Source organism: Lontra canadensis, unplaced genomic scaffold (assembly GCF_010015895.1).
Source record: "Lontra canadensis isolate GAN:19392208 unplaced genomic scaffold, GSC_riverotter_1.0 scaffold66, whole genome shotgun sequence".
In the NCBI taxonomy this organism is placed as follows: Eukaryota; Metazoa; Chordata; class Mammalia; order Carnivora; family Mustelidae; genus Lontra; species Lontra canadensis.
Window position 1 is genome coordinate 4,797,225 of NW_022631060.1, and position 64,755 is coordinate 4,861,979.

Here is a 64,755-nt window from a genome sequence, read left to right on the forward strand (position 1 = left end):
TAGCCCTGGCCACGAAAGAAGGGAACCACACATTTAGCTCAGAGCTCTGGAGACCACCACGAAAGGGGTCCTGGAGCATCAAGAAGTAGGGGACCCTGCAAGAGGAGAGCAATCCGAAGGAGGGAGCAGTTTGGGGCAGGCTCGTGCCCAAGGGCACTCCTGCTGGGACAGCGTGAGGGGGCCTGGGCCGTGGCCCCAAGGTGACAAGAAGGCACAGGAAACCTTTGTGGCTGTGTGGGTTGTTTGGGCTGTAACTGGGACAAGGAGACACTGGGGCCGGGAAGCCGAAGGTTGTGCAAATGGAGAGAGGCAAGTACAAGCTACCCCATGTGACCAGAGTCTGCACGGTGGTTACCAGGGAACGTGTGCAGGAGATGCCGATACCACCAAAGGAAGCCTCACGATGATCTGTGCGAAGATCTCTTCAAGATCCTGCTTTCCATTCTTCTGGGTGTTACACCCAGAAGTGGAATGGTATCGAAGGATTTTAAGCGGGAGAAGCGAGATCACATTTTGTCTTCTAGGAGACGCAGTCTGGCTGCCGTATAGACAGTTTGGAGAGGGGAGAGGTTAAAAGGAGAGATCTGCTAGGAAGCCGGTGCTGTCCAGTGGGTACGGGGGAGAGAGATATTGAAGTTAGAGCTGACAGGACGGAGTGAGGGAGAGGGTAGGGTTGCCCACGATCCCCGGGCTCCTGGCTTGTATGGTGAGGTCAGCTGGGGGAACGCAGAAGTCATAGGGAGCACAGGAAGAGGAGAGCTCGTGGATGATCTGAGTTTGAGAGGACTTCTGATTCAAAGGGTAGTCTTAGATTCTGGTTCAGAGCTCGGGAAGAAGGTATGGGATGGAGATCAAGCCTGGCCATGAATGAACAAGAAGGCAGCCCAGAGAGCCTGTCCTCATCTGGCGAGAGCCAGCAGGCTGGAAAGAGGGCCCCGGATTGAACCTGGGTGCCCTGAAATTTTAGGGGAAGTCAAGATAGAGGGCCCAGCAGTGCCATGGCACTGAAAGGGGTGAAAGGGGTGTTCTCAGCCAGGCAGAGTGTGGTGGAGACCGGAGCCTGTCACTTGGGTCATCATGGGGTTGCTGGTTGCTTCTGCCGGAGAAGGGAACGGGGCGGCGATGACACTCACAGTAAGTGGGACAGAAGCAGAGAGCCACCGAACATTCTTTCAAACAGCTTAGCCCTAAAAGGAATAATGGTAGTAGTTAAAAACAGACGCTGGTCGACTTTTTGGTGGTTGTTTTTACCATAATGAACAGAAGACTGTTCGGGACTGAGCAAGGTCCGAGAGATGAGAACTGAATCAAAAGACAAAGTGGGAAATTGGTCTTGAAAGGAGAGGACTGCTCTCCTGGGGGCCAGGGGTAGAAGCGGGGGTTGGGGAGGCTGTAGGGAGAATTTGAAGCTTTCAAGAACTTAATCTGTTTTAAGGACTAGGAGGCAAGGACAAGTGTAACAAGGTGGGAGGGATGCTAGTTTGTGGCACCTGCCACAAGCTGCACATTCGTCTCTGGGCCTCCTTGAGCCTCTCCTTGGGCCGAGGGGGAGAATTCCCAGGAACCTAGATCTCTGACTAGCTCCCCGGGAGGCTCCGGGTGCCTAGTGCTGTAGAGCACACAGGGCTGGGCCAGGGGGGAGGAGCTGGCTTGCAGGGGAAAAGGGCTGGACCTTGTGGGGTTGGGGTCTCCAGGCAGAGTGAGGCTCTCAGCAGCCCCACCCCAGGACCAGCGGCTTTCCTCCTGGGACAGGAAGGGCTGGGGCTCCCTGGAGGCCTCCTTTGCAAGCAGCCCTACCTTGGAGGAGCAGCTGGGACTGCACGGAAAAAACCCCATGTGAAGGCCAAGCAGTGATCACGGGGCTACTGGGGGCCAGGCTGGCGATCTCCCGTACAAGGGGACAAGCCTGGTGACACAGCCCAAAGAAGGGTTGGCTTCCTGCACCTCCCACCTTCGCCTCTGCCTCCATAAAACAACAGTCTCAAATAGGCAGAAACTTTTTAATCAGGGTTTTTTTTTTTTTTTTATTCAAACAACAACAGCAACACAGTTTTTCCCTACACCCCACAGTCTTAATTTCTCAGGGACAGAGACAATTTGCCATGATGACATCAACTCCACACCACCTGGTGACTCCTTACTCTGCAGGACTAAGACACTTCCCAGCAGCTCTGCCCCACCAGCCAGGGAGGACAAGAATTCTTTAGCTGTCCAGCTCAGGGGCATCTGGGCTGCCCTGGCAGTGGGGCTTGCTTGGGGCAGGGAGGTCTGGCAAATCACAAAGTGTTGAACAAGTAGCCCAGGGCTCCCAGGCCCTGCAAGGGCTTTTGTTAGCACCCTCCAAGTGTGGCCCGGAGTCTCAGGTCCCCTAACCAAGCATGAGTGCATCCTCCCCGATATTCTCCCCACCAGCCCTGACACGCTCCTCTCAGCCTCTACTGCCATGACCCTGGAAATGTCAAAACATGCACCAGCGAGCCGTAACTGCAAAGCTAGCAGGTCTAGCACAAGGGGGAGGAACATACAACCCTGTTTTCCCCTCTAAGGGGGAGGAGCCTCTGTGCACTTTGTTTTGTAATAGGTGTGTGTGACAAGTGGGGCACCTCCCGCCACCACCCCTTTCCTGGCCCTGCGCAGGTGTCTGGTCCAGAGGCCTGGGCCTCAGTTTCCGGGATCTGACGGCCACACTGGGAAATGCACCCTCTTTACCCCAAGCAGCCTGTGCTCCTCCCGCCTGGCATTTAACCGAACATGTCAGCAGCAGGGCAGAGCGATTAAACACAGCATCTCTGAGCAAATACTTCTGGTCTGAGACCCAACCAAGGTTTCCCCACCTCCTTCAAAATGTAAAATTCTACAGCGTCCAGTGTCTTCTTCTCACAGGTTAAACTCTTCCCAACCCATGAATTCTCTCCTGGACCATCTACAGAATCTGAGAGCCTCTTTACATAGATGGGCTTGTGGCTGGGAACCAGGCCACCGGGCCTCTGGGCTGGCGCAGAGCAGCTGCGTTTCCCAACCACAGCCCTGGTCCCCGCTCACCTGCAGTCCCGGCCCTTTCCCCTCCTCCGGCTGAGCCAGCAGCTCCTACTCCCTAGTGTGCGGCCCAGCTGTAAAACGGCAAGACTCCACTGGGAGGCAGGGGGAGGCTGCGGGGGGTTCAGACCAGACACAGGACAGCAGAGCGTGGCCAGGCCCAGCAAGCCCCATTTCCTGAGATGGCTGTTGTCACCGCCCCAGCCCCCTGAGGAACACAGGCCTCGCATAGTAGCCGCTTATGTACATGGAACAAGGCCAGAGGAGGGGACCCCAAGTGTCTTCTCCACAGGGAGGAGCTATGTACAGGGGTGGGGAGAGGATGGCCAGGGACTCCCGACATCTCATTCAACCAGGAGATCAAACTGCTCAGCAGCTTCAAACTCCGCGTTCATGGCCGCGGCCCATTCATCCAGCTCCGATTTCTAGGTGGAGAGAAAAAGGGGCAGGTGAGGAGGATGGGGGAAGGGGGGGTGCTGGCCAGAGCACACGTACCCAGACCCTGCAGGCACTGAGCCCCAGGCTGGCCCAAGTCCTGGTGGCCTCCGGGCACATCTGGGGCAACAGTGGGGGAAAGCCCTGGCCCTCACTCACCAGGACCTCGGGCACCTTTCTCTTCTTGCGTTTCTCCTTCACGGCCGGCGGCGAGATTCCGGGCAGAGTCGTATCTGGGGCCCAGGGCTTCACAGGGACCCTGGGGGCTTCGGTTAACTTGGAACACACCACAGGCGAGACCTGGGCCAGGTCTTCTGACCCCAACAGCCCCTCGAAACCAAAGCAAGACCGGCGGCCCGGGGTGGAGGTAGAGGTGGAGCCGAAGGTCTCCAGGCGGCTGTAGGATCGCCTGACCTTCTTAGACATTTCCAAGTCTCTGGCATCCAGCTCTCCTTCCCTGGAGCTGGACTCAGCGTTCAGGGGGCAGAGCACTGGGGTGGTGGTGGGCGTGGCAGGAATTCCACATGCCTTGAAGTGGTCCTCCTTTGCAGGCTCCTTGCTGGGAGGGTTGTTTTCCTTCTCCAAGAAAAAAGCAATCTGCACCGGGCCAGAAGAGAGAACACCTCCTTGTTAGTTAGCTGTAATACTTACTTCCAGAAAGGTCTGAGGAGATTCAGGGTGAAAAAACTCATAGGACATTTTCAAAAGGAAAACACAAGACAAGTCAGGCACCAAGTCGGACCTTGAGACAGATTTGGGGACGGGAAGAAAAGAAGAATCTGTCCTCACTTCTGAGTCCACTTTGGTAATGCAAGACTTCTCACCACCAGATGTTACCAGCTCTGCCTCCCAACAAAAACCGACCAGAATCTAGTCACCCCTACTGACCAAAGCCCCCATCACGTCATCTAGACCAGTTCGACAAGCTCCTGACGCCTCTGCCTGCTTCCACCTGGACCCTCTGGTCCATGTGTCACACAGCTAGCAATGGTTTTCCTAATACATCCATCTGGTCAACGAGTACCTCCCGGTCACCCGCCCAGTTCCGAGTACTTTCTCGGCACTGGGAGAATGGTCAGGAATAAAACAGAGAAAGCCATGTCTCCATGGAGCTTCCACTCTGGCGGGGGCAAAACGGGTAATGAACAGGTAAAAGTCATGCAGCACATTAGAAGTGTTAAGTGCTTTGGAAAAAAAACAGAACAGGATAGCACCAGGGGTGAACTGGGATTTTAAGTAGGTCAAGGTCAACGTAGGCCCCACTGGGGAGCTGTGTGAGCTAGAACTTCAGGGAGGTGAGGGAGTGAGTCACATGGAGGCCAAGTGTTGTAGACAGAGGGAACAGAGGTGCCAAAGTCCTGAGGTACAGGTGCACAGGGAAAGGTAAAGGAACAAGGCCAGGGTGGCTGAGAGAGAGAAGTGAGGAGAGGAACTGAAGATGGGGTTCGAGAGGTGATGGGGGTCACTAGAGGGCTGTCTGTAGGACGTTGGAAGGGGAGGGCCATGGAAACCCTTGCTCTGAGACCCAGGGAGCTACGGCAAGGTTACGAACGGGAAAAAGCCCAATCTCATATGCTTATTAATCTCATAAGGGTGCCTGGGGGGGCTCAGTCGTTAAGCGTCTGCCTTTGGCTCAGGTCATGATTCCAGGGTCCTGGGATCGAGCCCTGCCTCGGGCCGGAAGCCTGCTTCTCCTTCTTCTGCTCTCCCTGCTTGTGTTCCCTCTCTTACTGTGTTTCCCTCAGTCAAATCAGTAAATAGAATCTTAAACAAAAAAAACAAACAAATAAAAAAGAGGTTCAAGTGTTTGCTCCTTAAAATTCCACTCTTGGCTCAAATACTGCTTCCTCAGAGAAGCCGTTTCTTACCACAGAATAGGGAGCAGCCCTGCTACCCTGCTCTTTACTCCTGGCCCAACAACCTCTCTTATACACCGGTCACCTATCACCCCAACGAGAACACGAACTTCCTGGGAGCAGGGGTCTTCATCTGTCCGTTGGACCCGGCCTCCGGCCAGCACCTTCCGCAGAGCCCTGCGTGGAACAGGTGTTCGATACATTAATGGACCCCAAACGCAGCACTGAGCTTTCTGGCAGCCAAGACACAGTAGGAAACAGGATAAATGCAGTCACTCTTGGGGTCTAACAGAAGGAATAGCATTGATTATTGAGAGAGACTCTTCCTAGCTACAAGCACAGGCAATTGGAGTCTTAGTAACGAGTCTGAGTAAAAGGGATGCTGCCCAAAATGGGGGTTAGCCCTGATGACTCCTTCCTCATCCCCGACAGTAAGCGCTTGCACAAGTTCTTGTTGCTTCTCTTGCTCCATCTCATCAATCTATCGTTCGACCCACAAGAACGAGTGATTACAAGGGAGGCACAAGTCGCTGCCCGCGGGACAACACGCAGACATTCAGATGTGGAGAAGGCCTAAGGAGAACTACATGGAGAAATAGGACACAAGTGGTGTGTGTGACGGGGCACAAGTGGAAAGGGAAGCCTTCTGGAAGGTGTCCTTTCAGCGCAGTACTGTGTGATGGGAAGGTCATGTGATGAGAGGAGGGACAGAGCACCACTCTGCCCTCACCTTACTTCAGGCCTCCGCCATCTCGCTGCAGGATTCTTGGCAAGCCTTCCTACCTGGTCTTGCGGTCCCTGGCAGGCTATTTCCACCTCAGTCTCCACCCAGACCCCAGAGAGATTTTTTTCCCGAAACACTCAAGCATACCTTAGTGACTACCTGGCCCCAGGGCTAGCTGGTCTGGGTTAGGTGCCTTCATAGCATCTAGTACTTTTCTTACTGCAGTCCTCGGCATGCGGCTGTTATCACTTGTTCACCTTCCCCCCCATCCCTAAAAGGTAGCTAGCATTTCTCACTTACATTTTCAGGCACACGTTTTCTATTCACGAAACATCCTTAATTACTTCTGCTAAAACAGTAAAAATGCTGTACACGTATCTTACAACAACCTGTTCTCACAAATTGAGGAGACGGGACTAGAGAGAAGTCAGCTCTCATAGGAAAACAGTGGGGGAACATCAGGACATCGAGACCTAAATGTATGAAATCCGCAAGGAAGTGAGCAAGACTGGCAATGCATGTGAGTCTCTAGAGGCAAACTGTTTCAAAATACAGATGCTTCCCGACCCTTAAGTGACGGTTTCACTTAAGAAGTTTTTCAGTGTTACGGGCGCCTGGGTGGCTCAGTGGGTTAATCCTCTGCCTTCAGCTCAGGTCATGATCCCAGGGTCCTGGGATCGAGCCCCGCATCGGGCTCTCTGCTCAGCGGGAAGCCTGCTTCCTCCTCTCTCTCTCTCTGCCTGCCTACTTGTGATCTCTCTGTCAAATAAATAAATAAAATCTTAAAAAAAAAAAAAAAAAGAAGTTTTTCAGTGTTAGAGTGGAGCAAAACTGATAGGCATTCACTAGAAATCATACTTCGAATTTTGATCTTTTCCCAGGCTGGTGATACGTGGTAAGATCCTCTCTTGTGATGCTGGCAATGGCAGGAAGCTGTGGCTCCCGGTCAGCCATGCTATCACGTGGGTAAACAACTGATAAATTTATACCCATTCCATTGCTCGCTTTCAGTACAGTATTCAAGAAAATAAAAGATATTTAGCTCTTCATTATGAACGGGCTTTGTATTAGATAACTTGCCCATCTGCACTCGAACGTTGGTGTTCTGAACACATTAAAGGCATGCTAAGCCAAATTAAGATGTTTGATAGATTTGGCGTATTAAAGGGATTTTTGTTTTGTAATAGTTTCAACTTATGATAGGTTTACCAGGATGTAACTTCAGTCCTAACTGGAGAAAGAGCTTTTTTTTTTTTTTTTTTTTTAATGTTATGTTAGTCACCATCATTAGTTTCCGATGTTGTGTTCCATGATTTACTGTTTGCGTCTGACACCCAGCGCTCCATGCCACAGGTGCCCTCCTTAATACCCATCACCGGGCTAACCCATCCCCTCACCCCCTTCCCCTCAGTTTGTTTCTCGGAGTCCATAGTCTCTCATGGATGATCTCCCCCTCTGAACCCCTCTCTTCATTTCCCCTTCCTTCTCCTAGTGTCGTCTGTGCTATTTCTTATGTCCCATAAATGAGTGAAACCATATGATAATTGACTTTCTCTGCTTGACTTATTTCATTCAGCATAATCTCTGGAGGAAGATCTGTACCTCAAAACTGCTCCCTAGGCAGATGTGAGCAGCCAGTATGTCCTGCCCCATCTCTAGGGTGCCCTGGATTCCATTCCACTAAGCAGATAAAAATGAACTCACCCTTGGGCTCCTTCGAGGTGTGTGGACAGGCGGCACCTGTGGAGAAAATAATAACTGATAACATAGCCAACCCCAATTTTGGCTCTCAACCCACAACCCTTCTCTTAGTCCTCACCTCTACAGAATGCGCTACGATCTTCTTTAAAACGATGGGCTTTCTGACTGGAGCCGCATGGGGTGCCTAGAAAAGAGGAGTGAGTATGAGTTCCACATCAGCCCAGCGGCCTCCGGGGCAGAAACGAGGAAGCAGGGGCTCACCTTGGGCCAGATTTCAGGGAGGGTGCTCTGGAGATCAGGGCCTGATTTCCGCTGGGACCTCCGCAGAGACTGAGTAGGAGATGGGGCCCCCGGCCCTGGGAAGGGAAAAAAAGTTAGGAGGTAGGGGAAGACTCTAGGCCTCAGAGTCTGGAGAACAGGATCAGGAGTGAGCGAGAGAAGGTTCCCAAACAAGCTGCTTCCCGGGGAGTGAGCCTCCTAGAGCGGTGGGGGGAGGGACTCCTCGTGGGACTCCTTCCCTCAAACGGCTCGGCCCCACGCTCCCGCGCGCCTTCCGCTCACCGGAGCGCTGGGCGGCTCCTCCGGACCGCGTTCGCCTCTCGGACATGTTAGCCTTGGTCTCAACCCTCGCCGCCGTCTCCGCCGCCGGGGCTCGCGCCAACCCGGAGGGTCGACGGAGACCTAAACGTTCGAATTACCCGCCCTGCCTGGAGGAAGCGGAAGTGACGTAAGGCGGGCGGGCCGCTGTATTCCTCTCACCGCTCCTCGGGCTTCACGTCTAGCGTCAGCAGGGGCGGGGCCAGCGACACGCTGGCGTCATCAGCGCGCGCCGCACCCGGAAGAGACGTGGCAGCGGAGGGATAATCGGAGCGGCCCGAGGTAGAGCGCGCGGAGCGGGAGGTCGGCTGGGCGCGGTGTCTCTCCTTCCGCGCCTCGGGCCAGCGCTCGCGCCCGTCGGCACCGGTGCGGCGGTCAATCGGTAAACACGGGGCGGGGGCGGGGTGGGGGGGGGAGAAACCTGTGTTGAAGGTGGGGGCGGAGCTTGGAGGGGGTGGGGCTCAGGCGGAGCCCCTGGGGGCGGGGCTGGTGGTATCTGAGGCTCGCCGGTGGAGGGACCTGGCCGGGGGCGGGAGCCAGGAGGAATGAGGAGGGGGTCACCGCAGGCGGGATTCGTTCGGGGGGCGTGGCCCGGAATGTAGAGGGGCAGTAGGCAGGAACTGGGGGTTGGGGCGATTATGAGAGATGTTTAGGGGAGTTAAGAGTGGAAACGATCTGGGCTTGTGAGTTCGTCGTGGCGGACATCGGAACCTGGCTCTTTGTCAACTCAGACCCCTTCCTCAGGGTCGAATATGGGACTTTGCAAGTGCCCCAAGAGGAAGGTGACCAATCTGTTTTGCTTCGAACACCGGGTCAACGTCTGCGAGCACTGCCTGGTAGCCAATCACGCCAAGGTGGGGCCTTCAGGGGAGGGGCTGAGCAGGGCAGTGGGTGGGCAGGCAGGATTGGTTTCCTCCAACTCCGTGAAGGGCTAGGGGTTGGCATGAAGCTCCAGGAGGGCAGGAACTTGGTATCTTTTGTGCTCGGCTCTATCTCCAGCCCTTAAGACAGACTCTGGCACAGTGTGTGCTCAATAAATGTTTACTGATGGAACAAACGAAAGAATGATTCTCCTCTGTGATGAGAGAGACAAGCAGCTGGGCCTTGAGGAGATGGGCCCCCGTTGTGACCTCTCTCTCCCACTCCAGTGCATCGTCCAGTCCTATCTGCAGTGGCTCCAAGATAGTGACTACAATCCGAATTGCCGTCTGTGCAACATACCCCTCGCCAACCGGGAGACGACCCGCCTTGTCTGTTATGGTGAGGCCTGCCCAGCTTGGTGACCAGTTTCTGGGTCTTCTCTAAGCAGCAGGGCCATGAGATCTTCCCAGGCTTGGGAGGCTGGAGCCCCAAATTCTAGTCCTATGTTATTTACCTGCTGTGTGAGCTCATGCAAGTCATTTTCCCTTTATAGGCCTCTGTGTTTTTCCCTAAAAATTAAAGCTCTTAATTTATTTCTTTCCCATTTTGAGGGTTGAGTGAGAGCCAGTCCAACTTGTGGGTATCATTTTGGCTGTAAGCAGTAGCTGGCTGGACCAGCAGGGAGCTGAAGGCAGGAGGCTTTTGGACATTTGGGATCTGCTGTTCATTCCAATTAAACAGGAAGGGAGTTTCTCACAGTACATTCAGCCAAAAGAAGTTGGCACTCACATGTTCCATGACCTTGACCTGACGCTGGTGTAAGAAGCTTAACTCCACTTTTTGAAGGAGCTAGTGCAAAAGAGTTCCATGTGTGTGTTTCTCAGTGTGATGAGTGTGTGGGCATATGCACATGAATTTAATGTGTTATGACTTTACGTGTGGTAGTGTCTTCGTACCTGCAGGTGAATGAATGGGGAAATGCATGTGCACGTATGAACACAAGTGTGTTGGGAGGTTGCAGGAGAGTGTGTGGGTGACAGTGCTTGAGTTTTCAGCAAACGTGAATGTATAGGCGTGTACGTGTGGGAATCAGTGTGTCCCCAAGTATAGATGCAGGGGATGGTACTTGTGTTTGATTGTAGGTGTACAAGCATGTGTGTGTATGTGCTCGTGAGCATACGTGTACCTCTGTGTGTCTAGGAACTTTTTCTGAAACTGTTCTTGATTAGCTGTTAGCCCAAGGAGCTTGTGATGAATGTGTGTTCAGAGAGGACTCACTTTAAGGGTCGCTGACGTCTTCTTCACACCTTAGTGGGCTTTTCCCTTCTATTGCGCTGGGGATCTTGCTAGCATCTTGTTGACTGGGTCAAGTAATGGTGGCCAAGAAGGCCACATGCTTAGGGAACACTGTTGAAATGGACCTGAGCGAGGACAGGAAGGAGAAGGCTGTGGGCTTATGTGCGTGGGTGTGCATACGTCCGTGTAGCAGGCTAGGGGCTGTTGCTGGGCTAGATGTCCTAAGTGTCTTCTTCCTCATGCCTCTCTTCTCCTGTTTCATGGGCCCTAAGACCTCTTCCACTGGGCCTGCCTCAATGAACGTGCTGCCCAGCTACCCCGAAACACAGCGCCTGCTGGCTACCAGTGTCCCACCTGCAATGGCCCCATCTTCCCCTCAAGCAACCTGGCTGGCCCTGTGGCTTCCGCACTGAGAGAGAAGCTGGCCACGGTCAACTGGGCCCGGGCAGGACTGGGCCTTCCTCTGGTGAGAACCTGTCTGTCTGTCTGTCTGACTGAGCATCTGCCCTAGGTCCCACCTGGGACAGATGGGTGGGTAGGGACAGCCCCGGGCCGGCTGGTGACACAGGTTCCTTCCTGCAGATCGATGAGGTGGTGAGCCCGGAACCCGAGCCCCTCAACACCTCTGACTTCTCTGACTGGTCTAGCTTTAATGGTAAGTGGCGGTCTGCACTGCCTTTGGAAGCCCTTGCCCCCCTGCTCTGCTGACCGCTCCCTTCTTGCCACAGCCAATGGTACTGCTGAACAGGAGGAGATAATCAGCGCTTCCGCTGCCCCATCGTTCTACAGCCAAGTCCCCCGGCCCCCCGCTTCCCCGAGCCGGCCCGAGCAGCACACAGTGATTCACATGGGCAATCCTGAGCCCTTGACTCACGGTGAGCCAGAGAATTGTATGGTCTAGGGGAGAATAGAAAGGGAATGGGCCACCCTGGGGGGGCCCCCCTCCTCTCTCTGACAAAGGCATGACCTCTCCACAATTCTGAGATGCTCTGTTGGGCTGAGAGGGCAAGGAATTCCTGCCCTCCCCACTCCCCACCCTGCTGCGGGCCAATTTCACTGAGCCTGTGGATACCGGTGGCTCTGCCCCTGCAGCCTCAGCCCCGAGGAAGGTGTATGATACACGGGATGATGACCGTTCACCAGGCCTCCATGGGGATTGTGATGACGACAAGTACCGTCGCCGGCCTGCTCTGGGCTGGCTGGCCCAGCTGCTCAGGTAGGCAGGGTCAGGTGGGCCCGGCTGCCAGAAAGGGGGAGGAGAGGAAGTGAGAGTTAGAGGCCCCAGGCATGATTGTTGATAGATAAGATGGGCTTCCATCTTATTGGGTAGATGGGTAACCACAGTACCTGGTGTTGGGCTGCTCAGGCCCCTGCTCAGCTCTGGGAGTCTTGAGTCTAGTCCACCGTAGGGCTCTTTCCTCGCCTGCTAGGTATCTGAGGCTTGAGGTTGGGCTCTTTGAGGCCCCTTCCTGCTCTGACAGCCCCTGAGCCTAGCGACTCTGATGTGCCTGACACGTTCTGGTTTGCAGAATGGTGGTTGCTTCCGCCGGTTGGAGCTGCACCATCTGCTGCGTAACAAGCAGGCATGGGGATAAGCTTGCACACTGGAAGCAGAAAGGCTTGGGGACAGTGGCACCAGGGCCAGAAGGCAGGCATCATGTCTGGGGTTCCTCTCCGGGCCGAGGGGCCCCTGACCTGACTTCCCCCTCGTCCCCCCCCAGGAGCCGGGCTGGGTCTCGTAAGCGGCCGCTGACCCTGCTGCAGCGGGCAGGGCTGCTGCTGCTCCTGGGGCTGCTGGGCTTTCTGGCCCTCCTCGCGCTCATGTCTCGCCTGGGCCGAGCCGCAGCTGACAGCGATCCCAACCTGGACCCCCTCATGAACCCTCACATCCGTGTGGGTCCCTCCTGAGCCCTCGCTGGGAGCCGGGCCAGCCTAGGACCTGGGGGCCTGAGGTAGGGCGGTCTAGGGACTTTCCTTCTGCTCCTCTTCTTCAAGCCTGAGACACTAAGATCCCAGGCCCAGTCCAGTCCAGTCCACGAGAGTGGCTGCTGGCTGGGCCTGGGGCCCTTGCAGGGCAAACGTTTGTCTTGACCTGCTTACCCTCAGTCTCCAGCCCCCCACCCTCCCCACAAAGGAGATGACAGGTGGAAATAAATGACAGACTTTATTAAAACACCGAAGCCGCCTTTTCCTTCCCCTTTCTCAGGCCAGTCCTCAGGCCTCAGTGGTTCTCCTGCCGGTACTGGATGGCCAGAAACTCAAGGGACAGGCGGTTGAAGAACATGACTCCGTTTAGGACTGGGCAGACGAGAGAGCCCCTATCAGCATTCCCTGCCCGCTCTCTGCCATGTCTGGGGATCCAGAGCTCCCCCTTCCCCTTCAGCACGACCCCCTCCCCCACTCACTCAGGATGGTCAGGGCAAAGCACCGAAGAAACTTGTCATCTGTCATCTCAGCGTAGAGTGATCCCATGGCGGCCCAGCAGATGCTGATCACCTGGGAGAACTGTAGGCCCCGTCCAGTGGGAGAGTGGCCCCTGAGACAACAGCGGGGCTTCCATCAGCCCCTGGGCCTCCCCCGACCAGCCCTTGAGCCCTGGCCCCAGGCTACCATCAGGACCACCGTGTATTGAAAGCTCATGCGGTCGTAGCGGTGGGTGACGTAGAAGTTGTGCACATCGCTGGCAAGGACTCCGAGGTGTATAAAGAAGATCATCAGGGCAGCGGCGGTGAGCACCATGCCTTGTGGGAAGAAGAGCACAGCTAGCCGGTCCACCCACCGCATCGTGGCGGCCGCATAGACGCGAGACCGACAGCGGAACCTGAGCAAGCCGGCCCCGTTCGGGAGCAGCAGCTAACCCTTCCGGGTCCCGAGTGCGTGGTCTGGAATTGTGGTGGGATGCTAGAACCACGAGGACATAGGGGGACAAGATTCTAGAATACAGGCTGATTCCAGTCAGTATGGGAGTGGTTCACAGGTGGCTGGGGGAGCTCTGGGTTATGGAAGGTCAGACAGAGGGCTGACGGTACAGACCAGCAGGAGTGTTGAGGAAGGAACGGCGTCCCTCACCATCCTGCCTGCGTGCATGCTTCATGTGCTCGTGCCCATCTGCTCACCGAGCCCCTCGATGGTTCCGCACAGGGGGCACTGTGGGCACATGTCTACAGAGGCAGGGCTCAGAATGTGGGAGGGCATGTCCTAGGTCCGTGGCAAGTCTAGACTAGGCCCTGGTTGTGTAGCTGGAGGGCACCCCCAGGTGAGGGGAGGCATGGGCTGAATGGCTCCAAGTTTTTGCACCATTCCCGAATGGGGAAGAACTAGGCGAAGGCAAGAGACAAGAGCTTGCCTGCAGCTGTCCTGGGGCCTTCGCCAATTCCCTCTCTTGGCATGGCCCAGAGAGCACCTGGCTTTTCCATCCTCCCTCAAAGGTCCGAGGACCTGATGCCAACCAGCTTAACCGTCTGCCACCTTCCGGCACTCAGCACTTTCACAGCCATCAGCCCCGTCCTTTCCAAGAGTCCCAGGTGAGGCTGGTGGCATAAATCCTATTTTGCACCCAAATCCGAGGTACAGAGAGGGAGTGTCAGCCCGGGCGCTCCTGGCCGATGAGTGAGGGACTCACTGTGGACTGAAATGAAGGTCCAGTTCTACCCGAGGCTGTGACTGACTGGGTAGGGACCCTTCCAAGCAACAAGAAAACATTTCCTCCATACATGGAAGAGAGGAAAACTCTAGAACTCACAAGTATCATCCAGAAAAATGGGCAGAAATGGTGTGGAGGGACATGAAACTCCCAGGGACTAGAGTAGAAGAAGGGTACTTGAATTTTGCCCCACCCCCGGCCTCCTTCTTCTCTGCCAGCCACAGAAGTTAGGTTCACAGTCAAGACCCAAAATGCCCTGCCATTTCCTTGCTTGCTTCCCAGTGTCATTAATCACCACAGTCCCTCAGACCCCACATTCTGACATAGGGGTGACTCACCCAATCCTCAGCCGTTGGCCCACTGTTGAAATCACTGCACCTCTAGTCTCATGTGACTACAAATAAACTTTCATATGTTAGGGCTTCTGGCTTAACGCCATTTAAAAGTTTAAGTAGCGTATGACTATGTTACTGTAAAAGACTTGGGTAACACACAAGCATACAGAGGAAAAGGCAATGACCTCCCTCCCACCACTCCTACCTACCTAACAGAGGTAATCCCCTCAACAGTTTGGTGAGTGGGCATCTCTTGGGTCCCTTTTTTTTTTTTTTAAAGAATTTATTTGACAGAGACCACGAGATAGGGACACAAGCAGGGGAATGGAAGAGGGAGAACTAGGCTTCCTGCTGAGCAGGGAGCCTGATGTGGGGCTTGATCCCAGGACCCCTGGATCATGACCTGAGTCAAAGGCAGACACTTAACCAACTGAGCCACCCAGCTGCCCCTCAAGTTATTTTTTCTACCAGTTATAAATGTTTTGTATTTCTCCTGGACAATACCTACTTGTAATATCAGCATCTGAACATGTAATGGTAAATAGCAACATCAAATGTTCGTTCCTATGAGTAACTAAACAAGGCCCTAGGAATGGCACCAGCTAGACATGCTATACTTTTGGGTCTTATTTATTTGACAGATCACAAGTAGGCAGAGAGGCAGGCAGAGAGAGGGGGAAGCAGGCTCCCCGCTGAGCAGAGATCCTGGGGCTTGATCCCAGGACCCTGAGATCATGACCTGAGCCTAAGGCAGAGGCTTAACCCACTGAGCCACCCAGGTGCCCTCTGACACTTTTTTTTTTTTAAGATTTTATCTATTTATTTGACAGAGATTACAAGTAGGCAGAGAGGCAGGCAGAGAGAGAGGAGGAAGCAGGCTCCCTGCTGAGCAGAGAGCCCAACGTGGGGCTCGATCTTAGGATCGTGAGATCACGACCCGAGCCGAGGGCAGAGGCTTTAACCCACTGAGCCACCCAGGCGCCCCTGACACCATATTTTTTAAAACAGCCTCTGAAAAAAACAAAACAAAAACAAAAACAAAAAAAAAAAAACAGCCTCTGAACATCCTTTGGAACATAAATGGAACATTTCTGAACACAGATTGCAGGGGTCAGCAAACTTTTTCTGTAACGGACCGGATAGTAAATCATTTAGGTTTTGGCTCCCATAGGTTGGTTGGTCTCTCTCTTTTCTAAGATTTTACTTATTTATTTTACAGAGACACAGCTTGAGAGGGAACACAAGCAGGGGAAGTGGGAGAGGGAGAAGCAGGCTTCCCGCTGAGCATGGAGCCTGATGAGGGGCTCCATCCCAGGACCCTGACCTTCAACCTAACAACTGAGCTACCCAGGAGCCCCCATAAAGTCTCTCTCACAACTACTCAACACCTCTTTTGTAATGCAAAACCAGGCATAGAAAATATGTAAACAAGGGGGCCTGACTGTTCAAATAAAATTATAGACACTGCCATAATTCATATACTTTCACATGATTTTCATATTTTATGAGAATTGTCTTAAACTGAGATAGACATATTACATTATTTTCAAGTGTACAATGTAATAATTTGATATTTGTATGTATTTTAAAAGGATCACAAGTCTAGTTAACATCTGTCACCCTACAAGTTACAATTGTTTTTCTCCTGATGAGAACTTTAAAGATCTACTCTGATTATATGAATGTTACAAATTTTTCACCTCATGAAATGTCATTTATATATTTTTTAACCATTAAAAACAAACAAAAAAAGCAACACACCAGTCCTAGCTCACAGGCCAAATGAAAACAGGTGGTGGGATGTGTTTGGCCTGCGGGACCCCTGCCAAAGAATGATTAAAAAAGGTGGTTGGTTACCATTCCATCACCCCGCCACCCCACCCCAGTCCCCGCCCCCGCCCCCGCCGCCAGCCAATCACAAGCAATGTTTCAAGGACCACCTCGATAAAGTCGTTTTCTCTATTAAAACTCATGCTTTCTCAATCTGAACTTCATTCCTGTCCGACTGAGCGCTGCATCTTGGTGAACACCTGCATTTTGACGAAATTGGATGCCTGAAAGTGACCCTCAACATCTCCATCAGCCCCTCACTCAGTATGGCCCACCAGTCCCTGACATCTGAAGAATTGGGCTTCTAAGCACGTATGTTGCGCTTGGGGACTTCAGGAAAAAAAAAAAAAAAAAAAAGAGAAAAGAAGGAGAAGAAGAAGCAGCAGCATTAGCAGCTAGAGGCAACGCACGCCCTGTACCGGCATCTAACCCTCTCGGCCTTCGCGCAGACTCCTGTGAAGTCGCGCCCCCCACCCCGGATTAGGAATGGGGGAAACTGAGCCGCCCCCCAGGTAACGAGCCAATGCCAGGATGTCAGGCACACGCTCTCTGGCTCCACGGTCGGCGCTGCGTCCGCGGCATCCAGGGACGTATTCCGGGGGCCTCTGCGTGCCGGGCTGCGGGACTGGGAGCCACGACTCGCTTTCCTTCTGGGAGGGAAGCACCCCACAAGTTCCAGTCAATCCTTCCGCTGGAGAGGCTGGGGGGAACCTGGGGCTCTCCTGGAACCTCTTCGCTCGCGGAGGAAAGGGACGGGGGAACGCTAGTCTCGAACACCCAGGGTTGCAGGGGGACGTTTCAGCTGAAGGACTGCCTCGTTGCAACAAGAACTTTATGGCTCCCGGAAGTGCTTCCTCCCGGTCCTTTTCCCAGCCTCTCGCCGGTGGGCTGCAGTTGGAGCGATGGCGGCGGCAGCCGCTGGGCCCGGCACGGGGTGTGGACCTGGGGACTCTCCGGAGGGGCCCGAGGCAGAGGCCCAGGAGCGTCGGCGGAAGGCGCACGGGATGCTGAAGCTTTACTACGGCCTCTCGGAGGGGGAGACGGCGGGGCGCCCCCCAGGGTCGGACCCCCTGGACCCGACGGATCTCAACGGGGCGCACTTCGACCCGGAAGTGTACCTGGACAAGGTGTGTGTTTGTGTGTTGGGGGAACCAAACCCCTGATACATTGCACCCCCAGGTCACGACTTCGACTTCGTTGCGGGGGTGAGGGACGCAGGGGCTCCTAAAAACAAGACGACCCTCGGGGAGGAAGCGGGGGCAGAGCTGGAGTGTAAGGGAGGCATGGGCCGACTAGCGCTGGCCTGAGGAGGTGTGGAGTGTGAGGTGTCTGAGGCTGGTGTTCTGGTAGGCCCGCGGCAGGGGGCGTGGCCCGGGCGCCGATGGGCTCTGGACTGGGCCCTGGCTGGGTCTGAGCATTTCATAGGCTGACAAACCCCAAACAGGGTCGAATCCAGTAACTCCTGAGCTACGCCACTGATAGGCCCCATGTCTAGGATTCCTGACAGGGGCTGGATGAGGGTTTTCTTGCACCGAAAGCCGACCAGGTAGGGGTTAGCCGAGGGCCATGGGGGTCCCCGGACCTGAGCACTAACACCCCGATTTCCTCCAGCTGCGTAGAGAGTGCCCCCTGGCCCAGCTGATGGACAGTGAGACAGACATGGTGCGGCAGATCCGGGCTCTAGACAGCGACATGCAGACCCTGGTCTATGAGAACTACAACAAGTTCATCTCCGCCACAGGTGATTCCCGCTGGGACACACAGTCCCGCTGCTTACCTGTTGTCCTGTGTTGGGGAAACCAGCAGGGGATTCAGGGGGAGGAGACGCAGACTCTAGTCTTTCCCTGACATTAATCCCCTCTCATCTCTCTCTCAGAGCTTTGGTGGTCGAATGACTAGAGAGGTAATAGCTGCTCTCAGAGGGTTGCTCTAAGGATCAAAGGGGGGGAAAAACAAAATGAAATTTTAGACTGACATGGGTTACCTGAACCACTTGGAGTCCCTGACACTAAGGATGTTTAAGGATGAGTTTCTCTTACTAGTGGTAGCTTTCTTCTCTTGTCCAGGTCTGTCTTGTGGCTGGGCTTGTCTCTCTTTCTCTCCCTTCCTCTATCCTTTGCCCCCTTTTATTTTTAAAAATTTTATTTATTTTTTTGACACAAGAGAGAGAGATCACAAGCAGAGCAGAGAGGCAGGCAGAGAGAGGGGGGAAGCAGGCTCCCCGCTGAGCAGAGAGCCCAATGCGGGGCTCGATCCCAGGACCCTGAGATTATGACCTGAGAGGAAGGCAGAGGCTTAACCCATTGAGCCACCCAGGCGCCCCCCTTTCCCCCTTTAAATCAAGCAAAGAAACAGAAAACTTAGGACATTAAGGGACACAAAGATCAAGTAAAGGTGTTTTGTTTTTTTTTTTCCCCCTTCCTGCCCCCTTTATTCTCAGTCTAGGACAGTGCTAGACAATGTTCAGCTATCAGTCACAGTAACTACTCTTCTTATGTTGGTGAAATGCACTACTCAGACTTTCATGATAATTTTGGATCCCTGTGTACTTAGCCCTAGAGGCGGGTCTTCAGGGTCTGTCTGTGGTCCCTGAGAATGTTGGGTGAACCTTTTTGAGGTTCATTCTGACGTCTCTTACCCTACTACTGTCACAATGCTGGGTGTGGTCATTGTTCTTTTGTCCGATGTGAAGCAGGTTCAATGAGTAGGCATCCTTTATTTGCTAATAGCGTCCACCAAAAGGAATTTCTAGGGGGCCTGGGCATCTCAGCTGGCTAACAATCTGACTCTTGATTTTGGTTCAGGCTGTGATCTCAGGGTCACAAGATGGAGATTGAGCCTGGTGTTGGGGCTCCAAGCTCAGTGGGGAGTCTGCTTCTCTCTCCCACGCTTCCTCTCCCTCTGCCCCTCCCCACCCCATGGTCTTTCTCTCTAAAATAAATAAATCGTTTTTAAGAAATCATCATAATCTCTGAGCTACGAAATTTCCCACCAGAATTTTGCAAGCATTGCATTTTCTCTGTGTTAGAATTTGTATAGTTTTGACATTGAGCTCTTGCTTAATGAGGATGGCTTGTTATTTTATCTTTTTCCTAAGAAAGGGAGAAAATTATAAAGTGAGTGTTGGAGTCAGGGGTTCTAAATCTATAAATACTTTAAGGTCTTACATCCATTCAAGAAGTATTCATTGAATGCCTCTTTTTTTTTTTTTTCCTCTCTCTCTCTCTCTCTCTCTCTTTTTTTTTTTTTTTTTCCAAGAGCTGTTCTGCATATTGAGGATATAGTAATGAACCAGCTAGGTCGAGCTCCTCCCTGCAGCCCGTATCCTAGTTGGGGAGACAGTCAATAAATGAATGCACAAAGGCGGTAGTAAGTGCTAGAAGAAGAAAATAGAGTAGAGAGAAAAGAGTGATGTATGTGTGGGTCTGTCCTTAGCTAGAGTAAGTATAAGACCCGTTGGAGGTCGTGACATTTGAGCAGGGCTTTGAGGAGAGCGAACCAGCCCTGGTCGGGGAGGAAGCAGCAGGGGCAGAGGCTCTGAAGAAAGGTCATGTCAGGTGTATTCAGAGTATGGCAGGAAGTTAAGGGGGAGCGAGGGAGGAGGAGAGTGTGGGTGATAGGGTAGAGGGTTTTGTAGAAGACCAGATTTTGTAGGGACATAAAAGTGTTTATGAGGATCCCGCTCTTCACTTGGAATGAGATGAAATGAGGAGATTGGGGTAACCTAACTTTTATTTCAAAAGGACCCCTCTGTCCACTCTGTGGGGAAGGGACTATAGGGAGGCAAGGGTGGCCGAGCCCCCCATTAGGTGGCTGTTGCAGCAGTTCAGGTGAGATGCTGGTGGCATGGACCATGATGGCAGCAGGGGAAAGTGGAAGGATCTGAAATTGGTTTTGAATTGCTTACTTGAAGGGTGTGGAGTTCAGAGAAGGCTGGAACTCGAGGTACGGGGGGGTAGGAGGGGCTCTCTGATGGAGAAAGTATACAGAGAGAAGAGGTCTAAGGACTGAGCCGTGGGACATCCTGACGTTCAGAAGTGTTGAAGAGAAGGAGGATCTCGCAAAGGAGGCAGCATTTGCAGAGGCTTGAGGACAGTCAGGGGCCTGGGTGTCTGAGCAGCCACAGGAGGGAAGCATTCCAAGAAATAGAATTGATAAGCTGGGCTGAAACATTGGCATTTGGAGTGCTGATGGATGGTGCAGAGAGAGGGAAATGGCAGGGGCAGAGTCTTCGGGAAAGGGGGAGGAGATAGAGCAGTGCATGGGCAAGGGGTTGGCCTTCATCAAGTGTCAGGAGCTCCTCTGCTGTAGCAGGGAGAGCTGCGCGTGGGCAGCGCCAGTCAGGCGGGCAGCTGCTGTACAGTGTAAGTACATAGTAAGGAAGTTTGCCTTTATCCATACTAAGCACTAAGCTAAGCAAGGAGTTCAGACATGAGAGTGATATAGCAGATTTCTGTTCTGAAAAGATCCCTCCAGCTGCTCTGGGAGGAGTGGGTTGGAGAGGTGGCTGGAGGGAGGCCTTTTCGCTTGTCCAAGCTAGAGATCTGGGAACTTACATCAGGTTGGTAGCTGTGGAGATGGACGGTGATGGACAAACTGAGAAATATTTGCGGCAATATCGATGGGCCATGGCGTTGAGGAGCTTTGGGCATAAAGAATGACCCCGAGGTTTCAGCTTGATGGTCAGATGGTGGGTGTGGTGCCCAAGAAACTGCAAGAAAATCAGGTTGGGAAGAGGGTCATGATGAGCTAGAGTTTTGGTTTGGTTTGGTTTGATTATTACCTCTAAAGCGGAGCTGGGTGTGAAATGAACCTGGTACATCCTATGGGGCGAAGCGTGTCAGATAATAACAGCATCTGCTGTCAGAAGAAACCTTTTTTTTTTTTTTTTAAGATTTTTATTTATTTATTTGACAGAGGGAGAGAGAGAGAGATCACAAGTAGGCAGAGAGGCAGGCAGAGAGAGAGGGGGAAGCAGGCTCCCTGCTGAGCAGAGAGCCCGATGGGATGCGGGGCTCGATGCCAGGACCCTGGGGTCATGACCTGAGCTGAAGGCAGAGGCTTAACCCACTGAACCACCCAGGCGCCCATGTCAGAAGGAATCTTGGTGGATCTAGTCTACCCCTTCTTTTCTTTCCTTGGAGTACTGCTAAGGAGTGGCCTTCTTACTAAGGGGAGTCTTTATTGAGGGGGTGGGTTCTCATAACATTGAGGCTAAGGGAGGTAGGTTTCGAGGTGTTGGGAGCGATACAAAAGGAGCTGACAAAAAGGCAGACGGATATGTCTGCCCGGAGCTCAGAGGAGGGATCTGGGCTGGCAGTTGGTAAGCCTGCGAGTCCAGTGGGAAGAGAAGGAGATTTTCAAGGGGAAGTGTGGGTGGGATTGCCCGAGGACGGGATAGAGCCTGAGAAGAGCAGAGAGCCCAGGACAGAGCTTTGAGGAATGCCTGTTTGATGGCCCTGGAGAGGAGGCCGAGCCTGCAGTGGAGACAGAAGTGGTCGTAGAGGGAAGGTGGTATCTGCATGAAGCTACATCCCTTTGACTGACTCATTCGTTTGTTCACTTACTTGCTAAATATTTGATTGCTGTGTACCAGGCACTGTTCTAGGCACAGGGATGTAGCTGCAAACAAGACAGTTTCTCAGCCATCACAGAGGATATGTTCTAGAGAAAGAGACAATGATAAATAGAGATCCTCTCGCTCAGCAAGAGCTCTGGAAATGAAATAGGGTAATGGGGCGGGGTCGGGAGTGGTTTAGAAAGGGGGGCAGAGAAGGGGTTTTGTAAGGAGGTGATGATGAAGGTGAATGATGCAGAGCTGACTGGGGGAGGGTCTGGAGGCAGAGCTGCTCAGGCTGAGAAAAGAAGCTGTGCAAAGGTCCTGGGAATGCTCTGACCAGAGCAAGAGCGACCAGAGGAAGGGAGCAGGACCGATGGCACAGGGTATACGTGAGGGGTGGCACGCTTTTCCTGAATAAAGTACACATTTTAGGCTTTGTGGGCCCTCTGGTTTCTGTACTTGTTTCTGCTGTCCTAGCCTGAGGCCGCTGCGGGCTGTAGGTGCGGGAGTGGACAAGGCTGGATTCCGGCGAAGCGCATTTTCGTGAACAGCTGTGATGTCCAGGATGACATCAGCAAAAATAGTGGAGCAAGTGCATTGGGAAATCTCTCTTCTATAAAAGCAACTAAAAAACCTGGCCCAAATGCTCAGAATCAACTTTTTTCCGGAACTCTAGAAATTAATCAAAGGTTTGCAACCATCTGAGGAGCCTATATTTAAGAAAAACAGCTAGATCTTAGTAAAAGTGGTGAATCTGGTGTTTTTTTTTTCCCCCCTTGAAGATTTACTTATTTGAAAGAGAGAGAGCATGAGGAGGAGGGGGAGAGAGAGAGAGAGAATCTCAGCTTGGCACTGAGCCCAACTTGGGACTTGATCTCCGAACGCTGAGATCATGACCTGAGCTGAAACCCAGAGTCCAACACGTAACCAACTGAGCCACCTGGGCGCCCCTCCTGTGGTGTTTTAACTTACCCTCACAATCTCCTCAGTAGTAACCTCGGAAAACAGCGCATTATTTCTCATGTGGAAGGACAGAACAGGGCTGGAGCTCTTTCAAAGCCTCATGCTGAAGGAATTGTCTGTGTAAGCCGTCTGGTGGTTCCCTGAAAGATTCCACACCACAGATTTCTCTTTATTTGACCTGACCTTGAAGTTAACCCGATATTAAAAGCCTCTCACAGAGAAGTGGGGGATTGTTGTCAAAAACAATTACAGGCAATTTTTTTGTCTGCTTGAAGTGATGGATAACACTTGCGGCAAACAATAGACTAACTCAAAAGCTTAGAAAGAAAAGCTGAGAATGAGACATCCATATTGAAAGCTGAAGGTCACGTACATCAGGTAGTACACTTGCTTTTAAGAAAGACCTGGGGGGTGCGCCTGGGTGGCTCAGAGGGTTAAGCCTCTGCCTTCTGTTCGGGTCATGATCTCAGGGTCTTAGCATCGAGCCCCGAATGGGGCTCTCTGCTCAGCAGGGAGCCTGCTTCCTCCTCTCTCTCTGCCTGCCTCTCTGCCTACTTGTGATCTCTGTCTGTCAAATGGATAGATAAAATCTTTAAAAAAAAAAAAAAAAGAAAGACCTCGGAATGCTCTTAGTTCTCTCTGGCTCACCTTCGGGCTCTGCCCAAGCAGTAAGTGAGGGCTAAGGCAGAGTTGTAAACTGCCTGGTTGAGTGTCTAAGGTATGCCCAACACACACACACACACACACACACACACACAGCCCCTCAACAAAAACTAAAGAGATTTATTCGTTCCAGGTATTTAAAGAAATTCCTATCCAATAACTAGCCGACCACTAAGCTGACCAAGTACGGATTTCAGTGGCTGTACACAACAAAGGACACAGACCGTGCAGAAGTGGTTCAGAGACTAGTAGAGGTTTAGTAACTCAGAAAAATAACAAATGGTAGCATTAAACGGCAACAACAACACGCCCTGGGCAGGAGAGAGAAGCTGATTTCTAGACTGACCATGTTATATTGTTAAAATGTCTGTTTTGTTTTTTTTTTTTTTTTAAAGATTTTATTTATTTATTTATTTGACAGAGAGAGAGAGAGAGAGCACAAGTAGACAGAGAGGCAGGCAGAGAGAGGGGGAAGCAGGCTCACTGCCGAGCAGAGAACCCGATGCGGGGCTCGATCCCAGGACCCTGAGATCATGACCTGAGCCGAAGGCAGAGGCTTAACCCACTGAGCCACCCAGGTGCCCCAAAATGTCTGTTGTTTAACAAAACTTTTTGAGACTGGCAAATGAAGGAATACACAGGAAGGAAAAAAAAAGTCATTAGAAACTGTCTCTGGAGAAGCCAGGCATTGAATTTACTACAGAAAAGATTGAAATCTGCTATTTTAAACAATATTTATGTGTTTATTAGAGAGTGTGCACATGTGTGCACAAGTGAAGGGAGGAGCGGAGGAAGAGAGAGAGAGAGACTGTCAAGCACTCTCTGCAGCCGGGCGTGGAGCCAGATGCAGGGCTTGATCCCATGACCGCAAGACCATGACCTGAGCCGAAATCAAGCCCGCTGAACGGGCTGAGCCACCTACATGCCCCGGGGTAATGGAGTCTTTTCTGACTGAGCACTGAACCCGTAAGATCTGACACTAACTCCAGGTAAATAGTGTCACAATTAAGTTAAATCATAGGACACCCAGTTGGTGTTGCAGAATTGCTTGATGCATGGAAAACCCATACATCTGCTGTCAGATGTGAAGTCGTGTTGGAGGACTGCGAGTGGAGGGGACACAGGAGTGTCTTTCCTCCCTACAGACACCAACAAAAACACAAGTAAGCAAAGGAAAGAAATTGGCAAATTGGACTTCATCAGAATTAAAGTTTTGTGGGGGTGCCTGGGTGGCTCAGTCCGTTGAGCATCTGGCTCTTGGTTTTGGCTCCGGTCATGAGATCGAGCCCCGTGTCAGGCTCCTTGCTTAGCGTGAAGTCTGCTTGAGATTCTTTCTCTCCCTCTGCCCCTCCCCCTGCTTGGACACACACTCTCAAAAACAATAAATAAAATCTTAAAGAATTATGTTTTAAAGGTCACTATTTTTTTTTAAGATTTTTTACTTATTTATTTGACAGAGAGAGCGATCACAAGTAGGCAGAGAGGCAGGCAGAGAGAGAGAGAGAGAGGGGGAAGCAGGCTCCCTGCTGAGCAGAGAGTCTGATGCAGGGCTCGATCCCAGGACCCTGGGATCATGACCTGAGCCGAAGACAGAGGCTTTAAACTACTGAGCCACCTAGGAGCCCCCCTGAAGGTCACTATTGAGAAAGGAAAGGACAATCACAGAGTGGGAGAAGGTATTTGTAAGTCATACATCTAATGAGGGTCTCATATCCAGAATATAAAAAGAATTTGGACAGCTTAGCACTAAAAAGACAAATAGCCCTATATACAAATGGAGGAAGGAGTTGAATCACTGTTTCTCCAAAGAACATACACAAATGACCAAAGAGTTCGCATTATTTGTTATTGGGAAAATGCAAATCAGAATCAGAGTGAGGGGCACCTGGGTGGTTCAGTCAGCTGAATGTCTGCGGCTCAGGTCATGATCCCAGGGTCCTGGGCTTGAGTCCTGCACTGGGCTCCCTGCTCAGTGGGAAGCCTGCTTCTCTCTCTGACAAATAAATAAGATCTTTTTTTTTTTTTTTTAAGATTTTTATTTATTTGACAGAGAGAGAGAGTCATAAGTAGGCAGAGAGAGAGGGGAAGCAGGCTCCCTGCCAAGCAGAGAGCCCCACATGGGACTCCATCCCAGGACCCCAAGATCATGACCTGAGCTGAAAGCAGAGGCTTAACCCACTGAGCCACCCAGTTGCCCCAAATAAACTCTTAAAAAAACAAAAACAGTGAGATACCACTGCACACCACTGAGATTTCCAGAAAATGGAATATGACAGATGTTGGTGAAGTTGTGGAGGATTTGGAACTCTCGTATTACTGGCAGGAAGACAGAATGGTGCACCTGGAAATACTTTCGCCATTCCTCAAAGAGCTAAGCACAGAGTTAGAATACACCCCAGAAATTCCGCTCGTGGCAACATGCTGAAGAGAACTGAAAACACGTTCACGCAAAAGCACGTACGTGAATGCTCATAGCAGCATTATTCATAATAGCCCAAAGGAGCAATCCAGATGGCCACCAGGTGGTGGTTGGGGAGACAGATGTGGATCCACACAATAGAACATGCCTCAGCCGTAATAAACCACGACATACTGATTCACGCAGTAATGTAGAGAACCTTGCAAATGTGCCAAATGAAAGAAGCCAAGTGCAAAAGGCCACATTTTGTATAATTCCCTTTGCGTTAAATGTACAGAACAGGCAAATGCATAGAAATAGAAAACAGATGAGTGGTTGGCAGGGACTGAGGCGAGGGAGAAATGGGGAGTGACTGCCAAGGGTTACAGGGCTTCTCTTTGGGGTGACGAATGTTCTGGAACTAGATGATGATATCAGTTATACGATTTTTTTGTTTGGGAAGTTTTAGCTTAGTCTTTTTTTTTTTTTATTATTCAGTTAATTACCATAGACTGCATTGTTTGTTTCGGGGTATAGGTCTGTGCTTCATTGGTCTTCTATAAGACCTAGTGCTTATTACAACAGTTACACAATCTTGTGACTATACTAAAAATATTAAAAAGCACTGAATTTTTAAAAAAAGATTTTATTTGAGAGAGAGAGAGAGCATGTGAGTGGGGGTAGAGGGGCAGAGGGAGAAGGAGCCTGACATAGGGCTCGATCCCAGGACCCTGGGATCATGACCTGTGAGGAAGGCAGATGCTCAACCGACTGAGCCACCCAGGTGCCCCCAAAACCACTGAATTTTATGGTATTCCGATCATATCCCAGTTAAAAACCAAAATGCTAAACAGGGATCAAGTCAGGTTTGCCCTCCAGGCTGCACTTTGCCAACCTCTGGCCTCGACATTTGGATTATGTAATATTGCATTTATCTGTTTCAAAACTGAAAAGGTCTCAAAGGTTGTACCGCGAAAAGCCTCTTCCCATTCCTTTCCCCAGGCAGTGACAAAGCAACTTAACAGTAAACGTTATTGAAGATGCACAGACATACAGAAAAGTCACAGGAGGACAGCTGCGTGAGTTTCCTGAATGGAACCCATCCGCAGTCAGCACCCAGGCTGGCAAGGCCCCCTGCAGCCTCCTACCAGTCACCACCCACTCCTCTCCCAAGCTAGGATCTCGGTGTCCAAACATTTGCCCTGGTGCAAGCTGCTCTTCTTAACCGGCTGCAGATAGTTCAAGGACGTGCAGTTGTAGTCTTTATTACTCAGTGGTGTGGGTTTTTGTGTTGTTGTTTTTTCACATGGTAACAACTTTTATTTCCATTTCAATGGCTCTGTGCCTGTGCATTCAGCAACAATGACACCAGAGTAGGTTTTCTTTTACTCTGTTTCAGTGACAACTTAGTGTTTGGATTCTTTTTTTTCCCCTTTGGAAGTCAGATTCGAATTTCCTTGAACCTAAGCCTCAAGGAACCAAATACCTACTCCAAAAAGGAATCTGCTCTTTTGATGGTATCATTTGACAGACCTGGAAGGAGGTTATGTCAGCAAGTTACACTGTTTATAAGCAAAACAGAATTTGGGGGAGGATGAAATGCCTCTTGGGCTTCCAGGCTTCTCCATGACCATTAGCCCATGATCATTCTGGTGCCTCAGCTTTCCTCTTTTGCCTTTGCTCTCCTTTTATTCAGGTTTTTTTTTTTTTTTTTAAGATTATTTATTTATTTGACAGAGAGAGAGAGAGAAATCACAAGTAGGCAGAGAGGCAGGCAGAGAGACAGAGGAGGAAGCAGGCTCCCTGCTGAACAGAGAGCTGGATGCGGGGCTTGATCCCAGGACCCTGAGATCATGACCTGAGCCGAAGGCAGAGGCTTAATCCACTGAGCCACCCAGGCGCCCCCTTTTCTTTAGTTTTTAACTACACAGCACTGTGTGTGCTGTGTTCTTTAATTCACTGTCAGTGGCTTGGCAATGCAATCATCCTTTTCTAACAAAATACAAACACCTCCACAGTGGGGCCCCAACGAGTAGTATAGTCATTTCATTTATGTGAGTTTACTTTTTAGCAACTTTCCTCTCTAGAGAATCATCTCTAAGAATAAGGATGAGTGGGTCTTGTGCCATAGACCGTGTTGCTAACATGAACAGCTCGTTTTGCTGATTCATGGCTTCCTTGTGTAAATTTTTAGAACCTCTCAGTTGCTCCGTAAATTTTAGCTCTGTGGGTTCTTTCTTATCTTCTCTGTTTTTTTTCCCTGCAACTTCTGTGTCTGTTCTCTTTGATTTTCCTATTCATTGTCATTGATGTTTCTTTCCTTACCCTGCTTCTCTTGCTGTCTCCCCAAGTTGGTTTGCTGCCCCAGGCCTGCTCAGAGAATATTCCCATGGTCCAGGAGCCACACACAAACCACGTATGGGTGGGAAGGCTCACGGATGACTGCAGGTAGATGTTGCCTGGCTCCTTTCCATAAACATTCATCAGTTTGCACGACCACCGGCCGCTAAGAGAATAGCTCTTTGTAAATACCCTGGTCGATATTGTCACCAACGTTTTTCATCTTTGACAATCCCATAGGTGAAAAGTGAAAATCTCTGTAGTTGCCATTCTTCTGTGAGGGAGGTGGAACATCTTTTGACTGTTTAAGAACTGTTTGATATCCTTGTCTCTGAACTGCCTGTTCATGTCTTTTTCCTATTTTTCTATAGGGCTATTCTTTTTCATATTGATTTAGAAGAATTCTTTATATACTAAGGAAAAATAGCCCTCTATGAAATGACCTGCAGCTATTCTTAAATATAAAGCTCTTCTTAAAAATAATAAATAAGGGGTGCCTGGGTGGCTCAGGGGGTTAAGCCTCTGCCTTCGACTCAGGTCATGATCTCAGGGTCCTGGGATCGAGCCCCGAATCGGGCTCTCTGTTCTGCAGGGAGACTGCTTCCTCCTCTCTCTCTCTGCCTGCCTCTCTGCTTACTTGTGATCTCTCTCTCTGCCAAATAAATAAATAAAAAATAAAAAATAAAAATAAATAAATTTTATTTATTATTTTTAAAAAGATTTTATTTATTGGACAGTGAGAGAGCATGAGAGAGAGCGAGCGGATCATGACCTGAGCTGAAGGCAGACACTCACTGACTGAACCACCCAGGTGCCCCTTTTTAAAAATTTTCATCTTTGAGCATCTGCTTTTGGCTCAGGTCATGATCCCAGAGTCCTGGCATCGAGCCCCGCATCTGGCTCCCTGCTCGGCAGGGAGTCTGCTTCTCCCTCTCCCTGTTTCTCAAATAAATAGATAAAATCTTTTTAAAAAAGTTCATCTTTTGATTTAGCTCATGGTGGTTTTTGCAGATCAAACAATTTTATTAATCTCCTCTTTGATGACTTCTGAGTTTGAGGTGTTTTAGAGTGACCTTTCCATCCCTAATATTATTTAAAATTCTCCCTGATTTTCTTCACATACTTTTGTGATTACATTTTTAAATCACACTTAAACTTGGATTCATCTGCTCTGTGTGTGATTGTGTGTGTGTTAGGTGTGAGGTCTGAATCCAGCTATACTTTTGTTTCAAATGGCTCTCCATTTGTCCCAACACTATTTGTTGAATAATTCATCTTTTGCCCACTGACCTAGAATGGTACCCTTATCCCAATAATACATTTCTTTCTTTATGGGTTTTTATTTTTGTTTTTTTAAGGTTTATTTATTTATTAGAGAGAGCAGAGGATGTGAGAGAGAATAGGATTGGGGGGAGGGGCAGAGGGAGAAGCAGACTCCCCGCTGAGCAGGGAGCCTGATGCAGGGCTTGATCTCAGGACCCTGGGACCATGACCTGAGCAGAAGGCAGACGCTTAACCGACTGAGCCACCCAGGCATCCCCATATGGATGGATGTTCTTGTCCACAAGGAGGTGACAGTGATCAGCAATGTAGATGTGTGGCACCGAGGACAATAGGGATGGCAGCAAGAGGGGTGTAGTTTGATGGCATGGTCTTCCAAGAAGCTGGGGTCTTAAAAGGGAGGAAGAGTAGAAACTATCTAGAGGTGTCAAGGGGCCAGGCTCTGAGGCACTGGGTATGAGAAGAACTGTCTCCTTAGGCAGGTTTCCCCTAAGACAAAAGGGAAAGGACCTTTGGAGAGGGTTGGCTGTGTTCCAGAAGGTGAAGTGAAAGGGCTTGGGCATTCTGGGAAGGACATGAAGGTGTCTCCTCTGTGCCAGGCAGTGAGTTGGACATAGAGGATGCCCCTCAGCAGGAGCAGACAGGTTCCTGCCAAGTGCTCTGTGCTCTCCTTTGGCATCTTGGGTGCAGGGACTGTGGGTCCATAAGCCTCTCCCCACTGCACCAGGGCACACCAGGGGTGCTCCCTTCCATTTACTGTGACCAAGCACCATGGCAGACCCTTTTGCACTGAATCATCAATGTGACCCTTGAGCTGGCTCAGGAGCATCTGGGAAAGAGGCGCGCGCACGTGCATGAGTGTGTGTTTGCGGGGAGCATTTGGACCCTGCCTCAAGCTGAGCGCTGCCCCTGTGCCAAGTATCCCCCTTCCCCTCTCCCGCTCCCTTGCCTGCCCAGACACCATCCGGAAGATGAAGAACGACTTCCGGAAGATGGAGGACGAGATGGACCGGCTGGCCACCAACATGGCGGTCATCACGGACTTCAGCGCGCGCATCAGCGCCACCCTGCAGGACCGCCACGAGCGCATCACCAAACTAGCAGGTGGGCTGGGTCCCGGAGCCGGAGCCGGAGCCGGAGTGGGCCACCCGGAGCCCTGGGGCTCACACCACCTGTCCCCGTCCCCCAGGCGTCCACGCGCTGCTGCGGAAGCTGCAGTTCCTCTTTGAGCTGCCCTCGCGCCTCACCAAGTGCGTGGAGCTGGGCGCCTACGGGCAGGCGGTGCGCTACCAGGGCCGCGCGCGGGCCGTGCTGCAGCAGTACCAGCACCTGCCCTCGTTCCGCGCCATCCAGGACGACTGCCAGGTCATCACGGCTCGTCTGGCTCAGCAGCTGCGGCAGCGCTTCAGGTGCGGCCCCGGGGGCGCTGACCCACCCCGCTGGGCGTCTCCCCCACCCCACCCCGACTTGTGTCAGCCTGTCCTTCACCGCCACCTCCCACCTCGCAGGGAGGGCGGCTCGGGCGCCCCGGAGCAGGCAGAGTGCGTGGAGCTGCTGCTGGCCCTGGGCGAGCCCGCGGAGGAGCTGTGTGACGAGTTCCTGGCGCACGCCCGCGGGCGGCTGGAGGCTGAGCTGCGGAGCCTGGAGGCGGAGCTGGGGCCCTCCCCTCCCGCTCCCGACGTCTTAGAGTTCACCGATCTCGGAGGAAGTGGCTTCGTGGGTGGCCTCTGCCAGGTGGCCTCAGCCTACCAGGAGCTGTTTGCGGCCCAGGGCCCGGCGGGTGCCGAGAAGCTGGCAGCCTTTGCCCGGGAGCTGGGTGGCCGCTACTTCGCACTGGTGGAGCGGCGGCTGGCACAGGAGCAGGGCAGCGGCGACAACTCGCTGCTGGTGCGGGCGCTGGACCGCTTCCATCGGCGCCTGCGCGCGCCTGGGGCCTTGCTGGCCGCTGCAGGGCTGGCGGAGGCCGCCACGGAGATCGTGGAGCGGGTGGCCCGGGAGCGCCTGGGCCACCACCTGCAGGGCCTGCGTGCCGCCTTCCTGGGTTGCCTGACCGACGTGCGGCAGGCTTTGGCTGCACCTCGCCTGGCTGGAAAGGAAGGCCCCGGCCTGGCCGAGTTGCTGGCCAACGTAGCCAGCTCCATCCTGAGCCACATCAAGGCCTCCCTAGCAGCTGTGCACCTCTTCACGGCTAAGGAGGTGTCTTTCTCCAACAAGCCCTATTTCCGGGTATGGCCTGCCTTTGGGCATATCCCCCCCCCACCCCCATTCTGGGCATTCTTTTATTCATCCTAGAGTTTGGCAGTTTGCAGGGCACCAGTCCTTGCCCAGGAGTTCTGGATGTGGTTTCAGACTGTCAGGAGGAAGGCTGGCAGAGCCTGGAGGGGAGGGGAAGGCTGGGAGGGCATCTGCAAGCAGTGTCCCCAGCACTGGCTTTGTCCCTTTGCAACCCCCCCACCCCCCACCAAGCAGGGGAGCTACTCTTGGGTCCTGGAATGCAGGAGAAAGCTGTCCCTTGGAGAGGGGCTAGGGCATTTAGGGTCCCAGATGGGGGGCATTTAGGGTCCCAGATGAGGGTCGCTAGCAGCCCCTGCCTGGGAGAGGGGACCTGCTATGTATCCGGGGCCCTCCTTCTCACAGGGCGAGTTCTGCAGCCAGGGTGTTCGCGAGGGCCTCATCGTGGGCTTCATCCGCTCCATGTGCCAGACAGCGCAGAGCTTCTGTGACAGCCCCGGGGAGAAGGGGGGTGCCACACCACCAGCTCTGCTCCTGCTGCTCTCCCGCCTCTGCCTGGACTATGAGACAGCCACCATCTCCTACATCCTCACCCTCACTGATGAGCAGTTTCTCGTGCAGGTGAACCACTAGCTCGCAGCAGGGTCGGGGATGGTGGTCCCCCACGGACAGGGCTGTTGTGGTCAGACTCAGGCCAGCTGCCTAGGCCTTGCCTCGGCCCAGCCTATGCCCTGCTCCTGCCTGGCAGGGGCCCCTGAGCTGCCCCCAGCACTCACTGTCTCTCTGTCCTCTGCGCCCCTGGCTCAGGACCAGTCTCCAGTGACACCCGTGAGCACGCTGTGTGCGGAGGCGAGGGAGACAGCACGGAGGCTACTGACCCACTATGTGAAGGTGCAGGGCCTGGTCATCTCGCAGATGCTGCGCAAGAGTGTGGAGACCCGGGACTGGCTCAGCACCCTGGAGCCCCGGAACGTGCGTGCTGTCATGAAGCGGGTGGTGGAGGACACCACGGCGATTGACGTGCAGGTGCTTCCCCCCAGGCTGGCCGGGGGCTCCTGATGCAGGCTGTGGGTGTGGGGGTAGCAGCCCTCGGAAGATGAAGACATCAGTGCCTGCATCTGTGGCCTTGTTCCTCCTCAGCCCTGGCTCGGAGGTGTCTTTGCCCCCATTTCATCCAGGGAATCAGGGTGGGCAGGGCTAGCACGGAAGATGGGGCCTCAGTACCAAGTCTTATGTCCCGCCTTTGCCCTACTCCCCCGGTTCTCCAAACAATGACCAGGTACCAACTAGATACCAGGTCCCCACTACTCTGTGATTCTCCTAACGAATGAGTTTGTCATTTAGGGTGTCCTGGTGTCCTGGAGGCTCCCTTTGCTCTGGCCTCCTTGCAATGCCTCCTTTCGCCACCAGGTGGGGCTTCTGTATGAAGAGGGTGTCCGCAAGGCCCAGAGCAGCGACTCCAGCAAAAGGACCTTCTCTGTGTACAGCAGCTCTAGGCAGCAGGGCCGCTACGCACCTAGCTACACGCCCAGGTCTGGCTGGCCAGGGTCACCCCGGGGGGATGGACAGTGGAGGACGGGGGTGCAGGGTGGGCTCTGATTGCTTGTCTTCCCCACCATCCAGCGCCCCAATGGACACTAATCTTTTGAGCAACATCCAGAAGCTGTTTTCTGAGCGTATTGATGTGTTCAGCCCTGTGGAGTTCAACAAGGTCTGAGCCCGCAGTGACCCCACCTTCCATGGGCCCTTGGGAAGGTTGGCTGAAGCAGTCCCATACTGAGTCAGGGAACCTCGGTCCCTACCCAGGCTCCATCTCTGGGCTGTTTCTAGGAGTGAACGGTCATTCAGAGCCCCACTATCACCATATCCCTTGGCCCTCTGCCCTGACGTTGGTGTGCTCCCAGCCTGGGTCTGGATGTACTTTAGAATGCCACTTTGACTCTTGTCCTTGTCGTTAAAGTAGTCCCGGTCCTCCCCAGGAATTCCTGTCCACACCTTCGTTTCTGCCCCAAACCAGCCTACATTCTGGCACCTGGTGTTCTTTTGTCTCTAACTGAGCCAGCCTCTCGGCTCCCGGTGTTAGGGTGTTAGGGCTCCCTCCCACCTCTATTTCTGATCGTTGGGCCGTCCCTGTCTGTTCCCCAGAAGATGGTGCCAACATTGTATCTGTCCTTCCCTCTTAGGGGGTCCTGGGACTTTTACATCCTGGCCTCTTGCTGTCTCTTTGGCCCCTGCCCAAAACGCGGGTGCCCTCAGGGACCCAGTGCTCCTTCCCAACGCCGGCCGTCCCGGGGCTGCATTCCTGTATCCTTGCCCGCAGGTATCCGTGCTAACCGGCATCATCAAGATCAGCCTGAAGACGCTGCTCGAATGCGTGCGGCTGCGAACCTTTGGGCGCTTCGGCCTGCAGCAGGTGCAGGTGGACTGTCACTTCCTGCAGCTCTACCTGTGGCGTTTCGTGGCCGATGAGGAGCTTGTGCACCTGTTGTTAGATGAAGTGGTGGCCTCGGCCGCCCTGCGCTGCCCGGACCCAGTGCCCATGGAACCCAGTGTCGTCGAGGTCATCTGCGAGCGGGGCTAGGCGGGGCCGCTGCCATGCGCGGGCTTGCGCTGTCGCCCCAACCTCTCCATCCCCCGGTCTCCAGTGCGTCCGCGGCCCCCTCCCCTCCCGGCCTCCAGACCCGGCAATAAAGACGTGTTGTCTCCTCCCCCCCCCGCCGGGGGGGGGGGGGGGGGGGGGGGGGGGGGGGGGGGGTAGGGCCGGCTCCGGGTGGAGTTGGGAGGTGGCTCGGGAGGCGCCCGCGGCCGACCCGCCCCCCGAGCTGATTGGCTGGATTGCTGGGCCCAGGATGGGCCGGGGGTGGGGCCATTTAAAGACCTCGGGACGCCAGTGGTGGTAGTCCGAGCGCGGGGACCAAGCAGGTTCCTGTGTAGCGGTCTGATACCCCGCGTCACCAGGCTCATGTCCTCGGGATGAGGTGGACTGTGTTTCTCTGACGGACTCTTGTGTACTCCCTCCCCCCGCGGTGGAGCGGAGACCATGGCCTCTCCTCAGGGCTCCCGGCCTCCGCTGGAATTCGGGGGACCCCTGGGTAATGGGGCAAGGGTGGAATCTGGGGTCAGGCTCAGCGAAGTGGGGTGAACTGCAAACGGCTGCGGGGGGGAGGGCAGAGGAGCGGGATCTGAGAATGGAAAGCTTTGAAGGGTGTCCCGAGGCAGAGGGATCTGGGGGTTGCGGGGGACTGGGGAGGGCCAGAGCACCAGATCTGGAGGATTGCACCGAGAGCGGGAGGATCTTCGGGGGAGCAAGGGGGCGGGGCTCAAGATGGAAGGGAAAGGGCTGAGGGCTGAGAACGGGGTATGGAAGAGGGCAGTGGGAATGTGGGTGGGGGGCCCTGAGGGGTCCTGGGCAGTGGGAATGCGGAGGGGGCCCTGGTGGACAGCTGCGGAGCGAACGCCCGACGCTATCGCCCCCGCGTCTCCAGGCGCCGCGGCGCTGATGCTGCTGCTTCCTGCCACCATGTTCCACCTGCTCCTGGTGGCCCGCTCGGGCCCGGCGCGCCTCCTGGGCCTACCCCCCTACCTTCCGGGGCCCGAAGTGCTGTGGAGCCCGCAGATGCTGCTGCTGTGGCTCACTTGGCTCGGCCTTCAGGCGGCTCTCTACCTATTGCCGGCGCGCAAGGTGTGGACTCGGCTCTCGCGGGAGGCGGGCGGAGGGAGGGGGTTCACTCTCACCCCTTATCAGAGCCTCTTTGTGCTCACAGGTGGCGGAGGGACAGGAACTGAAGGACAAGAGTCGCTTGCGCTACCCCATTAACGGTGCATGGTCGAGGGGGTGGGGGGATGGATCCCCGCGCTGGAGTTGTGCCGGTGGGGGTGGAGCTCTAGACCCAGTGGAGTTTAGCCCCAGCCCCAAGCTCCGTTAGATGCCTGTGTTACGCTGTGTGCCCGGGGTAGCCTTGGGGGATTCAGTGTCCCTCTCCATGTCCCTTGTTATTCCACACCTACCCGCAGCATTTGCTCTTACTCTATGCACCAGAGCAGTGGTTGGGGTGACCCCCTGAAAGCCAAGGGCAAGGTCATTGACCTCCTTGGGCTTTGGACTGTGTCTGTGTGTCGGGGGGGGGGGGGGGGGGGGGCGACGAGGGCACAGGTGTAGAGAGGCTCAGCCCCCAGGACTCATTGTGTACTGGTTTCAGGCTTCCAGGCCCTGGTGCTGACAGCCCTGTTGGTGGGCTTGGCTGTGTGTGCTGGGCTGCCTCTGGGGGCCCTCCCAGAAATGCTCCTGCCCTTGGCCTTTGCAGCCACCCTCACGGCCTTCATCTTCAGCCTCCTTCTCTATCTGAAGGCTCTGGTGGCCCCTGCCTCAGCCCTGGCGCCTGGGGGGAACTCAGGTGAGAGGGGTCCCAGTAGGGTGCAGACAGAAGCAGATGGGGGTGCTTGCTCGCGTCTTCAGGCTCCGTTGTTCTCCAGGCAATCCCATCTACGACTTCTTCCTGGGACGGGAGCTCAACCCGCGCATCTGGTCGTTCGACTTCAAATATTTCTGTGAACTGCGGCCTGGCCTCATCGGCTGGGTATGCTGGGCATGGCTATGTGGGCCAGGAGGAGGGGCGGGGTAGGGAAGCAGTGTTTGAGCAGGGCAGGGCCGGGCCACTATTGCACAGATGAAAACCATTAATCATTCATCCCACAAATACTGGTTGAGTGCCCTGGACACTACTCCAGGTACAAGGAGACAAAAGAGAAAGAAAGTTATAGGAAAGCAAAAAAACAAAACCCAAAAAAACAAAACTCTGTCCTTATGGAGCCTACACTCGAGGAAAAACAGACAAAACATAAGTGAAATCTGTACAGCACGGCAGGGGTGCTATGTGCTAGGGAGAAAAAGCATGGAGGGAGTTAGGTGAGCAGGTGCGACTTTAAATAAATCAAGCTCAAACTCTATTTTGAGGACTGGAGAGGCTGATGCTATGCCACCTGCTGGTCCTAGTGGCGTAGAACTTGAGACTGATCATTGGGCATAGCAAGCTGTCCATCACTAGTGGCCTTGAGGACATGCCAACTGTGGTTATGGGTTATAATCACCCATGCTGGACTGCGGTCACAGCTTCCCCAGGGGTCTCTTGGGTAACGTCCCTCATGTCACCCTGGAGACTAGAGGTGAGAGGAGGCCAAGGGTCCACCGTGGATCTGCACCCTGGCCTCCAAGGCGATTTCCCCACGTGTAAGATGGGATAAAGTGAGAACTTCCTGCAAAGGTTCTGGTGAGGGTTAGAAGTGGTAACGTTAGTGACAGCGCCAACCCAGCGCTACCAGAATGGGTTTACTCATGTGTATTTACTGTGAGCCAGGAACATGCCTCGTGTCAACAAGTCCAACAGCAACGTGAGGCAGGTCCATGATTAACTCCGTTTACCACATGGCATGGGGGGAAGGGGCCTTTGGAGAGGGAAAGCAATTTGCTCAAGTGGGAAAGCGGAGATTTAAAACCAAGCCTGACGTGTCCAGTGGCTTTCTACGTTGCTCTCCTCAAAGGAACATTACAGGACAAGGCGAGAGCCCACGGGCAGGGAGCCCCTCTGGAAGCATACGTGGCAGTCTTTGCCCCGGGTACAGGGGCTGGATCCACTCAGCAAAGGGCCGAGGACTTAGTGGCCGAGAGCCGAGAGAGATAAGGGGAAAGGCTAGCCACTGCCCCCCCAGGTGCTGCCACCTCCATGGAGGCGGGCTGGAGACAGACTGCCCTGTCCTCCCTCTCCCACGTCCCCAGGTCCTCATCAACCTGGCCCTGCTGATGCAGGAAGCGGAGCTTCGGGGGACTCCCTCACTGGCCATGTGGCTGGTCAATGGCTTCCAGCTACTCTATGTGGCCGATGCTCTCTGGCACGAGGTGAGGCTGGACCGGACAAAGAGGCAGGGAGGGATTTGAGGACCTCATGGGGACTAAGCGGGTGTGTCTGGGTCCCATCCCTGCAGGAGGCCGTCCTCACCACCATGGACATCACGCATGATGGGTTTGGCTTCATGCTGGCCTTTGGGGACCTGGCGTGGGTCCCCTTCACTTACAGCCTGCAGGCCCAGTTCCTGCTCCACCACCCGCAGCCCCTGGGGCTGCCCATGGCCTCCGTCATCTGCCTCATGAATGGTCAGTCAGGACGGGGCTCCTCCCCCTTTCATTCATTCCTGCCTTTTCTTCAGCACCCTGTTGATACTAAGCCTCAGGTGCTCCTCTAACACAGGGGTGGGGATGGGGGTGTGTGTGGGGGAAGGGCTGGGTCCTAGGTCTCCAGGCGAATGGAGTCTGGGCTGTGGGTGGATGGTCAGGGTCACCTAGAAGGCTCTAAACCTCGACCCTGACCACTTGCCCATGCCTTCCCCTAGCTGTTGGTTACTACATCTTCCGGGGAGCCAATTCCCAGAAGAACACCTTCCGGAAGAACCCTTCTGACCCCAGAGTGGCTGGTGAGCTGGGCTGCCAGGAAGCCATGAGCGAAGCAGTGCAGCTGGGCTCCTGCCGGTTCCCCCATCCCACTCCCTTTCTTCCCCCAGGCCTTGAGACCATCCCCACAGCCACGGGGCGACAGCTGCTGGTGTCTGGGTGGTGGGGTATGGTCCGCCATCCCAACTACCTTGGAGACCTCATCATGGCTCTGGCCTGGTCCTTGCCCTGTGGTGAGTGGCTTGGGGGGGCACGGGATGGGGATCACACATGAGGGGGACAGAGGTGGTGACCACAGGATGTCCCGTCTGGGTGTGGACGTGAGAACGGGGCTGTCCCATCCCCTAGCGGAGGGAGGGGTCAGGGAGCTGGGAACGGACTCAGTGAGTGGCAGGGGGCGGGCCTCCATGCCAGGCTTGCGAGCCAGCACCGCGCTGCAGACCTTCCAAAGGAGCCCTTGTCCCTGTGAGCCATTTGATGGGGAAACCTTTGTGAACTGGGGGGCTGCTGGGCGGTCACAGCCTCCACTTCCCCACAGGAGTGTCCCACCTGCTGCCCTACTTCTACGTCCTCTACTTCACGGCACTGCTGGTGCACCGCGAGGCCCGGGACGAGCAGCAGTGCCTGCGGAAGTACGGCCTGGCCTGGCGTGAGTACTGCCGGCGCGTGCCTTACCGAATCCTGCCCTACGTCTACTGAAGTGGCTCTGCTCACCCAGGCAGGGCAGGTGCCCACCCGTCTGCCAGTGCAGCCAGCACCGGGAGCCTGGGCCCTGTGCCGCTCTGAGCTGCAGCAAGCAGGGACGAACAGTCTCGGACAAGGGCTCTGGAGCAAGAAGAAATGCAGCCAGTGCCCAACAATGGGAGTGGAGGCGCTGCTCTTCCTCCTGGATAAACATCTGGAAGCCATGGTACCACTTCCCTCCCTTTCTGGGGCCAGGGTGTTTAAAAATTGGCTGGGTCAGCTCGGATCCAGGACAAGCTGAGAGGTGGCTTTTGGGCTTGAGAGTATGGGAATGGCGGGGGTGGGGGTGGGTGGACAGCAGCTGTGGGTCATAAGCAGGCACTGCTGACAGGGCAGACCAGTCACAGCTTTATTAAGGACAGGGAGATCCCAGATCAGCCCGGGAGTTCCTCGATGAGAATTCTTGGCGCAGGTGGCAAGGGGCCTCCCCAAAGCCGCTCCAACTCCCCGGTGAGGGCTGCGACCTCCTCGGCCGCCACAGCATGGGCTCGATGGGCCCTGGCACAGTCCAGAGCCAGCGGCGTGAGGGCCGTCTCATTTTCATTGGTCCAAGCCAACAGGAATTGGCACTTCTTCCGCGCCCGGTAGAGGCGATCTCGCTCCTCCGTGGCCACGGCTTGCTTCCGGGCCCTGCCCAGGGTCTGTGCCAGGTGCCACAGTGCTGCCAGCGTGTAGCCCTTCTGGTCTGCCGGGCCTTCGCCCATCAGGATGCGGGCAGCTTCGCGCATGGCGCCCCGTGTGCCCAGGGGCCCGGGAGGATGCTCGCCTGCTTCGAGCACCTGGGCTGCGGCCTGCAGGGCTTCCTCGGCAGAGGCAAAGACCTGCTGCGCACCCAGTGCTCCCGACACGGCGAGCAGCGTGGCACAGAAGTCAGAGAGCAGCGCATCGTCGCCGCCGTGATACAAGGCAAGAGTGTGCGCGTAGGCAAATAGCACGTTGGGCAGCTGGAAGCGGACGAGCGGCGAGGGCGGGCTGCGGCTCAGGCTGGCCAGCGTGGGGATCCGGGAGGGCACGGTGGGCGAGTGGGCCTTGGGAGCGTCTTCGAGAAACGGCTCGGCGGCGGCCTCCTTCGCGGGTTCCGGTGGGGTCCTCGCGGGGGTGGGCTCCAGCTCCGTAGGGTCACGGCCCGCGGCATCATCCACCTCCTCCAGAAGCCGCGGCCCGGCCCCGCGGCCCCACCACCACGGCCGCCACGGGGGCAGCAGCCGCCCGGCCTCGCCACGGCTCAGCAGCCGCTCGAAGGCCGCCTTCTCGGCCGGCGCCAGCAGCTCCCAGAGCCTGGTGAGGCCACCTGGCGCCGGGCCAGGCTTGAGGCCCGCGTCCTCGGGGTCATCCTCGGTCTCGCGTTGCTGCCGCAGCCGCCGTAGGGCGCCGGCCAGGCGACTGGGTGAGGCGCTGCGGCCGCGGAGCTCTCCCAGCACCTGGTCCCGGTAGAAGTCTTCGGCGCAGGTGCCGTGCGCCCGGTAGCAGCGCAGCGAGCAGTAGGGCACGTTACAGCGAGGGCAGGTGTAGCGCGCGGGCTGGGCCTCCCCCGCCGGGCAGAAACCGCAAGACCCGGCCGGCTCCATGGCAACTGGCGCCCCGCACACTTGCGAACAAGCGCAGGCAGCCCCGACAACTTCCGGTGCTAATCGGTTACTTCCGCCTCCTTGCTAGGCCGAGGGAGCGTAAAGCCCCCGAGGCCTTTCGGCAACTTCCGCCTACCCTCGGAAGCCAAGCCCCGCCCCCACTGTCAAATAGCTCTTGAGGAGGCGCAGGAGTTGGTCGGGACGCACCGGCCCGGCCCTGCGTGGTGAGCGAGCGAGGGCGGGTGCCCGAGGTACCAGCTCGCCCCCTAGTGGTTCCCTTGAAGCACGGTGCTTTACCTGGCGGAAATGGATCTTCTCGAAGCATCCCCTCAAAGGCCCCTAAATGCCCCAGGCCTATGGGGGATGCGATGCCTCCCTCCACTGGAAGGGCAGCTATTCTACTAGGGGACACAGACACAAAGGGGAGTACAGAAAAAGGGTGAAGATGGACTCCTTGGTCTAGACTCTGTATGTGTGTGTTGGGAGGCATTTCCCCTCTTGAGAAGAAAGAAACTTTTAACAGGTATCTGAACTCCTGTTTGATTTCCCCTCCAAATATATGGTTCGTCCAATTTTAAAGTGCAGAATCCATACTGGGTGCCAGAAACACACTGAGCAGCAAAGAGATGGGGTCCCTGTCCTAATGAAGCTTAGTTTGTAGAGTGGGGGGTGATAACCCACACAAACCATGCTAGGGCCCCCAGGACTTGGACCATCGCACCCATGAAAAGAGAGCTGTTTTTTTAGTCCCCCCCCCAGTAAGTTCTGCCTTCACAATCCCTTGTATTTATCTCCTTATGGATCATCTATCAAGATCTGGATGGATCTTGAATCCTATCAAGATCTGGATGGATTTGAAGACCTTCAAGTCCGCTTGTTTTCCACATCCCATTACTACTGGCAGTTTCAGTTTCTAGTTCCTTATCTGGTTCCCTTTCTTGCCAGCCATTCAGAGAAACCAGCCAGACGAAGCACTGGATCACAAGTCAGATCACATCAGGCCCTTACTTAAACCCTTCCCTGTACTTGGTGACCCTCCGTTGCACTTGGACTCAAAACCGAACTCCTGTTCAGGTCTGACAAAACCACACAGCTTTGCACACAGTCCATCCCCAACCTTCCCTCTTTCTTTGCAACACCCTTCTTACTTTCTTTGAGATTCTACCACTTGTTAACTATCTTCCTCACTTAACCCACAAGAATCAAATGTCTAGAAGGGAGGTGACTGACTTTTCCTAAAGATTACTAGAGATAAAAAGAGCCTTGTAGGCTTGCACACTTCCTATGTGGCAGGTGATCTAAGACCTTCACATCCTTTATATTCTTCACAACTCTCAAGACATGAGAGCAGAAATTAAGTCATTTTAAGGTTGGAGAGTCGGAAAATAAATGAAGCAAGGATTCAAACTTAAGGCAGTCCAAGTCTAAATACAAGGTCTTCACCTCATGTTATACTGTATTTCGAGAACCAGCAGGTTCAAAAACCTTCACAAAATGGGTAGGTACCCGTGTTGCTAGGGGAACTTTGAATCAAGCCCAGAGAATCCACTCCCAGGAACACTACCAACCAACCCACCAGCCTGAGCTGTGATTTCATTAATGAAGTTAGCCAGATAGGTGGAGCTACAAACAAGGTCACCATCATGCCAAGGTCATCAGGCAAGGCTTTCTGTGACAGCCACTTTCAGAGAACAGGCATGGGCAATGAAGTCCCAGTAAGGTAAAATAAAAGGGCCTACAGCCACCATGGGGCTGACTGCAAACAGGTCCACCTCGAAATTGCCGTAAGTCCTAGCTGAGCAACAGGCTGCTTACAACCATGCACAGGTACTAAAAAAAGTAAAGTTCCACAAGGTCCCTCAACTCTTCCCCCTCCCCTTTAACCTCAGCCCCCCAGACCACTGCCTCCTGGCAGTCTCTCCTTTGCTGGCCTGCCCGCTGCTCTTTTGCTGTGTATTCAATAAATTTCATCTCCTTTGTTCTGCCTTGGGTGAATTCTCTTTAAGGGCCTGCACCACTGACTTCCCCCCAATAGGGGTGGCCCGTATTTTCTCAAGTAGGGACATACTGGACCTGTGCCCTGGACTCCACTAAGGCCATAGCTGGTTCCAAGTTCAGGAAAAGTCAGACTGCCCTTCCCTGATATATCTTCTACCCAAATTTCTCTGCTGATGCCGCCATAATCCTCCCACAACAAGGATTCTTATCTCCTCTGTTTGAAGACCAAGAACAGGGTGCCTGGATGGGTTATTCAGTTAAATCTCTTGACTTGGTTTCAGCTCAGATCTTGAGATGGAGCTCTGTGTAGAATCCCATGCTTGGGATAGAGCCGGGGGGGTGGGTGTGTTTGAGCAAAGATTCTCCCCCTCTGCCCTCCACTGCTCCCTTTCAAATAGACCTTAAAAAACAGGGACGCCTGGGTGGCTCAGTTGGTTAAGCCGCTGCCTTGGGCTCAGGTCATGATCCCAGGGTCCTGGGATAAAGTCCCACATCAGGCTCCTTGCTCAATGGGGAGCCTGCTTCTCTCTCTGCCTCTGCCTGCCACTCTGCATGCTTGTGTTCTCTCTCTCTGACAAATAAAGAAATAAAATCTTAAAAAACAAAAAAAAACCAACCTTAAAAAACAAAAAACAAGGGTTCCTGGGTGGCTCAGTGGGTTAAGCCGCTGCCTTGAGCTCAGGTCATGATCTCAGGGTCCTGGGATCAAGTCCCGCATTGGGCTTTCTGCTCATCGGGGAGCCTGTTTCCTTCTCTCTCTGCCTACTTGTGATCTCTGTCAAATAAATAAATAAAATATTAAAAACAAAACAAAACAAAACAAAAAACCAGTAAAAAATGACTTGAGAGACTTATCAAGTTATTTGGATTAGGAAATCTCCCCCAATTTCCATCCGAAGAGCTGCCATCTGGAGTTACCAATTTTCATGGTAACCCTTTTTTCTACAGTTTACCACTGCTTCCCCAACCCAAGGCCCGTCTCTTCCAACCTGACAGTGCCAAGAAACCAGAACCATGCCTCACTGTTCTAATGAACACACCACCAGCCCTAGAAGATACCCAAACAAGTATCTTCCTGAGGCCCTCCCTGCATATTAAGGTGAAACAATGAAATGATTGAACTAAGAGGCTTTATTGGGGGAGAGCCAGGATTACAATGGACTTAAGAGTTGGCATTGGGGCCCTTCTTCTTGCCAAAAGTGGGCACAACGTTGACAAAGCGCCGGTTGTATTGCATCCGCCGCTTGGCTCGGCCTGTCTTCTTCTTCTTTTTCTCCTGTTTGGCCACCTGGGAAAAGGGAAGGATAATCAGACCTCCCATACCATCCCTCAGTCTTACCTTTAGGGAGGGAGAAGGCAAACAGAGGAAAGACCAAAGGTCTTGGCTTAGCTTAAAAACAAACAAACAAAACCAAACCTGCACACAAAAACAAAAACCCAAACTCTAAATAACACCACTAATACGGTCACCTACCTTGGGAGTCTGCCCTCTTACTTTCCCAGCACGGGCCAGAGAACCGTGGACTTTACCTGTGGTGGGAAAGGAGGTCAACGCAGTTAGGAGAGCAAGAGGGCCCCACCCAGCAGAATCCTTTCTTCCTCAACTCAAGCCTTTAAAAATAAACAGGGACCAATAGGGGCTGAAAACAAAGGTGCAGAGATATGACCTCTGACCAAGAGTGTTTAGTACAGTACGTTCCAGGGTTTCACTTCAGTATCTTCCAGCCCGACTTTAAACAAGAACTGAAAAGCACCTTGAGGAATCCAGTCAGACTTGATTTCAGTGAGCAAACAAGGGGCTAATAAGTAATTGAAACAGAACTAGGCTCCAGCTCAGTCTTCCATGGACCTCTTAATGAGGAAGGTAAACAGGAACCACCACCCTGGGGTTAGGACACTGAACCCCACACCCCACACTCGTATTATGACTTTACAGACATTTCAAAGTACAATGCTCCCCAACTCACCTCCAAGCATGCGGCCGGCTACTTCCAGGGTGGTCAGTGCCTCCACTCCACACTGACCTAGGGTAGCCTCATCCTCCAGGGGCGTGCCTGCCAGGAGCACGACTTGATCTTCAGGAGCGATGCCCTCCAGCGAGGCTACATGAGCCTACGGTAAAGTAAGGCTCATCAGCGTTCTCGCGGAGCGAGACTGAAGAACACAAAAGGACGGTGCCCAGGAAGCACCACGCAGCCTTACCTTGATCTGGGCGACCGTCTCCTGGCCGGTCACCTCGAGGGTGTGTAGCTCCTGGGCGCGGACGAAGAGCTGCATGTCGGCGACTGACGAAAGAATGGCTCGTAAGAGCAGAATGCTCTGGGAGAAAGGGGGTCGGGGGAAGGCAGCGGGCCGGCACCGATCGCGCTGGGATATAGGTGGTCGCGGGATCTCACGTGGGTAAGGCCGGGCCTGCCTGGGAGGTCGGGTGGGGACCGGAAGCTGGCCCTCAGAACACACCCTCTCCCCGTTTTTCCCGCGCCCTCTGACTTCGCGGCACACCTGCTACTAGGCCCTCCAGATCCAGCGGTGACCCAGATCTTACCTGAACCGCGAGCACCGCAGCCGCTACCGCGAAGATGGAGTCGAGAAAGAGGAAGGAGCAGGGGCGCGCACGTCCACACCGCCTGCTGCGTGCCACGTCACTGCTGGGCGACCGCTAGAGCCTTTGGTTTTTGTACCGCCCACAGCAGTTCTAGCTCCGCCTCTTTACGCTTTGCGCAAGCGTTCTTTCGGTCCCGGGAGCGCGCCCACGAAGGGGCGGGACCTGGCCGGTTGCGCGCGCAGACGACCGGTGTACGGGAGAAGTTCAAGATGGCAGCGGCCATGTTCCGCGCTACGCTGAGAGGATGGAGAACCGGCGTCCAGCGGGGCTGCGGGCTACGGCAGCTGGTGAGAACGCTGAGCCTGGAGATGGGGAGAAGAGGGCTGCGTTGAGTCTCACTGTTACTCCTGTAACCCTGGAGCTCAGATACAAGATAAAGGTGCAAGGCCTGTAGTGCTCCTCGGTGTTTGGGGCTTAGAACCTGATTGGTGGACCATTTGGGTTAGTCAGAACTGGGAGGGGCTGCCCATCGACTCCGGCTAATTTTTTAAAAGGGATACCGTTCCACAGGGTAGTGGTCGGCCCCAGATCATTGGCGACAGTAATGGGAACCTAGAGTTCATGATATACAGTCCACTCCAATCTGCTTCCCTTTTCTCGTAACCCCGGGCCTATCAGGACTCCAGGGTATCTTTTCGGAAAAGTGTCCAAAAAGATTCTTCAGGCTGGAGAATGGGAGGACGGTTTGCGGAGAGTTACCTTAGGTAGATGGTTTGTTAATGTCTTAATTTTTCTTACATGGAAAAAGGGGGTAGTAAAATACCTAACTTGTGTCATTGTAAGAATTCAGTAAAAATACCCGTAATATATTTAGTCCATCCATTGCCTGGGGGTGTTTATATGAGGCCAGAATGTTCCAGGTAAGCGAGGGTCACATCGGGTGATTGTGAGTGGGATTATCACGATTGCTGAAAGTGCCTAATCCAGAACTAGAATATTTCAGTAGAACGTTTAGAGGAAGCTTTAAAATACTGAAAAATTTTAGTCGGTCAGATTTACAGTAAATTGACTTTTTTTTTTTTTTAAGATTTTACTTATTTATTTATTTGGGGCACCTGGGTGGCTCAGTGGGCTAAAGCCTCTGCCTTCGGCTCAGGTCATGATCCCAGGGTCCTGGGATCCAGCCATGCATCGGGTTCTCTGCTCAGCGGGGAATCTGCTTCCCTCTCTCTCTCTCTGCCGGCCTCTCTGCCTACTTGTGATCTCTGTCAAATAAATAAATAAAATATTTTAAAAAAGATTTTATTTATTTATTTGACAGAGAGAGACACAGCGAGAGAGGGAACGCAAGCAGGGGGAGTGGGAGAGGGAGAAACAGACTTCCCGCAGAACGGGGAGCCTGATGTGGAACTCCATCCCAGGACCCTGGGGTCATGACCCGAGCGGAAGGCAGATGCTTAACGACTGAGCCACCCAGGTGCCCTGACTATGGTTTTTGAGTCACACAGAAATCCTAAGAGGGGCAAGCCCTTCAGAGTGCCTGAATTTCTTTTCTAGTCTCACCTCTATCCTGGCCGACTGAAGTCTGGGGCTTTTCTGTCTCCAGGCTTTTATTTATGCCATTCTTTGCACCTGTAGTGCTTCCTTTTTTTACCTAAGTTCTGCCTCTCCTTTGATGGGTGGGTGTGTAGTGGGTGGGCTCATAGTTGTTTGTTGTTTGTTTTTGGCCTCAGAGCCAAACCCAGGAGCCTCCTGATTACCCAAGCTTTGTGGAGTCTGTGGATGAATATCATTTTGTGGAGCGCCTGTTACCCCCTACCAACATCCCAAAGCCACCGAAGCATGAACACTATCCCACTCCCAGTGGTTGGCAGCCACCCAGAGGTGAGCTGGGCGATCGGGATGGCTTGAGGTTTATAGGGGGAAGCCTTCCTCTCCCTACTGGTCTACCTCCCCATTTGAGGCTCTGGATTCCCCAGTGGGTTCAGGACTCGTGTTGAGGTGTCTCAGGGCTTAGCATCTGTCTCATGTTCAAGGAAGGGCCTGGGAAGGCAGCCCTATTTTACTGGTACCCATCCATCCAAACTGTCGGGATGAAGTCTTCCCATTCCAGAGAAGTGAAGCATAGAGAGAAGACCTAAGAGCTGGGATCCCCACTCCCACTCCAGTAGTAGACCTTGTACCATCTTTGAGAACACAGCTTGGGAGTTGGGCATTTCTGAGTTCAAATTTGGCTCTGCTGTTCATTGCCAGTGTGATCACGAGTTAGTCACTTAGCTTCTCCCATATGGAGTTTCAGCAAGATGGAGATAATCTGCTCGGTACATAAAACACTTAATACAGAGCCCAGCATGTGGTAGGCAGGTGTTCAGTGCTGTAAATCCCCATTTCTTTGTGTCAGAGATTGCTATTAGCCTCCCTGACCCAGGGGAGAAGTGCAAGGATTGGCCCCAGATGGGGACCTAAAGATATAGGGAGGCATGGCCCTAACTTCATTTCTTCTTGAGCATCTTCTACTGCCAGGCCCTGTGCTAGGCCTGGGAGGTTACCAGGACAAAGCAGCTGGTCTTGGCTTCAGTTTAGGGAAAGAGCAGGTGTTCTGACCTGAAATCAAGAGGTGGCTTTACCATCGGGTGCACTGATTTCTCTGTACACTGGGGAAGGGCATCAGCTGAGGGGGCATAAAGCCTGGGGAGATTTGGCTTCTCACTGTTCTTGCATGTAACAGACCCCCCACCCGACCTGCCCTACTTGGTGCGGCGCTCTCGAATGCACAACATCCCTGTCTACAAGGACATCACACATGGCAACCGCCAGATGACTGTCATCCGGAAGGTGGAGGGGGACATCTGGGTAAGTGAGGACATGGGTCGGGGGCTGATACTAACCCTTTCGGGGCTGGAGGGATGGGAGTCTTATAAGAGGGGATGGTCTGACCTTGATGTGTCATCGTCCTCCCTCTCCCCCTCAGGCCCTGCAGAAAGATGTGGAAGATTTTCTGAGTCCACTGCTGGGGAAGACACCGGTCACCCAGGTCAATGAGGTGACAGGTACCCTGCGCATCAAGGGCTACTTCGACCAGCAGCTCAAAGCCTGGCTCCTGGAGAAGGGCTTCTGAGGCCCAGCCAAGCAGCCTGCATGATAGCATCCCCACCAGACTAGAGTCTGGGCGGGGAGGGGGTCTTGGGAGGAGTGAGGTGGCTGTTGGAGCAACTAGGACAGAAGGTATAAATGCCAGGGCTAAGAGCTTGGGCAGGGCGCAGTCAGGGCTAAAGGGCTTCAGAGCAGGCCTCGCTCACATTGAGGGGGAACGTGACCCTCTCCACAGATGCCCGCAGCGGGGACGGCTGTCTGCCGGTGGGGACCCTGCCTCTGGTGGAGCTCACTGGGCTCACTGTTCAGATTCTGGAGGTTGTTGACCGTTGGAAGTAACAGCCCAACCCAGTTGAGGGGCGGGTAGCGCAGAGCAGACCCACTGAGTACGTGTCTTCCTTGGCCTTCACACCCTCACTGCTGCAGATGCTCTCAAGCCCTTGCTCTGGGCCAGACCTGGTTCGGTGGCGGCTGTGGCGAACACACAGGACTCGGGCATGGTTCCCGGAGGTCTTCAGCTCCGAGTAAAGTCACCACAGGGCATAGGCATAGAGGGCCCTGGTCAGCCCCTGAACTCATTCCTTTTACTCATGGAGAAGTAGAAGGCCCCTCGCCTGGGCTCCATTCTTGGGAGAGTTGGGCCAGAGCCAGCCTGCCTTTCCCTGGTGGCCTGGTATCAAGGCTAGACAGGGGCTTTGCAGGAAGAAAGATGCTGGCCTTTTGCCCCTGCCATCCCGTCCCACCCCCCAGCCAATGAACCTTCACACTTGCCCCATCCTAGGGAGTTACAAAGGTCAGAGGCCTGAGTCCCCACCCTCAAAGCCTGGCTCCCCTACTTGTCCTTTAAGGCAGGGAATTGAATTTCTCTGGGGCTCAGTTTCTTCATATGGAAAATGGTGATAGCTCTGTAACAGTTAACGACTTGTCTAACGAAACCCATGTCCCTGGGGATTCTCAAGTCGCCAGCCCGAGCAAGCAGCAGCAGCCTGGCATGCTGTTCCCATGAAACCCAGCTCTATCAGTCACTAAGGCGAGTCTTTATTTGGCTGTATATACAATTTAAGCTATTAAAATTTGTACAATATTTACAAATTAAATAATCATCTGAAACGGTCTCCAGCAACTCTTGTAACACAGAACCGAGGGGAAAAAAAGACAAGGGCAGGCAGGCGGGCCTCAGCTCCTGTGGTCCCTACCTGGCCCAGTGCCTTTTCTAAACTGGAAAGACCAGGAGCCAGACACTCCTGCTCCTCTTTCCTAGGGTCAAACATTCAAGTTCAAAGACAAAATTTAAGCCAAAAGACAACAGCAGGGAAGTAGTTCCAATTCTTCTGAACCCGAGAGACATTCTGTGAGTCCAGAAGCGGCTTCCACAGATTCTGGGGCCTGCAGTGGTTCAGGAGCAGACGCACAGGCCCTCAGCCTGGCGCAAGGCTGGGCAGTGGTTGCCGGGTGAGACCAGGAATGGTCTCACTTGATAGACCGACCGCAGGGAGAAGGGGCCCTGGGGAGAGGGGCAGGGCACCTCAGTGCTGCCCCCTGGCTCCTCCAGGCCGAGGCAGGCCTCTCCCTGAGCTGGGCGGTTGCCAGTAAGACATGGAAACACCACAGGGCATGAGTGACACAGCCACCATCACAAAGGGCCTCTAGGGAGTTTAGCGTAAGAAAAGGGACAGCAGTACCAATCTTGGTGGGTGGCCCAGGGAGCAAGTTCCTGGCCTGCCTCCGGCCCCTTAAGTTCCCACATGGGATCGGGGCGCTAATACTGTTTAGCACGGAAGCGACTTCACAAACACACACACACACACACACACACACACACACACACAAACACACACAAAGTGGGCCTTGGAGGGGCTGCCCCTTCTCCCAGAGAGGGGGGAGGGGGAGAGGGCTTCTCAGAGACTGCCTTCCTGCCTTCACGGCCCCAGCAGAACAGGCTGAAGGGTGGGGGAGGGAGGCTGGAATGGACCCAAGATCCCCATGGCTGCCCGGGACTGGAAGGACTGGAGTCAACTGGGGCCTCAGGCGTCTTTCCACTTGGCCTAGGGGATGCCTCCTCCTTTCTCTCAGAGCTGGGGGTCGTTACTCCCTGGTGCACACCGAGAGGGAGCGGGCACTTGGTGGCAGGATGTGTTACAGCAAGAGAGCGGAGGCAGGGGAGGACTGGGGTAGTGTCAGTGGGCAACAGGGGACTCCAGCTTCTGCAGGCGGCGGCGGCGGAGCTCTGCTGCATCAGGCTCCCCGTCCTCAGGCAGCTCCTCCGTGCCCAGTGACTCAGGAGCTGGGGACAGAGTTCAGAAGTGGAACCGAGAGCAGTTCCTTCCCCACTCCCCATCCCAACCCCCAGGCTGACCGAGACTACCTGGAGGCTTTTCAGGCTCAGGGGCTGGTGGGGAGGCTCCAGGGGAGGGGGTGGTGGTCTCAGAGCTGGGGATGCTGGTGGGGGAGGCAGCAGTGACCACCGCAGGGGCAGTCTCCTCAGTGGGGCTGACTGAGGCAGCAGGTCGGGGGGGTCTGAGAAGAGAAGAAGGGGCAGGTGAGGCCTTGACATCCTGGCACGACTGGGCAGATTTGTCTGCCCCTTATGAGCCCTGCAGGGTAGCATCAGCGCTGAGGGACGTCTGAGGCCCAAGGGAACAGCAGACACAGGCGAACACGTGTTGTGGGAGTCCTCGTGGGCCCACACCGCAGAGGGGCCATAAGCCACCTGCGGGCGAGCACTGGTGGTGGCCTTGTTTGCTCTGAGACTGCGGGGTGCCAGGCTCCAAGGGACACCCGCAGACTTTCCCCTGAATAAAACCCCACTCAAATCTCTGACTCCAGCACCCCGCCAAGCCTGTGATGTCACCCCCCCACCCCGCATGCTGGGCCCTCTGCACGTGAACTATGGGCGGGACTTATTAAAATAAGGCGATAGTGGTCTCCAGGCAAGTGAGTGGTGTGACCAGAACTTGAACTTAGGGTGGGGTGGTTCTAGGGGCCTTTATATTTGCTGACTCAAATCAGGGCCAGTGGTTCTAAGGCACAGGGTCACCAACTTGTGAGAAGGGCCCCGTGATGAACGAAAGCACTGAGAATTAGGAGTCGTCCGATTTTAGAAAAACCTGAAAGAACGGGATGTGAAGTCCACGCTCTACTAACCGTCAGCCCTCCTGAGACCCAGGCAGGCCTTCTGCAGCAAGAGGACAGAGGCCTCGAGAACCTGGAGCCCCTGGTCTGCCTACAGATAGGTGGGCCGAGGCAACCCCGGCCGGGGGCCTCCGTGGCGGCCGTGGACGTACCCCAGGGAGGCGAGCACGGTGAGGTACTGGTTGATCTGCAGCATCGCGGCGTCCAGCAGCGTGTGGATGTTGCGCAGGCTCTGCAGCCGGGCCTCCAGGTGCTGCCGCTCGTGGCCTTCCAGAGCCCGCAGCTCCTCCGGCGTCAGCCCCGCAAAGCCCGCGGGGGGCACGGGCATGGGGGGGAAGGCTGGAGAGAGGCCCGAGGCTCAGCCTGGGTCCCACCGACCCCTCCTCCCCATCAACCCCGCCTGTGGCTCGGCTTACCAAAAGGCGGAGGCAGCGGCACGCCCATCCAGGGGGGAGGGAAGGGGAAGCCTGGGGCGGGGCCGGCTTCGGGGGCGGGGGCGGAGCCAGGGGCTGGGGCCGGGGCCGCAGCAGCCGCTGTGGTTGTGGCGGCTCCACTGGGCCGAGGAAGGGCTGCTGACGGGTAAGAACAGTTTGGAGAGTGTTAAGAGGCCTCCGCTTCCATTCCTCCCACCCCTTGGCTGTCGCAGTCCCGGAAAGACTCACCTGCACCGGTGGACGGAGGGGCCCCAGCCTCTCCTGAGCTGGGGGGAGGTGGGACAGGTGGGAAGGGACCCATCGGGGGCCACAGCGGGAACATGCCTGGAGGAAAGGGAGGCAGGAGGCCCTGGGGGACTGCAGAGAGAGAACAGGGTAGTGAGAAAAGATCCAAGTGAGACAGATGCAAGTCACACCCAAGGGGCTAGCTGTTAGGAACCCTGTCTTTGCTCCCAAGGGCCCGTCTGAACTCAGCACTGATGACCCATGACTACGAGCCATTTGATGTCTCTTCCTAGGACCCCCTTCCCTGCCCAGACTGAGCTCCTGGAGAACAGGGAGTCTGATTAACCTCGTGTTTCCCATACCCAGCTCAGAATAGGGTGTGCTGGATGGCCAAATGAGGGGGCCACTCACAGTTGGGGGGCTGCGGCAGGAGTGGTGGGGGGTGAGCGGCCGGCTGTGGCCCCTGCTCAGCAGGCTCCGGGGGCGCAGGTGACTGGGTTGGCAGTGATGCCCGGAGAACGTCCATGCGGCAGGTGGGGCAGGTCTGCTGCCGCTGGAACCAGGAGCGCAGGCAGCTAGGGGGACGAAGATAAGGCGATGGTCCGCAGATCCCTGGGGGGCAGCCTTCCAGAGCCTCTCCCCCAATGTCAGGCTCCCTGGGCACCCCCCCCACCTGGTGTGGAAAATGTGGTTGCAGGGCAGTCTCTTGGCCCCCGTCACCATCTCTTCTCGGCAGATGATGCACACGTTGTCCATCGCCTGGAGTTCCTCTGGGGTGGCATCTGGATACCTAGTGAGGACAGGCCAAGGCTAGGTCAAGACCAGAGGCGGAGTCGGGGGAGCCAGGGGCAGAGCTGGGGACAGCAGCCAGTCCAGCCCACTTACAGTGTGTTCATGTTACGGATGGCGCGGCGGGACATGATGGCATCCGTCACAGCCTTCTTGAACTGCCTGCAAGACCAGGTGCGGTGAACGCTGGGTGGGGGAGCGGGGGCGGGGGGATCAGGTGTGGGTCAGGGGCAGGGAGGGCTGGTCTGGGCTGGGCTTACCTCATGGCCAGGTACATGGGCCGGATGGCAAAGAGAGGGAAGGTGTGCACCTTGATCATGATAGTCATGAAAGCCATGTACAGCAAAACCTTGATGAAGCCTGGGGGCAAGGAGAAGTGCAGAGAGCAGCAGTCACAGGGCCTGGGAGGCAGGGCCGGGGACGCTGGTCCAGGTCCAGGAGGCCCAGGCTCTTCTCACCTGTGAACAGCTCCGTGTAGAGCATGTACACGGCCTTATTGTCCCAGGGGTTCTCGCTCTGGAGGTCCACGGAGTGCAGGACGTACTTGATGAAGATGGTGAGGACCATAGTCATCAGGATGGCGTACTGCAGGAGGAGGGGGCCGTCAACACACGGCGCCCCCTGGCGGCAGCCACATACGGCTGGGGCCAGGAGTCCGCAGGGCAGAGCGCAGCGATGGACAGGGACGCGTCACCCCCCAGCTCCTCCACTCCCGGGCTGCTGGGACTTCTGGTGACTCACCTCTCCAACCCTGGCAGCCTGTCTGTCCAATGACAGAATTAACTGTCCCTTTCTTTTTTTTTCTAAGATTTTATTCATTTATTTGACAGACGGAGATCACAAATAGGCAGAGAGACAGGCAGAGGGTGAGGGGAGCAGGCTCCCTGCTGAGCAGAGAGCTGGATTCGGGGCTCGATCCCAGCAGCCTGGGACCATGACCTGAGCCGAAGGCAGAGGCTTTAATCCACTGAGCCACCCAGGTGCCCCTTAACTGTCCCTTTCTAACGACATTCCTTTGCCAACGAAAAGCCACAGGTCGAGTGCTCGGCACAGGGTCTAGCGTCCAAGTGAGGGCTCAACCAGTGGGAACGTGGGCACCGAGCACCCCTCCTCACCCCGCTGTTGGTCAAGCTCATTCCTGCGGCGGGCAGCAGCCCCCTCCTCGGGCCACCACGTCCAGGGGGCCCTCCCAGGGCTCCAGGTTGGAGCTGCTCCTCCCCACGCGCCTCCCTCTGTGCTTTCCTGCTCTCCTGGGTGTGTGTGTTTACAAGGTGGGAGCTGATGCCGACGGATGGCCAGCCCGGCCCCAGAACAGGTGCTCAGGAGGGGTTTGTTGGGTTATTCGAGGCTCGTTCGGTGCTACCTCAGGCGGTTTTACCTCAAAGCCAAACACCAGCTGCACAGAGGCCCCGCGGGTCAGGATGCTGTGATAGGCGTGGCTGACGAAGAGGAAGTCCAGGGTACCCAGGAGGAACATGAGGGCTGTAGGGACCCCCCAAATGGGGGTTGGTGGGGTCAGCACCGGGCCTGATGGCCACCTCCTGCTTTAAGACCCCACCCTCCGGCCCACCATGGCCCTTGCCATCTAGTCAGGCGCCACACTCCACTGACCCCAGCCCCCTGGGAACTGCAGTTTTGCCTAGGAGGGTATTAGAGCGGCCCGAGCTCCAGGTGAGGAGGCCAGGGGCTGCGGGGCTGGGCAGCTGAGGAGCCCTGGGGTGGAACAGGACAGAGATGATGCAAATTAACTTCCCAATTTATCTTTCCTGTACAGCTGTGGGTCAAGGGGGATGCCGTGCTCTAGGGTACAGGACCACGGTTAGTGACTTGTCATGTTCCAATCGTCCACGGAGCCTCTCGTCCCTCCAGCTCCCTCCCCTCCCCTCCCAGGGATCTCACTCACAGACAATGCGGCAGTGAAAGAGCCAGGAAATATTGGGGCTGCGTTCCATCTGAGGCAGAGCAGAAAGGGGGCCCATCAGGAAAGCCGGGGCTTACCCCACATCCCCAACCCGGACTTCACTGCCCAAGCCCACCCACCAAGCCAATCCCTGGCTCCCATCTGCTCCGGAGAACGCCCTCGACCCAACTCACAAAGTCCACACGGTCCTCAGCCAGCCAGTGAAAACACTTGAGGAAGAGAAGGAGGGTGAAGAGTGCAACAAAGCGGGGGCTGAAGTCGTCCCGAAAGACGGTGAAGGCCAGACAAGTCTCAGTGACAGCATACCAGGAACGTTCCAGAAGGTGCTGGGGGGTGGACAAGGAATAATGAGGACCTCAAGACCCTCTGCTTGTCCAGCTCCCTGCCCTTCGCTTTTGGAGTCAAGAACATCTTACCTCCATCTCTGCTGCCCTCAGCTGTCCAAAGAACACCTTGCCCATCACTTTGCCCAAGAGAAAGACAAGGACAAAGGCCTGGATGTAGAGGACCTAGGAGTGAGAAAAAGCTATGGTTTGAGGTCACTTTCTGCTCTGCTATGTCTGGGGCTCCTCATTCGGGAACCACCCCCCCACAATGTTCCCATCTCAATTAATTCAAAGGCAGGCAGCTAGTGGGCTACTTGGCCTTTCTCCCACTTACCTGACTTCTAACTCCGCCCCTGCCTCAAGCCGACTCCGCCTCCCCGCCCAGGGAGATCCCCCCCACCCTGAGCTCGGAACTCACTGCCATGCTGGGGCTGGACTTGGTCAAGTACACCACAGTCGGGTAGAACTGGTGCTTGAGGTAGTAGGCATGAGCTACCACGGCCCCGGTCAGCGCCAGGCTGGCCGCCATCATCACTGCGGTGCGGAACATTGCCCTGGCCTGGAGACCTGCGTGGGGAAAGGGAAGGAATCACCTGTGTGATGCGTACACCGTGCAAACCCAGCCCCCTGCCCGACACGCAGTGTCACCAAATAGGAGTGAAAAAAAAAAAAAAAAAAACCCGCCTCGCCTCACCCTCACAATCATAACCTCAAGAACAGCATACGCGCCCCCATTTTACAAATAAGAAAATGGAGGCTCAAGGGGGGTTAAGCGAGCCCACTGACGCAAGGTCTGGAGCCTGGGTCAGTCTTGTTTCAAATCTAGGGCTTTCCATGCCGCCTGCCAAGCCGCCGCCTCTAGGGAGGCACGAGGAGAAGCAAACGTGCTGCGGGAGAGGGAACCGCTACCACGGCCTCTAAAGTGAAGATGATGGGGAGGATGCACACGCAGAAACCTCCAGAAGCAGGAACGTGCCGCCTGGATCGGGAGAAGCCAGGCGCTGGGGGGCGCAGGTGGGCAGGCGACAGCGCCGGTGACAGCTCGGCCAGGGTGGGCAGCGGCCACGCGCGCCCCGCGGGAGCGGGCAGGATACGTCAGCCTGGAACCCTGGCGTCCCCCCAACCCCCGGGGCAGTGTCCACCCGGGGGCAGCGGAGAAACGGCCGATCGCCGGGATGCAGCGGCGACACGGAGAGGGACCCGGGGCGCCCCCGCACCTGTGATCGCCAGGAGCTGCGAGCGTCGCAGGCGGGGCCCGGCCTCTGAAGAGCGGGCGCCTGAGGTCCACGACCAGCTGACAAGCCGCGAGCGGGGCTTAGGGGGCGCGCCGACCCCGGAGCCCTCAAGGGGAGGGCCCAGGTCCCGACTCCCAACCACAACCCGGGCCCGACCCCGGCCGACTCACCAGGAGCCCACCGCCGCGAGCCCGCTCGATCCCCGCGACTGCGGAGGCGGCCCCGGTTAACAACACAGCCCACCCCCTACGAGCCGGAACTTCGGGAGTGAGACACCTCACTTCCGGCGTGGCGCCGAGTGGGTCGTACCAAGTGCACCCTTCCGTTGGCCGCACCGCGCACCCTCCGTGGGGCCGACAGCGGTGGTCCCACCACTGTACCCAGGCGTCGCCCCCACGGCCGGAGCAAGAGATGCGAGAGGTGGTCGCAGCCGAATAGGGCAGCCCGGCAGGTGGCTGGAGTCCCCCCGACTGTTAGTCCCAGATGGTATCGTCTCCGTCTCTGAGTGGACTCAACCTAGAGGAGGACTCGGGCTCTCGGGGAGGGGAGGAAGGTGGGGCTTTGTGCGGGCCGTACCATTTGGAGGGGGGGGAGTGTGCCAGGTGCAGACATTACGGGCTTAAGAGAAATAAAATGTCTTACAGTCTCACTCCAGAAGATTTCACAGCAAATCAGATGCTTTCCTGGAGAACTAGGTTCAGAAAAGAAAAACTTGTTCCTCCGTGATCACCCCCAAATTGTGTGGGAGTGTGTTGGGTCCCCGTGGCTGCTGCTAATTGGCCGAGATAGAGTTACGCGGACCAGTAAGAAAAAAGAAGGAGACTGGCCGGCCTATGGAGAGAGCGTAGCAGGTGAGTGGTTGCTAGGTACTAAAGGCGCGTTGCCTAGGTCTAGGTCCAAGCCGGGTGGGCGGACAGCTGGCTGGGAGGGGTGGGGTGGAGGGGTGCACAGTGCGTGAGCGGGTGATCTGTGTCTGCCCAAGGGGAACGTTTGCTGCGCCACAAAAGAGAGGCGCAAGCTGTTGTGTCTAGGACTAAGAAGGCAGATCTTTAACACCGGCTGATTTGGAAGAGTGTTCTATGCAAAGGGATCGACTTCAGTTTCCCTGTGCGTACAGCTCTGCCTTGTATTGTCCGCTCCCCGGCCATAACTGCAGCTACCACGGGTCTTGGGTTGCGCATTATTTCAGTTTGTGTCTCAATCGCAGCCAAGCCAGTCTGCTCATTGACAGAATGAAGCCAGTACACCCAATCTGTATCTTTTTTTTTTTTTTTAAGATTTTATTTATTTCTTTGACAGAGACAGATCAGAAGTAGGCAGAGAGGAAGGCAGAGAGAGGAGGAAGCAGGCTCCCTGCCGAGCAGAGATCCCGATGTGGGACTCGATCCCAGGACCCTGAGATCACGACCCGAGCCGAAGGCAGAGGCTTAACCCACTGAGCCACCCAGGCGCCCCCCCCCCCAATTTGCATTTCTTCTGTCTCGTGTAGGAATCAGTCACCAAAGCGTATGGGCTACGAGGTGCCATTCTCCATTCTTAATGGAGGTTCAGAGGTTTAACAAGACCTGTTCCCGGATTGGCGTTGGGGTCTGTCTGACGCTAAATTCCCATCCTGTTGGCCTCAGCCACCTTCATCACCTCCTGAATTGGCCTGACAAGTTTAGCCTGTAACCTGTTACAGAGTTGGCTCCCCGACAAGGCCATGTGTTACTTTCTGGTGACTGCATCCAGCGGTCAACTTTCCCTTCTTGCCTGACTCGACCTCTCTCCCAAGAAGTCTCATACCTGAGATTCTGTGATCCCACAGGCCTCCGCTTTTCTTTCTGGCTGTGCATCCGACCCTCTCCTCTGGCCTATCTCGTCTGTCCTAGATATTGGTGTCCATACTGGTCCCTTCTGTCTTTTTTCTCTGTATAATGCCCTCTGCTCCTGTGGACTCCATACTCCCACCCAGGTGCTGATGTCTCCCAGGTCTGGTCTCCAGCTGAAATATCTTTTTTTTTTTTTTTTTTTAATTTTGGTGTTCGTAGTCCTCCACCCCTGCCCTGGCTTCAGAAACCTGGGCATCTTGTTCACCCTCTCCCTTTCCCATCTGTCCCCACACCCAAACTGGTAATTAAATCATTTATTCAGTTGTCTGCAAACCTGTCGGATGCAGCCTGTTCTAGGAACTCAGGATTTATCAGTGAACAAAATGACAATCTCTGCCTTTGTGAAGTTTTATCCTGGTGGGTGTGATGGATGCTAAATCAGATACATGATATAAGGGAATTTGCTACTGTGTTGGGAGGTAGTAAGTAGGTAATGAGAGCTGTAGGCAAAAAAAGAGGGGAATGAAGGGGATCAGGAGTGTGGTGGGGGTTCTTGAAGCAGGTTGCAGTGTAAGTGAGAAGCTAAACAAGGACTTGAAGGAGGAAGGGGCATGAGCCAAAGGGACCCTTGGGTAAAGAGTCACAGCTGGTGAAGAGTGGATCTGTCCTGGGTTGTTGGGAGGAGGGGAGTACGGCTGGAGTGGAAATAGCAAATGGGTAAGTGGGAGGAGGAGGAAGAACCAGATGGCGTTAGCCATTATAAGGACTTTGGCTTTTACTCTGAATGACAGGAGGAGCCATTGGGGGATGCTGAGTAGAGGTGGCGCGCCCTCTACTTAGGTCTAAAAGGATCACCCTAGCACCTCTGTTATTGAATGAGCTGGGGGGAGGGGCAGAGAGAGAGGGAAAAGCAGACTCCCCACTGAGCAAGGAGCCCAATGGAGGGCACCTGGGTGGCTCAGTTTGTTAAGCATCTGACCTCGGCTCAAGTTATGATCTCAGGGTCCTGGGATAGAGCCTGGAGTCATGCTCCCAGCTCAGCAGGGAGTCTGTTTCTCCCTCTCCCTCTGCCCCTCCGCCATCCGCACTCTGTCTCTCACTCAAATAAATAAAATCTTAAATTTTTTTAAAATTTATTTATTTGACACACACAGAAAGAGAACAAGTAGGCAGAGAGGCAGGTGGGGGGTGGGGAAGCAGGCTCCCTGCTAAGCAGAGGGCCAGATGCAGGGCTCCATCCCATGGCCTTGAGGTTATGACCTGAGCTGAAGGCAGAAGCTTAACCCACTGAGCTATCCAGGTTTCCCTCAAATCAATAAAATCTTAAAAAAAAAAATAACCAAAGCCAGAAATCTGTTAGGACTTCCTGAACCGTATAAATGGCATGTATGAAAAATGCAAGCTAACATTACAATAATGGTAAAAGACTGAGCGCTTTCCCTCTAAGACTGGATACAAGAAAAAAATGTCCACACTTGTCACTTCTATTCGGTATTATACTGAAAGTTTTAGTCAGGGTATTTAGGCAAGAAAATAAATAAAAACCATCTAGTTGGAAAGGAAGAAATAAAAGTATCTCTATTTGCAAATGACAGGATCTTGTATGTAGAAAATCCTAAGGAATCCATCAAAAAACTGTTAGAGTTAGTAAATGAGTTCCTCAAGGTTGCATGATAGAAACCAATGTGCAAAAATCAACTGTAGTTTTATTCACTAGCAATGAACAATCCACAAATGAGATCAAGAAAATTCCATTCACAATGCACCAAAAAGAATAAAATCCTTATAAATAAATTGAACAAGAGAAGTGTAAGACTGGTACACTGAATATTACAAAATATTATTGATAGAAATTAAACATCTAAATAAATTGAGAAACATCTCATATGTATGGATTATAGGACTTAATATTGTTAGATGGCATGGTCCTCAAAATTGATCTAAAAATTCAGCTAGTCCCTGTCAAAATCCCTGTTGCCTTCAGTGCAAAAATTAACAAGGTGATCTTTAAATTCATCTGCAAATGCATGAGACCCAGAATAGAGAAAACGCTCCTGAAGAGGAAGAAGAAGGTTGGAGTACTCATACCTCCTGATTTTAAAACTTAGTACCAAGCCACAATAATCAAGATTATATAGTACTGAGAAGAGGATAGACAAATAAAGCAATGGAGTAGAATTAAAAGTCCAGAAATAAACACAAATATTTATAGTCCACTGATTATCAACAAGGGTGCCAACACGATGCAGTGGGGGAGAATTAGTTTTGTCAGCAAATGGTGCTGGGAACACTACCTCATGCCATATACCAAAAATTAGCTCAAAATGGATCAAAGGCCTAAATGTAAGACCTAAAACTATGAAAGTCTTAGAAAAAAAAAACCAGGCATAAATCTTCATGACCTTGGGTTAGATAATGGTTTCTTGGATATGACAACAAAAGCACAGCAATGTAAGGAAAACCAGATAAATTGGACATCATGAAAATTTAAAACTTTTGTGCTTCAAAAGAAACCATCAGGAAATTGAAGAGACAACTCACAGAATAAGAAAAAAAATGTTTGCAAATCATATATTTGATAAAAGACTTGTATCTAGCATATAAAAAGAATTCTTAAAACTGAATTCAAAAGACAACACAATTCAAAAATGGCAAAGGAATTGAACAGAAATTTCTTCAGAGAAGAAATGGCCAATAGGTTCATGAAGGAGATGCAAATCCAAACCACAAGGAGATCGCTTCACACTTGTTAGGATGGTTACAGTAAAAAAGACACAAAAAGAGCAACCATGACAAGTGTTAGCAAGGATGTGGAGATACTGGTACCTCGTGCGTTTCTGGTAGGAAATCTCAGCTCTCCTGCAAATTGACCTAAAATTTCAATCTAAATCAAAATACTTTTTTCATGGAACTTAAGAGTTTATTTTAAAATGTACATATATGTGGGGACGTCTGGATGGCTCAGTTGGAAGAGTGTGTGACTCTTGACCTTGGGGTTGTGAGTTCAAGCCCCAAGTTGGGTGTAAAGATTACAATAGAAAACAAACAAACAAACAGGGGTGCCTGTGTGGCTCAGTGGGTTAACCCTCTGCCTTCGGTCAGGTCATGGTCTCAGGGTCCTGGGATAGAACCCCGCATTGGGCTCTCTACTCAGTGCAGAGCCTGCTTCCCCCTCTCTCTCTGCCTTCCTCTCTGCCTACTTGTGATCTCTCTCTCTCTCTGTCAAATAAATAATAAAATCTTAAAAAAAAAACAAAGAAAAACAAATAGACAAACAAATGTGGGGCTCCTGGATGGCTCAGTTGGTTGAACATTCAACTGGTTTGGCTCAGGTCATGATCTCAGGGTCATGGAATCAAACCCCACATCAGGCTCCAGACTCAGTGAGGAGTCTGCTTGAGATTTCTTTCTCTCCCTCTCTCTTTGCCCCTCCCTCCTGCTCTCTCTCTCCAAATAGATAAAATATTTTAAAAAAGAAAAGAAAACCCTCTTTCTTTCCTAAGCTGGTGGAGGGTACATAGATGTGTCTACATTTTTTTTTAAGATTTTATTTTTCAGCAATCTATACACCACACATGGGGCTCGAAACCACAACCTTGAGATCAAGAGTTACGTGTCCCACTGACTAAGTCATCCAGGCACTCCTACACTTTTCTCTTTTTGTAGCCTGTAATAGTTCTTTACATAGTAAGAATGAGGTAAGTTTCCATATCCTGATGCAGAAAAATTTCTCATTTTATTAGGTTAAAAAGTAACTCCCAGAATAATGTTAGAAGTATGGCCTCATTGATATAAAGAAAAAATAAACCCGGTGTGTGTATTTATAAACACATTATATATTACATGCACCTATTGACAAAGAATACACTTTTAAAAGGGACACCAAGGGGTGCCTGGGAGGCTCAGTCTGTTAAGCATCTGGCTCTTGATCTGAGCTCAGGCCTTGATTTCAGGGTCATGAGTTCAAGCCCCATGTTGGGCTCCATGCTGGGCATGGAGCCTACTTAAAGAAAAAAAGAAAAATAAATAAAGGGGACATCTCTAGGGAAAAGAGAAGGAGATGGGATGGGGGGAAGAGTGTTGCGATGAGAGATGGCTGTTTTACCCTGCAGGCTTATGAGCAGCTTAAAACCATATGAAAGAATATATTCATCTATTACTTGTATAACTATTTATAAAATGATTTTGAGGATTTCAATGAGTCAAAAAAAAAATGTAGATACCCCATGACCCAGCAATTCTAGGAATCCATCTTGACAAAGAATTCCCCAAAGTGCAGTTTATAATAGAGAAAATTTAGAAACAACCTACATGCCCATCAATAGGCCAATGATGAAATTTATATAACCATAGAGCAGAACGGTTACGGTAGTAACTAAAATTCATCTAACCCATCCTGGCAAAGTAGACGACATTACTTCTTTCATTTTATAGGTGAGGAAACCAAGGCTCAGAGAACTTGAGCCATTGGACCAGTCACTTGGAATCAAAGTGGTAGGACACAGGGTTTGAATGCGGGTCTATCTGATTCCATAAACATTCACCTTGACCACTGTGTCTCCTAAACGCAGGCATTAAGAAGGATGAGTTTACATCAATGTCAGTGCACGAAAAGTGGTCTATTCTATGTTATTGTAAAATGATTATACAGTAAGATTTCAATTTTGTGAACTGAAAAAAAATTACTCTGAAAATATCTGCAAGAATATTCACCAACTGTGACGGGTGGTTACGTGGGTGGAAGATGAGAGAGGATTAGGTCTGTGTTATGGGATGTGTTTGGAATTTCTGTAAGGTTTGAGTTTTTCACCAAGAAAGGGGATTCCTTTCATAAGCAGAAAAAGATTTTAAAAATAAAGGCAGCAACAGTCCTGGGTTGCTGGGAGCTGCGTGGCAGGGTTAGCCTGAAACTTCGTGGAGGAGGGCGCACCATTGGCATTCTGGAGGGCAAACAGCCTTCAGACCAGAGACCTGAGCTGCCTACCCATAGGCACATCTGGCCCGTGGTTGAGTTTCGTTTGCCCCACACGGCACTGACAATTTTTTATCAATTAGTTGTCATCACTTAAAACGTGTAAGATTTCGCATAAGAAGTAAGGATGTCTGGCTCCTCCAGGAAACTTGACCCGTCGGGCCCACTTCCGGGTTACAGCTGCTTGGATGGGGCCAGCGGCCAAGGTCACTCCTGCTCATTATCTGTCCCAGCTCTGTGGGCATTTAGCTTTGTTCCTTGGGACACATGTTGAAATGAGACATTCTTGGCACTCCTTGACAAGCCATGCCCACTCCTCCGTTCAGCTGGGTATTGGCTCCAGAGGCACATTTCAGGAATTTGTCCCATCATTTATCTGACATACGTTTATTACATTCTGTTTTTTCTCTAGACTAAGCCCATGCTGGTGTGAAAATTAAAAGGAAACCTCGCTGATAATGGAGCCAGGAGGCCGGCAGGGGGAGCTCTCACGCCCGGCGCTAGTTGTCCACCGCAGACCCAACAGGAAGAGGGGGACTGCGCAAGTGGTTACCCCTGTAGTATCCTATCCAAGCGAGGGTAAGGGAAATTTCTTCTTGCCTCAGCAACAGCCCAGCCAACGACAGACAGAGCTCAGCCATTGAGAAGCGACCGCACTTCAAACTCCCAATTTACTCCAATGGACTTTGAGTTTGTAACCCCCCACTCCCCCCTTTCCTCTTTAAAAGAGTGGTCCTCTCCTGGGGTCAGGGACTTGCTTGTGGTTTTGCTGGAGGTTGCTTGTCCCCCGTTGTAATTCTCAGTGATTGCTGACTAACTCGTCCTCTGCTGGGAAAGTAACGGGCCGCCCTAGATGATGCCACGTGCCAGAGGAAAGAGCTTTCCACTCTTGCCCAAATGGCAAAATTGTAAGGAAACACATGGTGGTTATTGTTGCAAACCTTCCAGTTTGAGGAGGGTCTGTTCCACAGCAACAGATAACCAAAACCAAAGTGGGCATGATGTCTGGTTTGTCTCGCCGTTCCCAGCCCCAGGTCCAGGGCCCGGGACACAACAAGAGTTTAGGGGATATTGGAGTGACTAGACATTCGTTTGGATGGATACATAGATGGGTGGGCATGAGCACTGACTTGGAGCTGACCGCCCCGGACATGGGGCTGCAGTTTCATGGAGGATTGGGATTGTTTTTATGTTTGTGTGGTTCTTTTTTTGTCTTTTGGGGTTTTGGGGGGTTTGTTTTGTTTTGTTGTTCGGATTGTTCTACCTCATTTCCTGGGCAGGGTTCCAGTCAGTGCCTACACTGCTGTCCCTGTGAGGTGTCCCTGCCATCCGGGGACTTGGAAGCCTCCACAGTGCAGGGGTTCCAGAGCCACACGTCTGTGCTGGAGCCACACCGGCAGAAGGAATGCCTGGGGCTGGCAGGGGGGTGAGGGTGGGGCTCCATTTCACTCGGTTCCAGAGTTAAGTCACACGTGATTGCAGCTTGCAGCTAAACAGCTGGAACTTTTTTTTTTCTTCATTCCAACCTCTGCAAGTCCAAGAAGGCAGCTGGGAGGAGGCTGGGACGGATGCCACGTGAGCCAGATGGCTACACCCACGTCCACTCCCTGCTCTGCCAAAGGCCTTCCACCCTGGGCATTCGGATTCCCGGGTGATCTGCCTCAGCCTGCCGCCCCCACTGTCCCTCGCGCACTTTGTGTGGTGGCCAAACTTAACTTGTCCTCATTCCTCATGCTCTGCTTTGTCTCTTCAGCATAGCCTTCTTCTCT

At 53.6% G+C, this 64,755-nt stretch overlaps 9 protein-coding genes across 12 annotated transcripts; 4 read left to right on the forward strand and 5 right to left on the reverse strand.

Moving 5' to 3' along the window:
- Positions 1–2,016: 2,016 nt before the first annotated feature.
- On the reverse strand, positions 2,017–8,561 carry LOC116880380 (sororin-like). The gene is made up of 6 exons (XM_032879423.1): positions 8,314–8,561; positions 8,014–8,108; positions 7,871–7,936; positions 7,756–7,791; positions 3,631–4,068; positions 2,017–3,461 (listed from the first exon to the last, which is right to left on the reverse strand). Exons 1-6 carry the CDS (start codon positions 8,357–8,359, stop codon positions 3,381–3,383), a joined length of 762 nt encoding a protein of 253 aa, XP_032735314.1. The 5' UTR covers positions 8,360–8,561; the 3' UTR covers positions 2,017–3,380.
- A 17-nt stretch (positions 8,562–8,578) lies between these two features.
- On the forward strand, positions 8,579–12,532 carry ZFPL1 (zinc finger protein like 1). Its single transcript, XM_032879422.1, has 8 exons — positions 8,579–8,731; positions 9,094–9,203; positions 9,498–9,609; positions 10,779–10,972; positions 11,089–11,161; positions 11,235–11,381; positions 11,599–11,722; positions 12,228–12,532. The coding sequence occupies exons 2-8, from the start codon at positions 9,102–9,104 to the stop codon at positions 12,412–12,414; spliced, it is 939 nt and encodes a 312-aa protein (XP_032735313.1). The 5' UTR covers positions 8,579–8,731; positions 9,094–9,101; the 3' UTR covers positions 12,415–12,532.
- Positions 12,533–12,657: 125 nt separating this feature from the next.
- TMEM262 (transmembrane protein 262) lies at positions 12,658–13,453 on the reverse strand. The gene is made up of 3 exons (XM_032879424.1): positions 13,117–13,453; positions 12,912–13,011; positions 12,658–12,804 (listed from the first exon to the last, which is right to left on the reverse strand). Exons 1-3 carry the CDS (start codon positions 13,288–13,290, stop codon positions 12,728–12,730), a joined length of 351 nt encoding a protein of 116 aa, XP_032735315.1. The 5' UTR covers positions 13,291–13,453; the 3' UTR covers positions 12,658–12,727.
- A 3,640-nt stretch (positions 13,454–17,093) lies between these two features.
- VPS51 (VPS51 subunit of GARP complex) lies at positions 17,094–34,459 on the forward strand. Of its 2 annotated transcripts, none has more exons than XM_032879425.1 (10): positions 17,094–17,441; positions 17,926–18,055; positions 30,477–30,623; positions 30,709–30,928; positions 31,028–31,745; positions 32,157–32,372; positions 32,559–32,777; positions 33,162–33,283; positions 33,375–33,462; positions 34,072–34,459. In XM_032879425.1, exons 1-10 carry the CDS (start codon positions 17,217–17,219, stop codon positions 34,330–34,332), a joined length of 2,346 nt encoding a protein of 781 aa, XP_032735316.1. In that variant the 5' UTR covers positions 17,094–17,216; the 3' UTR covers positions 34,333–34,459. The 2 variants fall into 2 exon arrangements, with proteins under 2 accessions (XP_032735316.1, XP_032735318.1); XM_032879427.1 differs by lacking the exon at positions 17,094–17,441 and adding an exon at positions 17,459–17,519.
- Positions 34,460–34,647: 188 nt separating this feature from the next.
- TM7SF2 (transmembrane 7 superfamily member 2) lies at positions 34,648–39,012 on the forward strand. Its single transcript, XM_032879428.1, has 10 exons — positions 34,648–34,843; positions 35,237–35,433; positions 35,516–35,570; positions 35,951–36,145; positions 36,225–36,328; positions 37,525–37,644; positions 37,731–37,899; positions 38,136–38,216; positions 38,304–38,426; positions 38,732–39,012. The coding sequence occupies exons 1-10, from the start codon at positions 34,792–34,794 to the stop codon at positions 38,890–38,892; spliced, it is 1,257 nt and encodes a 418-aa protein (XP_032735319.1). The 5' UTR covers positions 34,648–34,791; the 3' UTR covers positions 38,893–39,012.
- A 250-nt stretch (positions 39,013–39,262) lies between these two features.
- Positions 39,263–40,602, reverse strand: ZNHIT2 (zinc finger HIT-type containing 2). Its single transcript, XM_032879429.1, has one exon. The coding sequence runs from the start codon at positions 40,503–40,505 to the stop codon at positions 39,312–39,314; it is 1,194 nt and encodes a 397-aa protein (XP_032735320.1). The 5' UTR covers positions 40,506–40,602; the 3' UTR covers positions 39,263–39,311.
- A 3,014-nt stretch (positions 40,603–43,616) lies between these two features.
- FAU (FAU ubiquitin like and ribosomal protein S30 fusion) lies at positions 43,617–45,176 on the reverse strand. Its single transcript, XM_032879434.1, has 5 exons — positions 45,049–45,176; positions 44,706–44,788; positions 44,471–44,615; positions 43,978–44,033; positions 43,617–43,791 (listed from the first exon to the last, which is right to left on the reverse strand). The coding sequence occupies exons 2-5, from the start codon at positions 44,778–44,780 to the stop codon at positions 43,666–43,668; spliced, it is 402 nt and encodes a 133-aa protein (XP_032735325.1). The 5' UTR covers positions 44,781–44,788; positions 45,049–45,176; the 3' UTR covers positions 43,617–43,665.
- A 90-nt stretch (positions 45,177–45,266) lies between these two features.
- MRPL49 (mitochondrial ribosomal protein L49) lies at positions 45,267–48,226 on the forward strand. The gene is made up of 4 exons (XM_032879433.1): positions 45,267–45,395; positions 46,782–46,932; positions 47,777–47,901; positions 48,020–48,226. The coding sequence occupies exons 1-4, from the start codon at positions 45,318–45,320 to the stop codon at positions 48,164–48,166; spliced, it is 501 nt and encodes a 166-aa protein (XP_032735324.1). The 5' UTR covers positions 45,267–45,317; the 3' UTR covers positions 48,167–48,226.
- Positions 48,227–50,291: 2,065 nt separating this feature from the next.
- Positions 50,292–56,456, reverse strand: SYVN1 (synoviolin 1). Of its 3 annotated transcripts, none has more exons than XM_032879432.1 (16): positions 56,374–56,456; positions 55,387–55,535; positions 55,059–55,151; positions 54,816–54,968; positions 54,625–54,673; positions 54,100–54,203; positions 53,180–53,306; positions 52,982–53,081; positions 52,818–52,883; positions 52,606–52,722; positions 52,344–52,507; positions 51,936–52,064; positions 51,690–51,842; positions 51,426–51,612; positions 50,507–50,658; positions 50,292–50,425 (listed from the first exon to the last, which is right to left on the reverse strand). In XM_032879432.1, exons 2-16 carry the CDS (start codon positions 55,516–55,518, stop codon positions 50,319–50,321), a joined length of 1,833 nt encoding a protein of 610 aa, XP_032735323.1. In that variant the 5' UTR covers positions 55,519–55,535; positions 56,374–56,456; the 3' UTR covers positions 50,292–50,318. The 3 variants fall into 3 exon arrangements, with proteins under 3 accessions (XP_032735323.1, XP_032735321.1, XP_032735322.1); XM_032879430.1 differs by having other exon boundaries at positions 51,690–51,845; XM_032879431.1 differs by lacking the exon at positions 56,374–56,456 and adding an exon at positions 56,186–56,241 and having other exon boundaries at positions 51,690–51,845.
- Positions 56,457–64,755: the final 8,299 nt, after the last annotated feature.

What these genes read in the sequence shown, in the direction of transcription:
- VPS51 (XM_032879425.1), top strand. Translation starts at nt 17,217, where the DNA reads ATGGCGGCGGCAGCCGCTGGGCCCGGCACGGGGTGTGGACCTGGGGAC. An exon ending in GCGCATCACCAAACTAGCAG is followed by an intron (nt 30,624 to 30,708) that starts GTGGGCTGGGTC and finishes CCCGTCCCCCAG; the next exon opens with GCGTCCACGCGCTGCTGCGG. An exon ending in GCCCTGTGGAGTTCAACAAG is followed by an intron (nt 33,463 to 34,071) that starts GTCTGAGCCCGC and finishes CCTTGCCCGCAG; the next exon opens with GTATCCGTGCTAACCGGCAT.
- TM7SF2 (XM_032879428.1), top strand. Translation starts at nt 34,792, where the DNA reads ATGGCCTCTCCTCAGGGCTCCCGGCCTCCGCTGGAATTCGGGGGACCC. An exon ending in GGAATTCGGGGGACCCCTGG is followed by an intron (nt 34,844 to 35,236) that starts GTAATGGGGCAA and finishes CCGCGTCTCCAG; the next exon opens with GCGCCGCGGCGCTGATGCTG. An exon ending in CGTCATCTGCCTCATGAATG is followed by an intron (nt 37,900 to 38,135) that starts GTCAGTCAGGAC and finishes GCCTTCCCCTAG; the next exon opens with CTGTTGGTTACTACATCTTC.
- ZFPL1 (XM_032879422.1), top strand. Translation starts at nt 9,102, where the DNA reads ATGGGACTTTGCAAGTGCCCCAAGAGGAAGGTGACCAATCTGTTTTGC. An exon ending in TGGTAGCCAATCACGCCAAG is followed by an intron (nt 9,204 to 9,497) that starts GTGGGGCCTTCA and finishes CTCCCACTCCAG; the next exon opens with TGCATCGTCCAGTCCTATCT. An exon ending in TGGCTGGCCCAGCTGCTCAG is followed by an intron (nt 11,723 to 12,227) that starts GTAGGCAGGGTC and finishes GTCCCCCCCCAG; the next exon opens with GAGCCGGGCTGGGTCTCGTA.
- TMEM262 (XM_032879424.1), bottom strand. Translation starts at nt 13,290, where the DNA reads ATGCGGTGGGTGGACCGGCTAGCTGTGCTCTTCTTCCCACAAGGCATG. An exon ending in AATACACGGTGGTCCTGATG is followed by an intron (nt 13,012 to 13,116) that starts GTAGCCTGGGGC and finishes CGGGGCCTACAG; the next exon opens with TTCTCCCAGGTGATCAGCAT. An exon ending in CTTTGCCCTGACCATCCTGA is followed by an intron (nt 12,805 to 12,911) that starts GTGAGTGGGGGA and finishes TCGTCTGCCCAG; the next exon opens with TCCTAAACGGAGTCATGTTC.
- MRPL49 (XM_032879433.1), top strand. Translation starts at nt 45,318, where the DNA reads ATGGCAGCGGCCATGTTCCGCGCTACGCTGAGAGGATGGAGAACCGGC. An exon ending in GCTGCGGGCTACGGCAGCTG is followed by an intron (nt 45,396 to 46,781) that starts GTGAGAACGCTG and finishes TTTTGGCCTCAG; the next exon opens with AGCCAAACCCAGGAGCCTCC. An exon ending in TGGTTGGCAGCCACCCAGAG is followed by an intron (nt 46,933 to 47,776) that starts GTGAGCTGGGCG and finishes TGCATGTAACAG; the next exon opens with ACCCCCCACCCGACCTGCCC.
- SYVN1 (XM_032879430.1), bottom strand. Translation starts at nt 55,518, where the DNA reads ATGTTCCGCACCGCAGTGATGATGGCGGCCAGCCTGGCGCTGACCGGG. An exon ending in AGTCCAGCCCCAGCATGGCA is followed by an intron (nt 55,152 to 55,386) that starts GTGAGTTCCGAG and finishes TCTCACTCCTAG; the next exon opens with GTCCTCTACATCCAGGCCTT. An exon ending in TGAGGGCAGCAGAGATGGAG is followed by an intron (nt 54,969 to 55,058) that starts GTAAGATGTTCT and finishes TCCACCCCCCAG; the next exon opens with CACCTTCTGGAACGTTCCTG.
- ZNHIT2 (XM_032879429.1), bottom strand. Translation starts at nt 40,505, where the DNA reads ATGGAGCCGGCCGGGTCTTGCGGTTTCTGCCCGGCGGGGGAGGCCCAG.
- LOC116880380 (XM_032879423.1), bottom strand. Translation starts at nt 8,359, where the DNA reads ATGTCCGAGAGGCGAACGCGGTCCGGAGGAGCCGCCCAGCGCTCCG. An exon ending in TCGTAGCGCATTCTGTAGAG is followed by an intron (nt 7,792 to 7,870) that starts GTGAGGACTAAG and finishes TTTTCTCCACAG; the next exon opens with GTGCCGCCTGTCCACACACC. An exon ending in CACCTCGAAGGAGCCCAAGG is followed by an intron (nt 4,069 to 7,755) that starts GTGAGTTCATTT and finishes GGCCCGGTGCAG; the next exon opens with ATTGCTTTTTTCTTGGAGAA.
- FAU (XM_032879434.1), bottom strand. Translation starts at nt 44,780, where the DNA reads ATGCAGCTCTTCGTCCGCGCCCAGGAGCTACACACCCTCGAGGTGACC. An exon ending in AGACGGTCGCCCAGATCAAG is followed by an intron (nt 44,616 to 44,705) that starts GTAAGGCTGCGT and finishes ACTTTACCGTAG; the next exon opens with GCTCATGTAGCCTCGCTGGA. An exon ending in TAAGAGGGCAGACTCCCAAG is followed by an intron (nt 43,792 to 43,977) that starts GTAGGTGACCGT and finishes CCCTTTTCCCAG; the next exon opens with GTGGCCAAACAGGAGAAAAA.